The 71,746-nt window shown below is 43.3% G+C and overlaps 4 protein-coding genes across 5 annotated transcripts; all 4 read left to right on the plus strand.

The window, feature by feature from the left end:
* The first annotated feature begins 9,456 nt into the window (after positions 1 to 9,456).
* Positions 9,457 to 11,369, plus strand: LOC127342032 (uncharacterized). 2 transcript variants are annotated; one of them, XM_051367969.2, is made up of 4 exons: positions 9,457 to 9,619; positions 9,763 to 10,732; positions 10,825 to 10,932; positions 11,026 to 11,369. In XM_051367969.2, the coding sequence occupies exons 2-4, from the start codon at positions 9,775 to 9,777 to the stop codon at positions 11,235 to 11,237; spliced, it is 1,278 nt and encodes a 425-aa protein (XP_051223929.1). In that variant the 5' UTR covers positions 9,457 to 9,619; positions 9,763 to 9,774; the 3' UTR covers positions 11,238 to 11,369. The 2 variants fall into 2 exon arrangements, with proteins under 2 accessions (XP_051223929.1, XP_051223930.1); XM_051367970.2 differs by having other exon boundaries at positions 9,457 to 9,615.
* A 7-nt stretch (positions 11,370 to 11,376) lies between these two features.
* On the plus strand, positions 11,377 to 17,446 carry LOC127342031 (uncharacterized). The gene is made up of 14 exons (XM_051367967.1): positions 11,377 to 11,546; positions 11,727 to 11,787; positions 12,098 to 12,239; positions 13,127 to 13,353; positions 13,481 to 13,518; positions 13,603 to 13,682; positions 13,794 to 13,861; positions 14,606 to 14,861; positions 15,661 to 15,773; positions 15,850 to 15,915; positions 16,139 to 16,229; positions 16,398 to 16,465; positions 16,928 to 16,965; positions 17,050 to 17,446. Exons 1-14 carry the CDS (start codon positions 11,521 to 11,523, stop codon positions 17,240 to 17,242), a joined length of 1,467 nt encoding a protein of 488 aa, XP_051223927.1. The 5' UTR covers positions 11,377 to 11,520; the 3' UTR covers positions 17,243 to 17,446.
* A 1,089-nt stretch (positions 17,447 to 18,535) lies between these two features.
* On the plus strand, positions 18,536 to 19,614 carry LOC127342033 (aquaporin TIP4-4). Its single transcript, XM_051367972.2, has 2 exons — positions 18,536 to 18,761; positions 18,867 to 19,614. The coding sequence occupies exons 1-2, from the start codon at positions 18,635 to 18,637 to the stop codon at positions 19,493 to 19,495; spliced, it is 756 nt and encodes a 251-aa protein (XP_051223932.1). The 5' UTR covers positions 18,536 to 18,634; the 3' UTR covers positions 19,496 to 19,614.
* A 24,750-nt stretch (positions 19,615 to 44,364) lies between these two features.
* LOC127342034 (aquaporin TIP4-3) lies at positions 44,365 to 46,430 on the plus strand. Its single transcript, XM_051367973.1, has 3 exons — positions 44,365 to 44,615; positions 45,448 to 45,698; positions 45,771 to 46,430. Exons 1-3 carry the CDS (start codon positions 44,489 to 44,491, stop codon positions 46,137 to 46,139), a joined length of 747 nt encoding a protein of 248 aa, XP_051223933.1. The 5' UTR covers positions 44,365 to 44,488; the 3' UTR covers positions 46,140 to 46,430.
* Positions 46,431 to 71,746: the final 25,316 nt, after the last annotated feature.

Consider the following 71,746-nt stretch of genomic DNA (forward strand, 5'->3'; position numbering starts at 1 on the left):
GTCTCTTCATCGCCATGATCGCCTCCGGATTGATGTGTGAGTAGTTCACCCCTGGACCATGGGTCCATAGCAGTAGCTAGATGGTCGTCTTCTCCTAATTGTGCTATCATGCTCGATCTTGTGAGCTGCCTATCATGATCAAGATCGTTTCTTTGTAATCCTACATGTTGTGTTTGTTGGGATCCGATGAATATTGAATACTATGTCAAGTTGATTATCAATCTATCATATATGTTGTTTATGTTCTTGCATGCTCTCCGTTGCTAGTAGAGGCTCTGGCCAAGTTGATACTTGTGACTCCAAGAGGGAGTATTTATGCTCGATAGTGGGTTCATGCCTCCATTAAATCTGGGACAGTGACAGAAAGTTCTAAGGTTGTGGATGTGTTGTTGCCACTAGGGATAAAACATTGATGCTATGTCCGAGGATGTAGTTATTGATTACATTACGCACCATACTTAATGCAATTGTCTGTTGCTTGCAACTTAATACCGGAAGGGGTTCGGATGATAACCTGAAAGTGGACTTTTTAGGCATAGATGCATGCTGGATGGCGGTCTATGTACTTTGTCGTAATGCCCTGATTAAATCTCATAGTACTCATCATGATATTTGTATGTGCATTGTTATGCCTTCTTTATTTGTCAATTGCCCAACTGTAATTTGTTCACCCAACATGTTATTTATCTTATGGGAGAGACACCTCTAGTGAACTGTGGACCCCGGTCTATTCTTTACATCTGAAATACAATCTACTGCAATACTTGTTCTTTACTGTTCTTCGCAAACAATCATCTTCCACACAATACGGTTAATCCTTTGTTCACAGCAAGCCGGTGAGATTGACAACCTCAGTGTTACGTTGGGGCAAAGTACTTTGGTTGTGTTGTGCAGGTTCGACGTTGGCGCCGGAATCCCTGGTGTTGCGCCGCATTACATTCCGCCACCATCAACCTTCAACGTGCTTCTTGGCTCCTCCTGGTTCGATAAACCTTGGTTTCTTTCTGAGGGAAAACTTGCTACTGTCTGCATCACACCTTCCTCTTGGGGTTCCCAACGGACGTGTGTCAACTGCACGCATCACGGGGCGGAAAACACCAGAGAGAAAAGAGCTCTCCGGCAGGCTGAAATTCGCCGGGGAAATTCCCTAACGGAGGGGGAAATCGACGCCATCGTCATCGTCATCGAGCTGGACATCATCTCCATCATCATCACCATCATCTCCATCATCATCACCACCGTCTCCACCGCTGCACCTCGTCACCGCTGTAACAATTAGGGTTGGATCTTGATTGTTTGGTAGGGAAAACTCTCCCGGTATTGATTTCTACTTGTTATTGATGCTATTGAGTGAAACCATTGAACCAAGGTTTATGTTCAGATTGTTATTCATCATCATATCACCTCTGATCATGTTCCATATGATGTCTCGTGAGTAGTTCGTTTAGTTCTTGAGGACATGGGTGAAGTCTAAATGTTAGTAGTGAATTATGTTGGTTAGTATTCAATGTTATGATATTTAAGTTGTGGTGTTATTCTTCTAGTGGTGTCATGTGAACGTCGACTACATGATACTTCACCATTTATGGGCCTAGGGGGATACATCTTGTATTCGTTTGCTAATTGCGGGGTTGCCGGAGTGACAGAAACCTAAACCCCCGTTGGTATATCGATGCAGGAGGGATAGCAGGATCTCAGAGTTTAAGGCTGTGGTTAGATTTATCTTAATTACTTTCTTGTATTTGCGGATGCTTGCAAGGGGTATAATCACAAGTATGTATTAGTCCTAGGAAGGGCGGTGCATTAGCATAGGTTCACCCACACAACACTTATCAAAACAATGAAGATTAATCAGCCATATGAAGCGAAAGCACTAGACTAAATTCCCGTGTGTCCTCAAGAACGTTTGATCATTATAAGTAAACAAACCGGCTTGTCCTTTGTGCTAAAAAGGATTGGGCCACTCGCTGCAATTATTTCTCTCGCATTTTACTTACTCGTACTTTATTTATCTGCTATATAAAAACCCCCTGAATACTTGTCTGTGAGCATTTACAGAGAATCCTTCATCGAAACTGCTTGTCAACACCTTCTGCTCCTCGTTGGGTTCGACACTCTTATTTATCGAAAGTACTACGATACACCCCCTATACTTGTGGGTCATCAATGATCCCAATGAAGTCCAGCTCGATGACGGTGACGATGGCGTCGATTTCCCCCTCCGGGAGGGAATTTCCCTGGCGGATTTCAGCCTGCCGGAGAGCTCTTTTCTCTCTGGTGTTTTCCGCCCCGCAGAGGTGGCTGTGTCCCTTCGCGATTATTCCCCGGAGCTTAGGTTTTCGGGGAGAAGAAGTACGCGAAGGAGAGGCGGCCGAAGGGGGCTGTGGGCCCCCTCCCCACGAGGCGGCGCGGCCAGGGCAGGGCCCGCGCCGGCCTATGGGGGGCCCATGGCGGCCCTCCTCGGCTCCTCCTTTTGGCTGGCTCATTCTTCTGGAAAAATAAGATCTTCGGTGTAATTTCCGTCAATTGTTGATCTCCAGAAATATTGCATTCTGACGGTGCTTTTTCCAGCAGAATCCTGACTCCGGTGAATGATTCTCCAATAATCATGAAACATGCAAAATAGGTGAAATAACATAAGTATCATCTCTAAATATGAAATATATCAATGAATAACAGTAAATTATGATATAAAATAGTGATGCAAAATGGACGTATCACAGCCCGGGTGATGCTTGTTGGAGCTTGTAAACGAACTACACAACGAATATCATCTCGGAGCCCAAACACGAACTGTGACACAAACCAGCGAGCACTCAGACTGTCGTCAACAGAAATCAGGTGGTACATACATTCCTCAAAAATAAGCCTGTACTCTGCAACTGTACCAGTCTGTCGAAGTTGCATCAGCTTGGACATCTGACCATCAAATTCATCATGGCCAAATTCCTCCACCACCGCTTGCACAAAAACATCCCATGCAATCAACCTGTTTCTGCGCTTGTAGGACTGAAACCAGAGTGCAGCGTGGCCGTCGAGATGCAGTGTCGCTGTGCTGACCCAGTGGTGCTCTGGTACGTGGTACATCTCGAAATATGTTTGGCAGAGATCGACCCAGAGCAGCGGGGTCTCACCTGAGAATCGAGGGAAATCATGGCGGCGAGGCCGCACGACGAAATCACCCGCGGAGGTGGTGTCGACGGCGTCCTTGGGTGACGAAGGAGCGGTGGTGAATACTGCGGTGCCGGTGTCGTGCAGCGACGCGTCGAGGAGCGGTGGCCCATCGTTCATCATCCGCGCCGTGGCCACTCCCTTGCTTGCTTGAGGAATTTCCACACGAACCTGCGCGGCGGACTTCTCCGTCTCGTTGACGCGGCGCTTGATGCGGTCCATGTCCTCGCCGAAGTCATCTAGTTGTTGCCGGAACGCCTGCATCTCGTTTGTCATGGACTTCACCTCCACCCGCATCTCGCCGAAATTTTTCAGCATCTGCTGCATGGATGCTTGCAGCTCCTCCATCCTGTCCAACACGAAGTTGGTTTGCACCGACGGCTGGACAGATTTAGACGGCGCCGTCGCGGCTCACCTCTGAATCGGACCGAACCCCGCTAAGGATTTTGTGCAGCGTCGCCAGAGCAACACCGCGCCTGTCGCGGTGGAATTTCTTTACCGGCCGATCTCGAGATTGCGGAGCGCGAGCGGAGCGAATCTGTGCTCTGATACCAGATTGTGATGTCCCTATGATTGGGGATCACCACAGTGGCTGAATTGGAGAGGGAATTAGGATTTAGGGATGAGGAGAGCAGCTAGAGGGGATGAGAGGAGCAACAGAGATGAGAGATTCAGTTTTGTTTATTTTTCAACATAGGTTCAGAGATACACGGGGACTCCCCTTTAACCCCTCACACACACGCTTACAAGTGGGGGCCGCAGGCCCACCACCGCCAGCTCACTACCAACCAGCTTGGACCTCATTCTAGGTCCTGATTCCAATCACGTCCAGCTCAGACTGGACCTTGTTGTCCACCGACGATCCTGTGGTAGTCGTAGGTGTGACAATGCCCTCCATATATAGCGTGCAATTTCCCTTTTTCTACTCCCTCTGATTCATATTACTTGTCACTAAAATAGATGTATCTACAATTAAAATATGTCTAGATACATCAATACTAGTGTCAACTAACATGAATCGGAGGGAGTATATGAAAAAGCGGTGCTCCTGCTATTTGCTAAAAAAAATCATCCTTTGCTTGCAAATAATGTTTTATCTTGTATGGCAACTTGTATATTTAAATAACTTTCTTTAGCATATCATCTTTTTTAGTTCACATGGCCTTGATCTATCTGCATAAGTTTCAGATAAATATATGATTTTGAAAAGGTTTCTGTACTCGTGAGTATTTTGTCGCTGTTTCCAAACATGTCGTTATAACTTGGTACTTGTATTTTCTTTAACTCAGGGGCTTGAATGAACTTGTGCGTTTCCTTCTGTTTTTTTGTTAATCCCCTTTTCGTAGTTGGATGCGCCTATTGTGTTTATCCTCTCCTGAATTCAGAAAGAGGAGAGAGAGAGAGAGAGGCAAAAGCCCTTCCTTCCACTTGGAGTTGGAGCGCCCCCCAAAATTGAGCGTTTTGTCCAGCGAAATGCTTCTTCCACTACCTGACGCGGTGACGCCTCTATCTTTTCTTACACGAACGGCAATGATGCCCATACTTGCTTTACAAAACTTTAAGAAATAAGAGGAAGAGAAGCACCCATCTTTTGTCAGGTGTTGCGTGTATCACCGCTACATAGTTAAGCGCATGTTATATTACTTCTCCCGGCCGCGCTAACAGAAGTACGCTGACATTGTGCACACAGCTAGGGAAATATCAGAGGTTTGGACGTCTTTTTTTTTTCGAAATAGACTTTCGCCCTGCTTTAAAAATAAAGCAACCACAACTGATTCTCGATCGACCTACAAATAACTTAGTTTTTTATCAGATGATATCATTAAATTTTATGTGTGTATTTAGCAAATGTTGGCTGCAACTGCAACACCAATTGCAACCAGATGTCCAATTCTAAGGTGGAAGAATCACAGTATACATCCAACTATCCTGAAGTTGACCTAGCTCTAACTTAATTCTCAATCAATCTAGAAGACTAGAACTAGCAAAACCGTCTCACTTTAAAGTGTGCTATGTGTCTTCACTGCATATGTATACTAAATAAATAAACATGATCTAATGAGTTTGGATGAAACTGAACGGTGTATATCTTGCTAGGATTACTAGACTAGATGCTCATCCATACGCTGTATTTCATTACATTTCATATATGTTGCGATATCACAGGACCGATTCGATGACAAACAAATGCACACCAGGTTTTGTCTTACGACACTGGATGTCAGGGAGCACTGAATGGGCTTGGCGTCATAATTTGTTCATCACGAAGAGATAAAAGAAGAGCACTATTTTCCCCCTTTTGCGAATAAAAATGTAGATTATTCGACTCCATGTTGTTGTTTGAGCTTTGATGAAGAGGCTTTATCTTCGGCGAGAACCATTAGTCTGTCCCCGCACGGCCAGATTAAGCAATGATGGAAAGCGAAGTACAGCATTCCGTAGTGGATCACATCATGGCCGAGCAACCCTATCGTTTGTCACAAAACAGCGGGCAATTTATTTTTTGCAGATTTCTTTTTGGAAGAACCTGGAAGCATTTTCCATCTGCGACCTGTACCACACCAACTAAGCAAGCACGGTGGTAGTTAAGACCACAGTTATTTTCTTAGCCCTCGGAAGAAAACTATACACACGTTCGACAACGCGAACATAGAGTCTAATAAGTCATGTTTGTACTCCCTCCGTATAGTTTCTAGCATGGAAATTGAAAAACACACTTGAATGAAAAATTACGCTGGGTTTAGGCAGGATTACCCCTATACAATTGATCGTGAGAAAATAGATTTTGTAAGCTAATAAAAAGTGAATTAATCTCTAAAAAAAATCCAAACAAGTAGCGCAACGCAATACATCCTATATTCTAATTTTTTTCTCAAAACTATATGACTTATATCTAGAGATTACCATCTCTATGCCTCGAAAATTAAATTTATTTCCTGCGATTTTTTTGCAGAAAAATAACTTTATTTCCTGTGCACTTTTGCATTATATTCATGGAGCATATTTTCTATAGAGATTACTCAATAATTTTCTTTTATGCCTAGATGTCGTGGAGGTATAAAATACTACATCCGTTTCGATGAATAAGGCGCACACGTATTCTAAGACAACAAAACTTGAGCAACACAATCTTGATTATATTGTACGTAATTACTATCGTTGGATTCGTATTAAAAACACTTTAAAATTTTATATATTTGAATTATTTTTTGGTCAAACAAAAACACGTTAAACAAGGGCACCTTATTCATTGTAATGGGGGTGGGGGCGGGGGGGGGGGGGGGGGGGGAGTAAGTTTTATTCCCACAAGAGGACCCTTCAACTCTCTACTACCTGGCAATGGCAGCATTATTGACGACATTGTTTTGTGGACTTGGTGGAAAAACCCCAAGATCTTTGATCGGATGATGACGACGTTTGTGCATTGTTTCCTTCTGAAAGACGTTACTTTTGGAGAATCTCTTTTATACTCCGGGTGTTGTCTCCGGTGGTGGTTAGAGTGCTGCTATTGTAGTGTTTCGTCACCGCGACGGCGTCTTCATTTTTTTCTATTTTTGTGTGCAACCTTGATATCTGTTGGCATTTTTTTTTATCGAAAAAGGAGGACCCTTCAACTCTCCCTAGTATAATTCTGTTAATTCATGCGTGACAGTTAGTTTCTGGCACAGCCATCTTATCGAGGGATTACGTTGTTGAGTGAAGTATCGCGGTTACCAGCCAGTAATCGGAATTGTCAGCCACTTTTTGTAAATTAGTTTATAATGCATAAAATCAAAGTCCATTTGAATTTAATTTAAATTCGGACTGGTTGTTAGTTCAATGTAAACCATACGGGTTGCCCCTCTCCTATAACTGTACCCAATGTCCTAATTCATCTGTCTGAGATTTCCGATTCCTGCTCCACTAGATTTTTATATTCAAAGTGTTTAGACATTATTGTGTTTGAAATTTAAATTTTGTAAAAATCTTGTCTGTTATTTGACCGGTTATCTCCGATAACCACGTTTACCAGAAATCCTGCCCCCCCCCCCCCCCCCCCCCCCGGTTTTTTTTCTTACCTGTACCCAAATCCTTGGTCTTAGCCATCAAGAAAATTCGAGCATCACTTCTTTTAATTTATGTTTTTGAAAAATACAATAAGTACCCTGGTTTGAATCGGTCATCTCGATTTCTTTAGAAAGGAAATGTACAGTTCGTTCTCTGAATTCGAGGATCAGAATGCTTTCGCACGGACGGGCGGAAAACCCGGACTGCAGGTGGAATCATTCTCTCTGACTAGAAAAGGTCTTTTCTTAAGCACTCAATCATGAACCTTCTTTTCCTATTATTTCCTGGGAGCATTAAGAAGTAATCTCCAAACGAGGCAGGAAAGAGGTAAAGCTCCAACTATCGCATGTTTGCTGAAAGCATGAATTGGTGAATTAGTACAACAAGCTTGTAGTAGTTGTAGCAATTACCGATGCTAGCAGAGGTTCTCGCTGAAATGTAAAATGCTGCCAAACCCACACATTTCTGTTCCTGAAGTTGCAGACACTCCTATGATCCTATATACAGATCTACCTGCCTCGGTATCATGGAACCTTGCCGAACTTTATTCTGTTTGTTGCCGCTAATGATTTTCCAATCACGCACGTAAGGATGATCCACTAAGTGGGTGATTAACTTTCCTATCTTGTAATCACACGTTTCTTCTTCTCGACAATTATCTGCATGGGTTCAGTAACTGAAGTTTCACCTCTGTGTGAAAGATAGCATGATGGGTGTAATTTTTCATAGAAAACCTCACCTTTCTATTGTATAGGTGGTGTTTCTGTTTGGCTACTACAGGGACGGGCAAGAGAGTCTACATGCATGTGTTTGCGGAGAGATTGAGCATGGTGCATGGAGTCTGCTGTTAGTTCCATTCCCTAGCTTTGTATAGTGTAGGAGAGATGGGAGATCATGAGAAATTAGGATCTATTTGATTAGCAGGATTCTTAAAAACGGGAAAAGGAAAACATATGATCGGAGTATCTTGACCTCTTTAATTCTGTAGACGAGAAAACTACATGAATCTATATCGAGGACTGTCCGACACTTTAGGAAACACAAAAGAACTACATCAAGAAGTTTGAGCACATGGAAAATTTCCTCAAACATAGAATGCAAAGTAATTCGTAGAAACACATTTCTATAAACTTCAATCCCAAGAATTAAAATACCTACGTAGTAAAACTCGTAAGGATCCAAATTCTACGAAATTCCTTTTTGAATCAAAAGAGTCCTAAGCTTCGATCGAACTTGCTAACATAAGTTATCATCAAAAATGTATTTCAACCCCGTTTGTTATTATAATGGTACAAATTAGGCCGTCTCAAATGGTACCATCCTAAACTTTCATGTATACAAACAACAAACAAAAAAGGCTTCAAAACCTACAACCCCTGGCTTAATTTCCCTTCGCTCATTTCCATCGACCAAATAAATGTGGTTTTTAGAATTGAATATATTATCTCAAATAAACTATCTTGTGGTTTGTATCAATTTGACACAGTGCCAAAACCAATGAGTGCTTCCACTAAAAAGTTTATTTAAATTATTGCTCCTCGTCCAAGCCCGAAAGCATATCCCTCTAACTTCTTTCCAAGTTAACCCCGCCCCCTTCTTTTCCCCGGCTATAACATTGCCACATCGCCTCCAAATTATAGTGGCTCCTTATCGATGACCCACCCATCGGCACTCAAGGCGCTTTCGATGTCATGCCACCTCTTCCCCCTGCAATCAAACCCTAGGATCGACATAATAACGAAAACCTTCGATAGTGAATCATAAACCCTAACAACCCATGGTGGTAGAGGATGCAACAGGAGAGCCGGAAACCATGAACAAAGAGGACCGACGGCCTTACTAACCATGGAGCATTTTGCAATGTGGATCGTGAGTCGGATAAATTGCTTGAGTATTCCTTGGTAATCTCCTTGTAAAGTGAGGTGCAGCATATCAGTGAAGATGTTCTGCTAACACTCACACCTAGCTAAGCTACCTGTCTTGCTTGAACATTAGTGTGAGGACAAAACAACACTTGAGCTCTCAAACCAGATAGTATCGGAGACACCAGGGGCTCCACAAGAGAGCAGACTACAAAGGATACTCTTCTCTACCAAAGTGCTGCCAAAAGCAACATTTTGAGCACTTTTATGGAGACTTTAGTTAGCACCCACTAACAGCACGAGCCGTAAGCACAATTAACTAAGAGCACTGCCTGCCTCGTCTTTTCATAGCTTCCGTATATAGGACAAGCCTGACACTGTCATCGTGTGTACTTGTCTGAAGCCTGAACTCTGAGTTGCCTATGGACTATGGCAGATGCTAGTGTCATAGTATAAGACGTGTCTATAAGTTGGTGTTAAGTTGCTAATTGAGCTCCGTCCTAGCATCAAGCTCACTCTAAGCTCCATCTCTCTCGTGCGTACGTCCCTGAAATTCATCTGATTCTCGGCTTTAATCCTCTGATACTAATAACCACTGACCTTGTTAAGCTGTAACAGGATTGGAAAACGTTTCTGAGTTTGTGTAATTTTGATCGGTGCTAACCTTTGTTTCCTGTCACAGCCCTGTCAGGCAATGGAGGAATGCCTTGATCAGCAGCAACAGAAGAGCAACAATGGACAGCTCCAGAGGCTGGAGGGCATCGAGGAGGAAGGCGGCCCGGCGGAGAAGTGGCCTCCTCCTCCGACGACGGTGCGGGCGCCGGAGACCCCGACGGAGACGATGGAGTTCCTCGCACGGTCATGGAGCCTGTCGGCCGCGGAGATATCCAAGGCGCTCAAGGTGCTGAGCAGCAAGGGCGTCTGCGACATCCCCGTCGCGGCTGCTGCAGGTAATGAAGAGCAGCATAGGTCCTCGCTTGACGCGGCAATGGCGGCGCCGGCGGCGGCTATGCAGGCCGGCACTGGAGGAGCTGCGAGCCCACCGTTCTCTCCCAGGGCAGACGCGCAGCTTCTCCGAGCCGCCGCCGCGGCGGGGAGAGCGGGCGGCAAGACGACGACGATGGGCGCGTGGATCAAGGAGCAGAAGGAGAAGAAGCGCGCCGAGGCGCGGTCCCGCAACGCGCAGGCCTACGCGGCGACGTCCGTGGCCGGGGTCGCGGCGGCGGTGGCCGCGCTGGTCGCCGGCGCGGTGTTCACCTCCTCGCCCTCGCCTCCTCCTCCCGCGCCGGAGCGGGGCGCCGCCAAGAACGCGAGCGGCGCGAAGACGGCGGCGGCCATCGCGTCGGCGGCGGCGCTGGTGGCGTCGCACTGCGTGGAGATGGCGCAGGCGATGGGCGCGAGCCACGAGCAGATCCTGGGGTCCATCCACTCGGCCGTGAACGCGCAGGCGAGCGGCGACATCATGGCGCTCACCGCCGGCGCGGCCACGGCGCTGCGCGGGGCCGCCATGCTGCGCGCGAGGCTCCACAAGGAGATCCAGGCCACCGCCCTGCCGCCCGGGGACGGCGACGCCGGCAGGGCGTCGGAGAGGGACATCTCGCCGCTCATCTTCGTGTCCCGTGGCGGCGAGCTCCTCAAGCGCACGAGACAGGGTACGACGCTCGTACTTTGATCGTCGGATGAACACTATTTTGGACTATAATCCAGAAACTGACATGAGTGCCATGCATGGGATTTGTTGCAGGAATACTCCACTGGAAGCTCGTCACAGCGTACATAGATCCCAACTTCCAGGTGATCATCAAGATGAAGAGCGCGCATATGGCCGGCACGTTCATCAAGACCAAGAAGTGTAAGCTGCTTCTGACATGCAAGCTTGTCAGTTACGAGCACTCCACTTCTCTGCATGAACGACAGTCTCTCAGCCACGTGTATACGTTTTCAGGTGTTGTCCTCGACATCAGGTCCAACGTGCCGGCATGGGCAGGCAGGGAGGTGGACGACGGCAGCCGGCGGCGAGGCTACTTCGGCGTGAGGACGGAGGAGAGGGTGGTGGAGTTCGAGTGCAGGAGCAAGCACGACCAGCTCAAGTGGGTGCAGGGCATCACCGAGATGCTCAACCGCCGCGACAGCATGAACATGAACATCGCCTTGTAAAATCAGTGCCCTGAATGAAAGTAGCTGAAATCTTGTTCTGATTCGTGTGATCAGATTTGCATGTAAATATATGTGTGTGATTTACAGTACTGTAGTAAGTGTCTTGGTTAACTGCACGAGTGTTCTGAACTCTGGATGACGATTGACGAGTAGTAAAATCCTGTGAGCAGAGCACTCTGCTTTTCTTTTCCAAGCCCCAGGAACGAGTAGCGCTCGCTTCTTCCGCCGCCGCCGCCGCGCACGCCCGGCGGCGACACGCAACGCCCCTCTCATCAGCCGTGTCATGTTCGTGCACAGCTCTCTCGCGAGGTACTACTACTGCTACTCAGAAATACAGTTCGGACTTCACAACTTTTCTTTCTTTCCTTTCCGAATCGAAACACGGGGGAGCCCAATCCTCGCCGGCGGCGACCCCGCTCCGCGAGACCCCCAGATTTACCTCCCTCGTGTCCCTAACGTTCCGCCGTCCCCCTTTTCCAATCTTCCTAGGTTTAGCCGGTTCTGCCGAAGGCCCCTGTGCGCCGCCGCCTCCCCGCTCCGCTACCTGCAGGTTCGTGGTGTCGGTTTGCTTCTTTCCCCTTTTGCTCGCCAATTCATGTTTATCCCTCGCACTGTAGCCCATCTCTGACGGATTAGCGCTTCTGCAAGGGTTTTGTTGTGTTTTCATCTATACCATGTTGTTTTATTGAGATACAAAATGGTGAGGATTCAACTACAGTACCAAGGATTCTTTTGGGGGGGAATTCTTTGATTGCTGAACCATCAAATTAAGTGGTAGAGGGCGTTTGCCCCTGATGAATTTGGTCTCTCGTACATTCCTACAGTACAATAATGCTTCCCACGGTATCTTTGATCGACAGGGATCAGCTGTTCAAAACAGTTTGCCCTCGTTTGCGATGGAACAGCCACAAGGAGCTTCAGGCAATGCTTCTAAACACAGGAAGACAAATTCACCTGTGCAGAGATGGAGGCCAGTCTCAACACAAGCATCTCCCCGAAAAGGTTTCCTCCACTTTGCTACCTGACGTTCTGACGTTTTAGTTCGCACCATGACGTCATGTATCAGAGACTCGTAGTAGCGCATTTTAATCTGTCTATCAAGTCTTTTATCTCTTAAACTAGCTCTTAATTTTTTTACGAACAAGTCACACCTTTGAAAACTAGTTTGGTTTCCGAAAACCAGGAATGGAGCGTAACTGGTTAAAGAAAATATAGCATTCACCTTATGATATTTTTTTCCTAAGAGGTAGTGAAAGTGTTGCACCAGCCTTATTGGACATTGGTAATGGCAGTAGACTGAAATTTCGATTCACAAGCATAGAATAGTGAATCTTGCCAAAGCTCCAATTATTTTGAATTGAAGTCATAGTCCTAGATTGAAATTCATGGTGGATTATTGTCCAATGCTATTCAATCAAGTCAGTCATAAGCTACGGGCCATTGCGCATTTCCTCATCAATTATAATTTTTTAAAGGGCTGCTGAGCATAGAGTTTTAGGTTCAAGCAAAAAAATATGAACACAGCATCTTGGACGTGTCATGTGTCGTATTAGCAAATAAATGGCATTCTGCTTTGCATACGTGCTAGCCAGATGAGTGGGCATACTATAGACATTTTAGGAGATCGACCCTTAAGTGGTGCTTGATTGAAGTTAATCCTAGATTTTTTTGTGATTGACCTGTCATCATGTAATTACCTCTTCGGTAACTGCGAGCCATCAAGAATCGTAAGGTTGATACACAAAGCTTAACTATCAGAATTGGACTCTCCTAATTACTTTTTCCCTCAAGACGTACCCTTATGTGTCTTCCTCCAATTCTTCTCTCATCTATTTTTTGTATGTGTGTGGAGTTATGATCTAATTACCTTATATCTCAACACGATGCAGCTGACCTTGATGAATTATCCAATTCTGGAAGGAAGCAAGTGGTAGAGACTTTGATCACTGATAGTGAAATTTTGGCCTCGGATAAAGCAACTAATGTTGTTATTGGAGTGACCACCAATAATGCTTCATCGTCAGAAAATAATTCTGCTCTTGATTCCAGTGCAACCAAAGTAGTTACGGAAGACACTATGGAGGTAACTGGAGAGAAATATTCCTGTTCTATCGAGGTATGCTGGGAAGATGATTTAATAGTTTTGTGTTTTCAGCGAAGCTCTTTGTTTTTTCCCTCTAAGCATGTGGTCTTTACAAGACAGTCTCTAAATGCTGTTCATAGATTTAGCTGTTCTTTTACAGGTAGATGTTCCTCTGAAGCGTTTTCTGAAAGGAAAGGGGTATTGCTCTTATATTCGCCATTCTTATTTGGTACAATCCCTGGCCTTTATTTGTTAGCATAACTTTTATTCTTTGGTTTGTAGTGGATGTATGCAGAAGCAGATTGAACAAGAGAATGGAGTCAAAATTATCTTTCCATCTTCAAAGGAGGAAACTCTTGTTGGTATACTTATGCCTGCCTTTCTTTCTGAAACTATGTTCGATGATGTAAGATGTTAGTTATTTTCGGAGTTAATGGATAGTATTATTTTATTCTACTGCATGGGAGATACAGTCCTTGAAGGCAAAGACGCTGAAAGTATTAGAAATGCATCAGAGAGAATTGCCAAAGTTCTTGGAGAGGTAGATATTGAACACACTGTTGCAACAGATGATTACTGTATGGTTATATTGTTCACTGAATCATTGCTCCTCTTTATCTTTGCTGCTGTTTGGTTAATATTTACCGCTTTCTTGAGGTTCATGACACCAAAGTAGTTATCAGTCCCTCTATTATCATTTCACATATATCACAAGCTAGCTTAGTTAACAAATATAGCTACGATGAGTTAAATTTTAACAATTTAACTATGTAATATATCAGCGTTCAGGGCAGAACCACAAAAGTAATATATCTGTTGCAGAAGTGTTAGTGTGAATTATCAAACACATCTTGTAGAAGTGACGGTGGTACTGTCCACTGGCTATTGTTTTGTGATTTTCTACTCATTTCTTTGCGTAAATTGTCCAAAAGTAGTACCTCCACTGGAAGAATCGAAGTGTCCATTACCTTGGTTCGACCTAACACACATGAGTGAATTCAAGATACAGAATGCAACCACCTTTCTGGTACATTTCTCACTCTCCCCTATCTAGTTCACTAAGAACATTGGAGTGGCCGAGTGGCACTGAAATCCTCTCTTTAACCCTAGAGCCAGACTTGCTAATCCCTCTAATTGAGAGCAACCCTATAATGATAAGATCATACCCATCTAACAGTGAAGCAAATGTGCCTAGGTACCCTCATGGGTAGCAGGATATTTTGTTATTTCATTTAATAGTAATAATCACTCTGTACTGCTGAACTTTGTTTGTCCTATTTTTCAGGCTGTAAAAAGTCCAATGCTTGATTACTCTCATTTCATATCGCTTCCGTTGGCAATCCACCCGGATCTTGTCGAGAAACTGAACAACTTCCAGAGCTCGATCCTCGGGCTGTCGGCAGCTAATGTAGATAGTGATAAGGATGAAAGCCTAGGTGAAGATTCTACTGACGAAAATGATGAAGCAGAAAGCCAGGGTGTCTTGACCAAGCGCCGAGTCGAAGAAGAGAAGTCTGTGGATAATAAAGGCTCACAAGCAGGTCTAAATCTTAGCTATTTATTTTGTGCAAATTTATCGTGTTCCTTAGAATTATTTCTACAGTCAATGCTATTTACTTTGCTCGTGGAACTTCGTTTTGTCTGTTAAAAAATGCAGCATTATTCTGTTCATGAAGGTGCATGTTTAAAACTTGTGTTCTTGGTCAGTAGGGATGCTCAATGGTATGCACGTAACATCATTACAGAGTTAAGAAGAATGAATCAAATAAGGCATGTACGTATTATGAAATTTGATGAATACGCTCCACATTTGGATCTTGAAACTGTAAACAAAGCAACAAAATAACACATGAGATAAACCATGTTTTCCTAGTTGACTACAACTTACTAAGCGGCTAATATAGAAGGCCATATATTTACGGAGAAAGCAAGATTGCGAAGACATGCATATGTGATTTTTTTATCTTAAAATTTTGGTATCAAGTAAATTTGGTTATCTATGTTTTTTTTATACTGGCTGGCCCATGGAGTTTATTTTGACCCTGATAGCTCCAAAGCGACATGCTAATATCGAGAAACGAATTAGCTTGCTGTTTAATAGGGAGATATACATCAGAAGCTTTATGAAAATTGAAAGAATACAAGCTAGTAGAAATATTTAATCAAATAAAAATTCTGAATGAGAGATGGGATCACTATAATCCTTATTAGTCTATTTTATGCTAGTGCTACACTGGCAATGCTATAAAGATACACTTTATCCTTGTTGTCATATGCATTTCCAAAGTACAATGTTTTTGTTTCATTCAGCATTAGAATACTTTTCTTCATCACCTGCAGAGTTCAGCATTGACAAGTCAGTATTCATTAAGCCCAAAACGTTTCACCTAACGGTTCTTATGTTGAAGTTGTGGAACAAGGATCGTATAGCTAAGGCTTCTGATGTGCTCCAGGTATTGCTATTTAGGAAGATACAGTGTTATTGGCTGACAATATCCAGAAACTTAATTCACTGCATTGCCAATGCAGTCACTATCTTCCCAGGTAAATGAAGCTTTGGAAAACCGACCTATCTCTATACAACTTAGGGGTCTGGTAAGTTTCCTCTTTAGTTGAAAAGATATCGTTATTGAATATTTATGTGTTAGTATCTTCATCAGAAGCTAATTTATACGTGACTAGTTTGTGTTGGCCGATAAAATCGGAGCGAAGAGCAGAGCATTTGTTGACACTTCACAATACTACTTTTTATTGCTCTATTGAATGTTTGGATGTTTATAAACAAGTTTTGGTGATTCACATGAATATTACATTTCAGACATGCATGAAAGGCTCGCCAGCCAGGGCCCGGGTGGTATATGCTCCAGTACTTGAAGTTGGTGGAGAAGGACGCCTTGTCCGTGCCTGCAGTATCCTTTGGAATGTTTTATGGCGAATAAGCAATATGTATATTTTTTTCAGTGTGGGATCTTCTGAGAAGCAGTTTGTGTGTTCCTTTATCATTTCAGTATTCATTTTATTACTATTGATAGAATTAAACCTTCGAGTGCAATGTTGTTTCTTTACTGGTCCTTTAGAAGTAATAACTGATGCCTTTGTCAAGTCAGGCTTAGTTCTTGAAAGGGACGCAAGACAAGAATTGAGGGTAAGTATAACTGTATAAGCCGAAGTAGTTCTCTATTGCTATCTTTAGCATTTACACTGTTGCCTATTTACTCGGTAATATATAATTTTTCTCTCCAAGCTGCTAATCAGTTATATAATTTTTTAGACCTACGAAAATATACTGAAGTAGCAGAGAGCATCTTTTTGCAAACTTTTAGGACTACGTTTCTGTCATTGTGTGACATCATTTTGGTTATTCTTTTGTCTTTTACCCCTAAGATTCTCCATCTTGATCAATTCAACCTGTCACTATATAGTTGAGAGTTAGTTCGACTATGATGGGATAAACATTTTTCATGTGCAACTAAATTTTGTTAAGTCTCTATATGCATAAAGAATTACTGAGTTTTGTTTCCAATATATGAATACAATATTCCATAAATGTGATTCTGCACATTTTCTATATTTGGTGCTAAAACAGCCTCTTCTTTTGCAACTGCAGTTACACGCAACCATAATGAATGTGCGCCACATGAAGAGGTACAAGCAACAAACCATTTTTCTGCAACTGTGTAATGTGTTTGCCATGTACAGTTCTAACCTTGTCTGCATGTTTCGCTGCAGCAAGAAGCGGAACCGAAGAAATGATTCGTTCGATGCGCGGAGTATATTCAGGCAGTACGGGCAACAGGATTGGGGCGAGTATCCAGTTCCGGCATTCCACCTTTCGCAGAGGTTCAAGTTCGACGAGAGTGGATACTACCATTGCTGTTGCTCGATTCCCTTGCCCGAGGCCAAGACGTCTCAAACGGAGTGACTCCTCTGCTCCTCTGTTTCGAACATTCTGCACGTTAGTGAGTGGCATCCCTGGTTAGGGCTTGTCTTCACTAGTGTCTTGTTAATTTCTGAATCTGAACTGGTGTACGTCTACTTCTGTTGTAGACCTCGAACCCTATGTTACCTGATAAAAAGATCTTAGGTCACCATCCTACTACTGCTAATAGAGCTTCTTTTCTGTCAATCCGGTTTCCTTCTGTCAGTGTCGTGCTTCCTGCCTTCCTAATGGCCAGATGAAATGACGAAAGGGTGCGTGAAAAGCGGCTTTATTTCTTACCTAAATTCGCTGTCCAAAACCTAAGGATAGGCTGCGTCAGCGCAGTGAGTGGACACCAACAGTAAATAAGATGTGTGAGATTGTTAAGGATGGCTCCTACACCTTGTGCTGTTGCGCACTTCGATGGTGCCCTCCGTCCGATTGATCGCGACGACACTGAATGCCGTAGCTGCCTCACTCTCTTGTCCTTCCACCTAACAAGCTCAGCTCATGTCTCGTGAGCTACGATGCAGTGTGCCACAGCGAAGTCAGGATGATTGGTCAATCGATCTTTCAGTTTAGAAATTAGAATGTATCAATCACAAAAGGGATGTAATATGAGATGTTCAATCTAAGATGAATATGGCTCAACCGATCTTCTTTTTTATCGGATGTCCTTGAATGGACAACTCATTTTCTTCTGGCAGCAGAAAACACGTAAACATAAACATAATCATCCATCATTCAGATAAGTGTTCTGATTTTATTTCTGTGTACATAAGTACTCCCTCTGTTTCAAATTATTATTTTTCAAACAGGGGAAAAGCTTTGCCTATTTTATTGATTAAGAATAGTTTAAATCAAAATTAAAGCCAAGAAGGCAAAAGAAATACAAGAGGCTACTCTCGCGACATGATAGCATTCAGATGCTTTGTCCCCGCGGCAACCCGGCCAAAGCGCATCATTCCGCTTAATAATCAAAATTACAAAGGATGGCATGGTGGAGACATTTCCGAAAACTCTAGCATTGCGCATTTTCCATCCGAGAAAGTAGTTTGTTAGGTTAGCAACCAATGCAAACTGAGATCCAGCCTAACATAGTACGTGAAGATTCTCTTTTACGCTGAGATCTCTGAAGCTACTTACTGAATGTGTGCACTCGGCCAGTGTACCTCTGGTGTGAGCCCCGGCTGGCAACCGCCCTCTGTTATTACGCTTGCATCAGCAATTCCATCATTTCCCGCCTCCTTATCCCATACTGCACATACGACCTTTATATATAGCCGTCAGCTTCCACCCAACTGGATCATAACTCGGGTTTTCCCTCGATCGTACGTGTGATCATCCACCGACGACAGATCAGATAAGCCACATACAACACCGAGGCGTACACTCATGGCGAAGTTCACTCTCGGGCACCACCGCGAGGTCACCGAGGCCGGCTGCGTCCGCGCCGTGCTCGCCGAGGCCGTCCTCACCTTCCTCTTCGTCTTCTCCGGCGTCGGCTCCGCCATGGCCGCCGGTACGTACGCATGTACAGTGATACATGGAAACGATGTCCATGCTTGCATGTGTTCGATCTGAGAACGTGAAACTATGTACGTGCGGTGCGTACATGTGTTTGCAGGTAGGTTGTCCGGCGGTACCGACACGATCATGGGCCTGACGGCGGTGGCACTGGCGCACACGATGGCGGTGGCAGTGATGGTGTCGGCGGGGCTCCACGTCTCCGGCGGCCACATCAACCCGGCAGTCACGCTCGGGCTCGCCGCGGGCGGCCACATCACCCTCTTCCGCTCCGCGCTCTACGTGCCCGCGCAGCTGCTCGGTTCCTCCCTCGCCTGCCTGCTCCTCTCCTTCCTCACCGGCGGCGGGGCGGCGCTGCCCGTGCACGCGCTGGCCGCCGGGGTGGGCGCGGCGCAGGGGGTGCTCTGGGAGGCCGTGCTCACCTTCTCGCTGCTCTTCACGGTGTACGCCACCGTCGTGGACCCGCGCCGGAGTGTGGGCAACCTCGGCCCGCTGCTGGTGGGCCTGGTCGTCGGCGCCAACGTGCTCGCCGGCGGGCCGTTCTCCGGCGCGTCCATGAACCCGGCACGCTCCTTTGGGCCCGCGCTCGCCTCCGGGGTGTGGGCTGGGCACTGGGTGTACTGGGTTGGCCCCATGATCGGTGGGCTGCTCGCTGGGCTGGTCTACGAGGGGTTGTTCATGGTCCGGGCCGGCCATCTACCGCTTCCAAGGGATGACGCTGGGTTTTAAACCTGAAACAGGCTCATGCTAGATCCTCAAAAAAAAAAAAAGATCATAAAAAAGCGCTCATGCTAAATAAATTAGTGCACTATCTTATTATGTGAAACAAGAAATGTTCTATATAGCAAGGGCGATGTGCTTCCCAAGTCCATTAATTAAAATCATAAACGACTAAGTAGAAATATAAAAAATCTCAGGAAGGATATTAGTAAGAACGACATTTTGCAATGTATTGAAAGATCAAGAGACATCTTGGTTGATTCCACGCTTAATCATCTCCTTATGCACACATTTTTTTTGAAAGATATCAATATAATCATTTCCTCGTGGCATACGCACAGTAATCGGTCTCTAATCTCCATTGGATATTTTCACTTGACATTCACCCTTACAATTTAGGTTCTAGACTTGGGCAAAATACTCATAGCAGGCGTCTCATGTACGTCGTGTGAAACACATGAAAGGAGTGCAAAGTTCATATTTTCACCTTTCTTACCTTCTACGACATAAAAACTAGCAAGCCCTCTCTCACCGGACGGGCGCATTGTGTAAGGCAGCACTCGCCCGTTATCATGTACACACCCATACTCACATGCACTCACGCACTAGTCCACCATGGACAAATAGACCCGACATTTCCTATATTTTCCACCCCACTTGCCATCAAAATGATAGTCTTGGTCATTTATGGGTCCTAGTATATAAATAGTCTCCACCAATATGTAACTCATACACTTTGAGTTGAACAAAATTGGGGATGGTTGTGAATGGGGGATGCTAGAGCTCCAAGACTCGTTGGCAATCTACGGTTGAGCCCGATAAGTCTCAAACATCTTGGATCGATCGACGTCAGTATAGGAGGGAGCATTGAGGTGACCTTGGCGGGAAGTCTCTCGAGACACAGTTCACTGGCGAAGCTTTTAGCACAGATCTCTCATAAGATACGATTAATTACCCTTTCAACTAGGTGTTAGAATCTGTTCATAAAATGCCGATGTGCAAACCAGTTTTCAGGAATATCTTGATTTTCTTGGATCCTTTTCATATATTATAGTAGTAAGTATTGTTATAAGTCTATATTTTGTGAACTCAGGGAGAAGGTACAATTTTGTGCATAGATAGTCAAAGTCTGTGTGGTGACCCTACATACCACTGCATGTTGTAGTATGCTAGTCGTTGATATAACATTCACGAAGTACCATTCCGCAAATGTTACATCCCTCAGAGTAGTACAACAGAACATAGCGGGTCCATAACTCATTCACATATTATTACAAGTAACATACACATATCGTCTCGGAGCTCCTCTTGGGTCCTAAGAGGATCACTCCTGGGTTCGAGGCGAACCCAACTTAACTTACAATACAAGAGTCTCATTAAACTAAACATTTATTCCATCGAGCAGCTAAATACTAAGAGTTCGGGCTGCTCGGTTACTACTACTCATCAGATATCTCTAGGCTTGTTCTCCTCCGGAAGCCTCCCCGGATCCGTAGACAATGAGATAGTCTACGCCTTCCACTCCTCCTGAGAGGTCTGGTTCCTCGTAGCCGATGATCTCGGCTCCTTCATTGCTGTCGTAGTCCTCCTCCAGACGATTCAGACAATCTAAGCATGGGATTTAAGAGTGGTATGAGTACGAGCGTACTCAACAAGTTCATTATAGATAAGAGGTGTTTAATGCACTAGCTACGATATTAGACCAGAAAGTCTAATACCAATGCAAGTTTTGATAAACATTTTTTCAAGAGATTGCTTTTATTTCAAAGAGCTATGTCCGTCAGCCTTCACCGGTTTACTAGAACTTCATGGAGCTCCTTTCCGGCCGCGTTCGCAGTTCCTCATCCCGGAACAGGGAGTGACAGGTCACAGTTCTTTACACTCTGCAGAGGTGTGTTGCTTTACCCATAAGAGATCTTAACCTTGGTGCCAACCGGGCAGCTTTCCCATCCACACTTCCTTTGGTGTGAGGCCCGGTATAAGGTCTAGCCAATCATGTTCCTCCACTACCTCGAACACCCACCCTTTGTTGCATGCCCCGACCCTGGGTCCACGCCGGTCCCATTATTCCCGTAATTTCAGGGTGGACCCCGACCACGACGACAGTGCTGGGCTCTACCATACACTCCTACGCCGGTAGCTTCAACCCATCATAGACCGCATTACCGTGGAGAATTAGAATGGGATCCCCACCCTCCGGTTGTTCCGCAAGACACAACTGCTACGGCAAGCAATGCTTTACCGTGGGGAATTAGAATGGGATCCCCACCCTCCGGTTGTTCCGCCAGACACAACTGCTACGGTAAGCGCATCCGTTGATGAACGAGAGGTGGAAACACTTTTGACTACTCCATCCCACTCCGGATCTTATGGTTAACACGGGTATTACGGCACAAGAATCACTGGCGACATTTGTTGTTTAATCCTAGCTGGATATAAACCCGTGCAATGGAACCTCCACCATATCAACACAATCCATGGTTCCATTGCCCACCACATAGTCATATTCATAGTTATGAAAGTAGTGGTTTTGATTTTTGTGCAATAGTGATAACCATAATACTTTGCAAGTAATTTGATAAAAATACTCAAATGACATGAGCAAGTGATGAACTTGCCTGAACACTGCAAAGTTTTGCAGTTGGAAGGTGTGGACTGACCCTTGTCCTCTGGTTCTGAAAAATAGCATCATTGTCCGATAAGGGCAATGGTTAAAGAAGCAGTTATGCATGATTCCAGTTTTAGGGTTTGTTTCCCCCTTCCGATGTTGTTATTATATCATGTAAGAGGTTAATACTAAGAATAATTTGAGGATACTTGATTTCAAGTAAAATACAACCTTGAAATGTTGTCAAGGTGTTTTTAAAGTCCAAATACATTAATGGACTTATTTTCATTATAGAAAATTAGGTGTGTGATTTAAATGATTATTTAAATCATCAAAATAGGACTTATTCTTAATTGTCTTCAAAAATTCTCTTTGATATTTTATTTAAATAGAGAATTTTATGCTGATCCTTTTTCATATTTTTAAGTTATTTTTAAGAGCTTTTAATAATTTTCTATTGAATTTCAAAATTTCATGTTTTTATTGAATTATTAAAAGTCCTTTTTGCCCCTGGGCCCACCTGTCAGGGTGGCCCAGTGGGTTGGGCTAAACCAGCTCGGGTCCGACCGACCCGAGCGGTCGCTCACTCGCCCACCACCTCGCGCCGTCTCGACCTAACCCTAATCCCCAATCTCGCTCTGGCGACTTCGTCGCCCGCATCGTCGCCGGCCGATTCCGGCGATCTCCGGCCGCCATGGCCCTCGCCATGGGGCGCATCTGCACCGCCACGCGACGGCGCACCAGATCCACGGCGTCGATCTGGTTCTTAGCCGCCCCATCGCCGATTCCCCTTTCGTTTGACCGCACGGTGGTGCGGTGCTCACCGGCGCCTCAGGCGTGATGGCGCCGCCGGGCCTTCGCCGCCGAGGTGCGGAGCGCTGCGGCGCTCGTCGGGCCTGGCATGGCCTGGCCAGGTGCCGCCGTGCCTTCGGCGCGCGCCGCCGTGGCCGCCACGGCCACGCTTGCCGTCTGCTCGCTCCAGGTACATGCGCCGCCTTCCTCTTACCCTCTGTGCTTGTTCTTCCTTCTCTTCTATGTGCTCTGGCCATGGCTCTCCTCCCTGTGGAGGTCTGCCATGCTGTTGTTGCTGCTCTGCTGAGCTTAGCTCACTGCTGCTACGTATGCTGCTTGCTGTGTTGCAATTGCAATGCTTGATCATGCTGTTCATGATACTGCTGTGAATTTGCCATGGATTCTGGCTACTGTGCTATGCTATTGTGCTCTATAACTTGCTGTTGTAACTCATGAGCTCTTGCTCATGAGCATACTGTGATGCTTTGCTTGATTCAGTTATTACTGCTGTTGCTATCTTGCTTCTGCCTCTCCTGTGTGTGCAATTACTTCTCCCTGGCTTGATCATAATGCATGATCCTTGCCTTTGGCAAGTACCAGTGTTCCTGGTGTGCTATCTCTGTGCTTTAAATCATGATCATGCTCATTTGAGCATTGTTATTGACTTGGCAGCTCCATCCCTTGATGGAGTGCTTCTGGATACAATTATAAAAGTGATTATGTGCTAGTCTGTAATACAAATGTTGCTTATCTGTGGCTGTGCAATTCATAGAATTCATGTGGGATTCCAGTGTTTGATTCTAGCCTGCCCTGGCATTCTTTAGCAGGCCCTGATGATCAAATGATCATCACTTGCTTGTTGCCTGTGCCTTACTGATGCTTCACCTGGTGTCTGAGTGACACTTGTACTTGTGCTGGTGTGTGTTGATGCTTACTCAAGCATCATCTGATGCTTGCGGTGAGCCATTGGTTCACTGACAAGATGTTGGTGCTTTAGTTACTTTACTGTTTCATTTATCTGTAATTCCTTGCTTTATTAGATAGATAAATGATGTGAACTGTTTAGCAGTAATGATCATATGGATGAATTTGATGTAGCTAGAGGGATGCCAACCACTGGTTGGGTACCCTAGCTCATACTGAATCCCCTGGATAATGATGTGATGCTTTGGTGAATTTCTTAAGTGGATAGGTAGCTGTTGTGACCCTAGCAGTGCTCTGTCGCTTAGAAATGGTTGCTCCTACCTGTGTTGGCTTGCTGTGATTTGGGAAATATCTCACTGGAAGAATCCTTGTGGTTTTTCCAGTTCCCTTTGATGTTGATAAACATGAATAGACACTTGATAGTCTATCTGTCTGATGGTGTAGTGGCTATAGGTGCTAAGTGAAACTGACTAGCTAAATAGGATCATCCCTTGTTGGATTTCTTTGATTATGTCACTGGTTTGGCATAGCCAATGTTCCCAGGGTGCCTTCCTATTTGTTTCTCTCTGGTTTTCTTGCACCAATTTGGCCAGTAGCCATATGATGACTCACATATAGGGTTTCTACCCTTGTGGTGTGTTTGAGATCATGTTCTGTAATTTATGAACAAAACCATCTGGTTTGTTCATGTTAATGTGTATACCTCACTCCAGCTCCTAGAAATAGTGTGTTGGTGTAGAGGTTTTGCTTCTGGTGGTTGATTTGACTTGCCCTGCTCCTCCTTGTAAGCTTGCTGCTTGATCTACTCCATGGTTTACTTCTCAACAGAAAACAGTTCCTTTCTTGAGCTGTTCCTGGATGAGGGTTATGGCTATGTGTTCTTCCTGTTCTAAGTGTTCTTGTTCTCTGATGACTTACCAAGTTGCCTGCCGATGAATGAGCTAGGGTTTGCTTCTGAAAAGCTTATATGTGGTGCTCCCTTGCTCTCCCTGGTCGATAGCTCTTGCTTGTCACTTTGGTGACTCACTGTGTGTGTGCTGCATGCACACAGCCCTGTGAGCAGGCTGTGTGTGTGTGTAGGCATGTGCTGTGCACCTGGACCTGGAACTTGGCTGTGGCATGGATCAGCTCAGCAGCTTGATCATATCCCCTTCATTTCCTTTATTTGTTAACCTGCCAAGTGGCTTTGCCACTTGGCTTAATGCTGGTTTTGCTTTGATTTGTGCAGGGAATCAACAATTGATCAAAAATGGACATGGAGTTCATCACATCCAAGATCAAGTGAAGATGATCTTGTAGTATTTAGACTAGGGTCATTACTTGTACTTTTCTTTTTATTCTCTTTTATTTTTTTTCAATTTCACCAATTCTTGTAATGTGTTGTAATTCATTTATTTTCTCTTATGAATATTGTAATGACGATGTAAATTGTGTGATGATCAATAAAGCTCAAAGTTTTCCCTAATGAGCTTTACTTTATTATAATTGTTCATTTTGTTTATTATTGATTATTTACTTAATGAATTTCCTCACAATTGAATTATTTAGGGTAATTATTTAATGTTTGAATTTGAAATTCAAATTCATCATTGGTTTGAATTTAACCATGACACTTCATTTAGAATTTAATAATGCAAATTCTCCCCTCTCTTCTCAAAACCCTAAAGTAGTGAAGTGAGATGCAAGTTTGTCGCACTCTCGAAACCCTAACCCTGTAAGGTGTCGAGAGAGAAACTTGTCCCCCTTCGATGCAGTTTTTGTTTAAAAACGCGAAATTTCCCCAGAATTTACTATGCAATGCACATCCCTTTCTAAAATCTACCCCTCGATCATCTCTAAACCTGGGACATTACAGCCTTTCCCCCTTAAAGAAAACTTCGTCCCGAAGTTGTGGTTGTAATACCTGAACAGCTCGGGGTATGTTTTCCTCAGGTCTTCCTCTTTTTCCCAGGTGGCTTCCCTCTCGGGGTGATGCTTCCATTATATCTTGCAATACTTGATAGCTTTATTTCTGAGTTGTTTCCAGCTCTCCTCGAGAATCTTGGCTGGCTTCTCGATGTATGTTAAGTCTGGTTGTAACTCGAGCTCATCATGTGATATTGGTTCATCTGGGGTTTTCAAGCATTTCCGGAGTTGTGACACATGGAATACATTGTGAACTTGAGCTAACCTTCCCGGTAGATCCAATTCAAAGGCTAAACCTCGATTCTGACTCAGTATCTTGAAAGGTCCTATATATCTAGGACTGAGCTTTCCTTTTACTCCAAACCTCTGGAGTCCTTTCATCGGGCTTACCTTAAGATAAACCATGTCTCCAACTTGTGGTTCCCATGTCCTTCTCTTCTGATCGGCATAACTCTTTTGCCGACTTTGGGCTATCTTGAGCCTGTCTCTGATAATGTCAATGATTTGTTGTTTTTCCTTGACATAATCAGGGTTGAACTCCTTGCTTGCTCCGGCTTCATACCAACATATTGGTGATCTACACTTCCTTCCATACAGAGCTTCAAATGGTGCCATCTTGATGCTGCTTTGGTATCTATTGTTATATGAAAACTCTGCTAGTGGTAAGTGTTCTTCCCATGATCCTCCAAAGTCTAGGGCACAAGCCCTAAGCATATCTTCTAAAATCTGGTTGGTTCTCTCGGTTTGTCCACCGGTCTGGGGATGATAAGCGGTACTATAGTCCAACTTGGATCCTAAAGCTTCGTGTAGTTGCTTCCAGAATGCTGATGTGAACACGGATCCTCGATCCGATACGATCTTCTTAGGCACTCCATGCTTACTCACGATCTCTTTGATGTAAAGATCGATGAGTTTCTCTCCTTTATCCTGCTGGTTTACCGCTAAAAAGTGGGCGCTCTTCGTCAACCGGTCCACGATTACCCATATCATGTCCTTCTTTTTATTGGTCATGGGTAGTCCGGTGATGAAATCCATCCCTATTTCCTCCTATTTCCACTCTGGAATAGGTAAAGGTTGTAACTTCCCTGCCGGACTCTGGTGTTCAGCCTTCACTCGCTGGCAGGTATGGCATTCTGCCACATATTGTGCTATTTCTCTCTTCATATTATTCCACCAGAATAGTTCCTTTAGATCCATGTACATCTTTGTACTTCCCGGATGTATGGAATATGGTGTTTGATGAGCTTCCCGGAGTATTACCTCCTTAATTTCAGCAATATCCGGAACGCAAATTCTTTTCTGGAACCATAAAGATCCAGATTCTCCTCGGTGAAATTCTGATGGTCTTCCCTCATCTATTCTTCTCATCTCTTCTACAATGAATGGATCGTCCAACTGACCCATCATTATCTCATTCTTCAGGTTGACATTAAGCTCATCGGCTACTTGCAACGCCGATAATCCTTCATGGGCTTCTTTCTCCCAAAGTTGTATTTGGGCTTGGCTTATTTCCTTCCTCAACTCCGGTGATATTTCTTGTTCCACTCCTCCGGTACTCTTCCTACTCAGGGCATCTGCTACAACATTAGCCTTCCCTGGTGTGTAATTGATTGTCAGATCATAATCCTTGATCAATTCTAGCCATCTTTTCTGCCTCATGTTGAGTTCCTTCTGAGTGAAGAAATATTTGAGGCTTTTATGGTCTGTATAGAGCTCACACTTCGCTCCATAGAGAAAATGTCTCCAAGTTTTGAGTGCAAATACGACAGCTGCTAATTCCAAGTCATGTGTTGGATAATTCACTTCATGAGGTCTGAGTTGCCTCGATCCATAGGATATCACTTTCCGATCTTGCATGAGTACGCAACCCAATCCATGCTTGGATGCGTCACAGTACACGGTGTAGTCCTTGCCAACTTCAGGAACCGCTAACACCGGTGCTGTTGTGAGTTTCTCCTTCAGAGTTGGAAAACTCTTCTCACACTCCTCTGACCACACGAATGGTGTGTTCTTCCTTAACAGCTTTGTCATAGGTCCTGCTATCTTAGAGAATCCTTCAATGAATCTCCGATAATAGCCTGCCATTCCTAGGAATCCTCGGATTTCCTTGACAGTCTTGGGTGCTTCCCATTCTAGAACTGCTGCTACCTTACTCGGGTTAACAACTATTCCATCTTTACTAATGACATGACCAAGAAATTCCACTTGATCTAGCCAAAATTCACACTTACTAAGTTTGGCATAGAGTTGATGTTCCCTTAGTGTTTGCAACACCAACCTCAAATGTTCAGCATGTTCGGACTTGTTCTTGGAATATATCAAGATATCATCGATAAATACGATGACAAACTTGTCTAGATATGGCATGAATATCTTATTCATGAGATTCATGAATATTGCTGGGGCATTGGTCAATCCAAAAGGTACTACAAGGTATTCATGATGTCCATACCTTGAGACAAAGGCAGTTTTCGGAACGTCTTCCTTCTTGATCTTTATCTGGTGATAACCGGATCTTAGATCAATCTTGGAAAAGACTCCCGCGCCTCTCACTTGATCAAATAGATCTTGTATTCTTGGAAGTGGATACTTGTTCTTGATTGTGACGTTGTTCGATTCACCGTAGTCTCCGCACATCCTTCTTCCTCCATCTCTTTTATCCACGAAGATCACAGGTGATCCCCATGGTGAAACACTCTCCTGAATGAAACCCTTTTGTTCCAAGTCATCCAGTTGCTCCTTAAGTTCTTTCAACTCCTTGGGCCCCATCTTATATGGTGCCTTGGCAATCGGAGTTGTTCCTGGAATTAGGTCGATAGTGAATTGTATCTCCCTTTCTGGTGGCATACCAGGTAATTCCGCAGGAAACACATCCTGGAATTCATTTACTACAGGTATATCCTCTAACTTCACCTCCTTCATGCTATTCAGCTGTAACTCAACTTCAATCTGCGTATGTTTGTCGCCTTGGTAGATCATTCTACTTCCATCGGGGCTTTTCAAAGACACCGTCTTGTTTACACAGTCGATCAATGCTCCATTAGCTTCCAACCAGTTCATACCAAGAATGACATCAATGTCCTTCATTGGTAAAATGAACAGGTTTGCGTCAAACGCGCACTTATTGATCATAATGACTTGTTTTTGTTTGGCATGGGTTACTACTATCGTTCCCCCCGCAGAAAGTATGGTTATGGGTGTATCTAACTTAGTGCAACTAATCCCATGTTTGATGATGAATTGTTGAGATATGAATGATGTAGTTGCACCAGTATCAAAAAGTACTTTGCCAGGATGAGTGAGTATCTGGAGCGTACCTATCACCGCCTGGTCAGAGTTGACCACCTCCTCCAGACTGGTACAGTTCAGCTTGCCGAAGGGCTTCTTATTCTTCCAGTTGCCTCCGGTGTTTCCTCCTCGGTTTCCTCCTCCTCCTGACTGACCTCCTCCACTATTCTTCTTGGGGCAGTCCTTCAGCATGTGCCCCTCCTGGCGACAACCAAAGCATATAATCTTTGGCTTCTTGCAGTCCTTGGCGAAATGCCCCGTGAATCCACAGCTTCTGCAAACTATTTGATTTGCAGTCTGGAATGCCTGATTCTTCCTACTACCGTAGTAGTTGATGTTGTTGTTGTTGTTGTTGCTGTATCTGGGCTTGAAACTCAAGCTGGTATTAGGCTTGTTACTAACAAACCTCTTAGGCTCAAACTTGGCCTTTTTCCTCTTCTCCTCCTGTAATTGCTTGAAATCATCTTCTAGAGTGATGGCTGCATCCACCAACTCTTGAAACTCTGTTGCTCTCATCATACGGAGCTGTACCTTGAACTGGGGACTTAACCCCCTCAGAAATCTCTTTTTCTTCTTGTCCTCGGTGTTGACTTCCTCAACAGCGTACCGGGACAGTTTAGAGAACTCCCTGACATAGGTCAGGATTGCCTTGTCCTTCTGCTCGAGACTCTCAAATTCTCGACGCTTCAGCTCCACAATACTTTCAGGGACATTGGATTCCCTGAACTTCCTCGTGAATTCATCCCAGGTAAATACCTTTCCAGCCGGGTAAACGGCTACAATATTGTCCCACCATGATGCGGCAGGTCCACATAGCAGATGTGTAGCATAACGAACCTTCTCTTGGTCGTTACATCCAACGGTGTTGAGCTTACGCTCAGTATCCATCAGCCAATCTTCCGCGTCCATTGGCTCGGGCGCGTATGCAAAAGATATAGGCTTAGTGTTTTGGAAGTCTGCTAATGTGACTCCCGGGTTCTCAGGTCTCTCCACCCTGTTTTGCTGCATCAAATCTTGGAAGAATTTGTTCTGTTGCTCCAGTGTTACACGCTGTCGCTCCTCTACCAGCTGCATGTACTGGATAAAGTTTTGCTGCGTCATGGGTGGTGGTGGTGGTGGAAACTGATCTCTGGCTGCACCCTCAGCCTCTTCCTTTTCTTTTGCTTCGCGCTCCATGCGCTGCGCTTCAGTCTCGTTTCCTAACGTTCCCGACATAATCCCCCTAGTTCTGCAACACAAGATGATACTCATAATTACTCCATGCGCAAGTTTTCTGAGCTCAACTTTGTGCACAGAACTAGTCACGCAATGGAAATCAAGAAGCAAATCCAAATCATACAAAACATATACCCTGTATATACATACTTAAGTGGTCTTATTACAATACTCAAGTCGATGTGAGTATGCAAACTCACTTATTAAAGTATATGTACAAATTTATACAAATATTACAAACTATAATACATGTGGTACTTTTGTATTATAGCCACGCCTCCCTTGGTGGACTCTAGTCGATCTTCACTCCCGGTACATCCCAGGCTTCCATCCGGTCGAACGTGTCGTCCTCCTGATAGACCCTGGAACATAAGGTCTCCCCGTTGGCTTGTAATCCGAATCAGATGATGATCCTAAGGAGAAATCAGTGTTCACAAACTGATCGTTGAGTGCATCATAGTCCACCCATCGGGTGTACTCCCCTGTAACCCCACCATAAGGGTTACCAAAACTCATACCCGACTCAACTTGTGTCGGATATCCTCCATCCACTCCTTCATTACTAGGATAGCTCTGGTTCTGGGTTGTTGCGTCATCATTCATCTCCCCATCATAATACACAGAGGTACTATGAGTTCCAGTATCATCTCCCCAACGCCAACCCCTGGAATTCTCGATAGGAGTCTCGGAACGCTGGTTGTTTCCGGATTCCTCTCCGCCTTCGTATCCCCCATAGGAACTACCCAGGTAGTTCCCAGGTGTAGCAGGTGGGGTTTCACGTGCAAGTGGATCAATACTGATGTAGTCACCAGCTGAATAAACTGGTGTATGCACCACATTCTCCATAGGTTCTTTTCCCCTACTCTCCTCCTTGGGTTCAGTAAATTCCTCAAGCATCGTATCAATTGCTCCTATCAGATGATGGTTCAACTGAAAGAGTAATGATATGAAGTTACGGCTATTATCCATATATTTTGCCGCTGCTATGGGTTTGCGTTTAGCATATTTGTAGTGGTTGAGCATGGGATCTTCTTCCTCCTGATTATGAGGAATATGGGAGAACTCGGAATCCATAAGCTCTTTTGTCTTATGTTCCCGTATGTCGGTTATGGCTCTCATAACAGCTATATGGTAAGCTGTATTGGTTGTCCTAGCTTCCCCAGCTGGCATGACTACGCTCATTCCCAAAGATTCGGGAAGTCGCAGTCCTACCCTGCACTTGGCCAGTACAGGACCATCATAGAACATGTACTTCTTTACTGGAATCTGGGGATCGCACCCAAATTCCAGTAACATGGCTCGTAAGATATCAGCAAGTCCTCCTTGGTATTCATTCAGTGTGGAATCCATAACTTTCACGTTTCTTCCCGGTCGTGAACTTGCCATGTTGGCTGTAGAAATAGAAAGATTATAAGATTAGTAATAATGCATCATAATAGAGATAATAAAGAATTATCGCACTAAAAGATATGATTGTTGTATTCTCAATTGAATATACACCATATTTTTAGAGAATTCTTTACTAGTCCTATTTGACTCCTAACGTTTGGTCCCATTTACTAGGTTCCAACCTAAGGTCAAAGCTTTTGCTCTGATACCAACTGTGGTGACCCTGCATACCACTGCATGTTGTAGTATGCTAGTCATTGATATAACATTCACGAAGTACCATTCCGCAAATGTTACATCCCTCAGAGTAGTACAACAGAACATAGCGGGTCCATAACTCATTCACATATTATTACAAGTAACATACACATATCGTCTCTGAGCTCCTCTTGGGTCCTAAGAGGATCACTCCTGGGTTCGAGGCGAACCCAAATTAACTTACAATACAAGAGTCTCATTAAACTAAACATTTATTCCATCGAGCAGCTAAATACTAAGAGTTCGGGCTGCTCGGTTACTACTACTCATCAGATATCTCTAGGCTTGTTCACCTCCGGAAGCCTCCCCGGATCCGTAGACAATGAGATAGTCTACGCCTTCCACTCCTCCTGAGAGGTCTGGTTCCTCGTAGCCGATGATCTCGGCTCCTTCATTGCTGTCGTAGTCCTCCTCCAGACGATTCAGACAATCTAAGCATGGGATTTAAGAGTGGTATGAGTACGAGCGTACTCAACAAGTTCATTATAGATAAGAGGTGTTTAATGCACTAGCTACGATATTAGACCAGAAAGTCTAATACCAATGCAAGTTTTGATAAACATTTCTTCAAGAGATTGCTTTTATTTCAAAGAGCTATGTCCGTCAGCGTTCACCGGTTTACTAGAACTTCATGGAGCTCCTTTCCGGCCGCGTTCGTAGTTCCTCATCCCGGAACAGGGAGTGACAGGTCACAGTTCTTTACACTCTGCAGAGGTGTGTTGCTTTACCCATAAGAGATCTTAACCTTGGTGCCAACCGGGCAGCTTTCCCGTCCACACTTCCTTTGGTGTGAGGCCCGGTATAAGGTCTAGCCAATCATGTTCCTCCGCTACCTCGAACACCCACCCTTTGTTGCATGCCCCGACCCTGGGTCCACGCCGGTCCCATTATTCCCGTAATTTCAGGGTGGACCCCGACCACGACGACAGTGCTGGGCTCTACCATACACTCCTACGCCGGTAGCTGCAACCCATCATAGACCGCATTACCGTGGGGAATTAGAATGGGATCCCCACCCTCCGGTTGTTCCGCAAGACACAACTGCTACGGCAAGCAATGCTTTACCGTGGGGAATTAGAATGGGATCCCCACCCTCCGGTTGTTCCGCCAGACACAACTGCTACGGTAAGCGCATCCGTTGATGAACGAGAGGTGGAAACACTTTTGACTACTCCGTCCCACTCCGGATCTTATGGTTAACACGGGTATTACGGCACAAGAATCACTGGCGACATTTGTTGTTTAATCCTAGCTGGATATAAACCCGTGCAATGGAACCTCCACCATATCAACACAATCCATGGTTCCATTGCCCACCACATAGTCATATTCATAGTTATGAAAGTAGTGGTTTTGATTTTTGTGCAATAGTGATAACCATAATACTTTGCAAGTAATTTGATAAAAATACTCAAATGACATGAGCAAGTGATGAACTTGCCTGAACACTGCAAAGTTTTGCAGTTGGAAGGTGTGGACTGACCCTTGTCCTCTGGTTCTGAAAAATAGCATCATTGTCCGATAAGGGCAATGGTTAAAGAAGCAGTTATGCATGATTCCAGTTTTAGGGTTTGTTTCCCCCTTCCGATGTTGTTATTATATCATGTAAGAGGTTAATACTAAGAATAATTTGAGGATACTTGATTTCAAGTAAAATACAACCTTGAAATGTTGTCAAGGTGTTTTTAAAGTCCAAATACATTAATGGACTTATTTTCATTATAGAAAATTAGGTGTGTGATTTAAATGATTATTTAAATCATCAAAATAGGACTTATTCTTAATTGTCTTCAAAAATTCTCTTTGATATTTTATTTAAATAGAGAATTTTATGCTGATCCTTTTTCATATTTTTAAGAGCTTTTAATAATTTTCTATTGAATTTCAAAATTTCATGTTTTTATTGAATTATTAAAAGTCCTTTTTGCCCCTGGGCCCACGTGTCAGGGTGGCCCAGTGGGTTGGGCTAAACCAGCTCGGGTCCGACCGACCCGAGCGGTCGCTCACTCGCCCACCACCTCGCGCCGTCTCGACCTAACCCTAATCCCCAATCTCGCTCTGGCGACTTCGTCGCCCGCATCGTCGCCGGCCGATTCCGGCGATCTCCGGCCGCCATGGCCCTCGCCATGGGGCGCATCTGCACCGCCATGCGACGGCGCACCAGATCCACGGCGTCGATCTGGTTCTTAGCCGCCCCATCGCCGATTCCCCTTTCGTTTGACCGCACGGTGGTGCGGTGCTCACCGGCGCCTCAGGCGTGATGGCGCCGCCGGACCTTCGCCGCCGAGGTGCGGAGCGCTACGGCGCTCGTCGGGCCTGGCATGGCCTGGCCAGGTGCCGCCGTGCCTTCGGCGCGCGCCGCCGTGGCCGCCACGGCCACGCTTGCCGTCTGCTCGCTCCAGGTACATGCGCCGCCTTCCTCTTACCCTCTGTGCTTGTTCTTCCTTCTCTTCTATGTGCTCTGGCCATGGCTCTCCTCCCTGTGGAGGTCTGCCATGCTGTTGTTGCTGCTCTGCTGAGCTTAGCTCACTGCTGCTACGTATGCTGCTTGCTGTGTTGCAATTGCAATGCTTGATCATGCTGTTCATGATACTGCTGTGAATTTGCCATGGATTCTGGCTACTGTGCTATGCTATTGTGCTCTATAACTTGCTGTTGTAACTCATGAGCTCTTGCTCATGAGCATACTGTGATGCTTTGCTTGATTCAGTTATTACTGCTGTTGCTATCTTGCTTCTGCCTCTCCTGTGTGTGCAATTACTTCTCCCTGGCTTGATCATAATGCATGATCCTTGCCTTTGGCAAGTACCAGTGTTCCTGGTGTGCTATCTCTGTGCTTTAAATCATGATCATGCTCATTTGAGCATTGTTATTGACTTGGCAGCTCCATCCCTTGATGGAGTGCTTCTGGATACAATTATAAAAGTGATTATGTGCTAGTCTGTAATACAAATGTTGCTTATCTGTGGCTGTGCAATTCATAGAATTCATGTGGGATTCCAGTGTTTGATTCTAGCCTGCCCTGGCATTCTTTAGCAGGCCCTGATGATCAAATGATCATCACTTGCTTGTTGCCTGTGCCTTACTGATGCTTCACCTGGTGTCTGAGTGACACTTGTACTTGTGCTGGTGTGTGTTGATGCTTACTCAAGCATCATCTGATGCTTGCGGTGAGCCATTGGTTCACTGACAAGATGTTGGTGCTTTAGTTACTTTACTGTTTCATTTATCTGTAATTCCTTGCTTTATTAGATAGATAAATGATGTGAACTGTTTAGCAGTAATGATCATATGGATGAATTTGATGTAGCTAGAGGGATGCCAACCACTGGTTGGGTACCCTAGCTCATACTGAATCCCCTGGATAATGATGTGATGCTTTGGTGAATTTCTTAAGTGGATAGGTAGCTGTTGTGACCCTAGCAGGCTCTGTCTGCTTAGAAATGGTTGCTCCTACCTGTGTTGGCTTGCTGTGATTTGGGAAATATCTCACTGGAAGAATCCTTGTGGTTTTTCCAGTTCCCTTTGATGTTGATAAACATGAATAGACACTTGATAGTCTATCTGTCTGATGGTGTAGTGGCTATAGGTGCTAAGTGAAACTGACTAGCTAAATAGGATCATCCCTTGTTGGATTTCTTTGATTATGTCACTGGTTTGGCATAGCCAATGTTCCCAGGGTGCCTTCCTATTTGTTTCTCTCTGGTTTTCTTGCACCAATTTGGCCAGTAGCCATATGATGACTCACATATAGGGTTTCTACCCTTGTGGTGTGTTTGAGATCATGTCTGTGCAATTTATGAACAAAACCATCTGGTTTGTTCATGTTAATGTGTATACCTCACTCCAGCTCCTAGAAATAGTGTGTTGGTGTAGAGGTTTTGCTTCTGGTGGTTGATTTGACTTGCCCTGCTCCTCCTTGTAAGCTTGCTGCTTGATCTACTCCATGGTTTACTTCTCAACAGAAAACAGTTCCTTGCTTGAGCTGTTCCTGGATGAGGGTTATGGCTATGTGTTCTTCCTGTTCTAAGTGTTCTTGTTCTCTGATGACTTACCAAGTTGCCTGCCGATGAATGAGCTAGGGTTTGCTTCTGAAAAGCTTATATGTGGTGCTCCCTTGCTCTCCCTGGTCGACAGCTCTTGCTTGTCACTTTGGTGACTCACTGTGTGTGTGTGCTGCATGCACACAGCCCTGTGAGCAGGCTGTGTGTGTGTGTAGGCATGTGCTGTGCACCTGGACCTGGAACTTGGCTGTGGCATGGATCAGCTCGGCAGCTTGATCATATCCCCTTCATTTCCTTTATTTGTTAACCTGCCAAGTGGCTTTGCCACTTGGCTTAATGCTGGTTTTGCTTTGATTTGTGCAGGGAATCAACAATTGATCAAAAATGGACATGGAGTTCATCACATCCAAGATCAAGTGAAGATGATCTTGTAGTATTTAGACTAGGGTCATTACTTGTACTTTTCTTTTTATTCTCTTTTTTTTTTCAATTTCACCAATTCTTGTAATGTGTTGTAATTCATTTATTTTCTCTTATGAATATTGTAATGACGATGTAAATTGTGTGATGATCAATAAAGCTCAAAGTTTTCCCTAATGAGCTTTACTTTATTATAATTGTTCATTTTGTTTATTATTGATTATTTACTGAATGAATTTCCTCACAATTGAATTATTTAGGGTAATTATTTAATGTTTGAATTTGAAATTCAAATTCATCATTGGTTTGAATTTAACCATGACACTTCATTTAGAATTTAATAATGCAAATTCTCCCCTCTCTTCTCAAAACCCTAAAGTAGTGAAGTGAGATGCAAGTTTGTCGCACTCTCGAAACCCTAACCCTGTAAGGTGTCGAGAGAGAAACTTGTCCCCCTTCGATGCAGTTTTTGTTAAAAACGCGAAATTTTCCCAGAATTTACTATGCAATGCACATCCCTTTCTAAAATCTACCCCTCGATCGTCTCTAAACCTGGGACATTACAGTCTGTTCTCCTTTTTTTCTGTAGACATTGCGCGGCGCAACTGTAGCGTACGCATAAAATTCAGTCTATTTCGCGGTCGATCGAGAATTACCTTAGAGCTCAATCGACTAAAAAACAGTTAAATTTATATCATGATTCGTGCGTCTATAAGTTGAAAGTGGGTTGCAACACAGTTTTTCCCGTTGCAAGTAGGTTGCAACTTGCAACTGAGTAAAAAGTGCCCCTAACTATTTAATCCAACTCGTGATTCGTGCTAGAAACAGATGAAGAACTTACTTAAGAACTAGTAGTTGGGTACGGAAACAGCAAGGCGTTTTGAGGCAGCTCTAAAACTCATCTAAGGTTTCGTCCCTCTCGCCCGCGACGCTGCCGGTCCGCTCCGCCTCCGGTGCCCTTGGGGTTTTGGAGGTGTGGCGGACCGCGGCCTCTCGCCGGCGGGAAGGTTTCAGTTTTCAGTTCTTCATTTAGTTTATTTTCGGTGTCTTCTTCGGGATGGTGAGGCGGCGGCTACTTCCTGAAGTCAGAATAAGATCCTCCCCGTCCTATCCTCGCTCCGGTGGTGCATCTAGCGTCGGTGGAGGACGCGTGGAGTTGTGTGTCTGACAGATCCCCCGTGATCTGATCGTCTTTCTTGTTCGATTGTGTGGTTTCAGGTCAGTCTCTTTCGATCTACGGTTATCATCATTGGCGATGGTTGCTGCTCTAGTGCGCTGGTCCTTTGGGGCCTTAGCACGACGACTTCCCATCTATCTACTACAACAAGCTCTACTACGACAAGTTTTGCCTGGCTCCGGTGATGGAGGGGCGAGGACGGCGGTGCGCCTTCGGCTCGTGCTAGTATATGTAGTCGTCGCTGGGTGGTCCAACGACCTATTTGTAGTTTTTATTACTTTTAGGCATCTTTGCACTGCTGTTTGATGATTATTAATGGATCGGTGGAATTTTCGCAAAAAAAAAAAAAAAACTAGTAGCTCCCTGCAAAATTATGTTTCCATTGCTTCAAACCCTGTTTTCTATTGTTCTTTGTTTGTCTGTTTCAATCCCGTCAGTCCGTGTGAAAAGGGTTGACCTACAGGTAGAGACAAGGACAAGGCTCAGGCTCGTATACAGCAGTTAACGGTTGAGCAATCACAAACTCATACTGCAACAAAGTCCAAAACCCACGCGAGGACGACGTCGTACGGGTCTCGATGACACAAAGTTGGAGGCACGACCGACTCGAGCAGTCCAGCGCCGGCCTAAGGTCGTCGCCACTTAACTTAACCAAAACCAAGCCTCCGGCGGCGACACAAAATTTGAGAGCGACCCGCGTGCGTGCGCCGATCATCAACTACTCCGGGAGACATTTTCCTTCTTCTGATTAACTTGTGCATCTCCCCGTTGTTCTTCTTAATCCAAAAATGTCTCAAGATATGCTAATTGCTGGTGATGATGGGGAGCAGCAGTTGGCGCCAGGCGATTCCATTGGCGACTCGGCGCGCTCTGATGTGGAGGCCGTGCGAGGGACTGACAACGCAGACGAGCCGTGCGACAGCAAGCAAGTAGGCAGTTTGAGTGTGTGTGCTTATTCTTGCATTGGCCTTTTCAGCGAAAACGATCGACTGATGTCTGCAAGCCTGGAGAAGTATTTTGGAGCATAATTGGTGTAGATTAATTAAGGAAAGGTTTGTTTTATTCTTTCAACTATGGTATGAATTTAATACAAGTACAGATACACGAGTTAGAAAAATTCATTGTAAAGAATCTTACCATTTGGTATTTGAAGTTCAAAAACTGTCTTAACTTCTATCTAAGAAAGACTGCCTAAGGACTCCTTTGATTCATATGATAGGGGAAAAAATAAGAATATGAGAAGTATATGATTGAAATGTCAGCTTACTTGATTCTTGTGGGAACATGAAGTGTGTTTAATTGTAGCGAAGAAATTTTTCATGAGGTATGACCTAATGTTTTTTTCTTATAGGATTTGCAGTACAAGATTCTTATAAGATTACTTCCTATAGAATATGTTTCTATGAATCAAACGATTTATATCCGAAATTTTTCCATATGATCCAAATCCTACATAATTTCTATACGAATCCTATGAATCAAAGAAGCTCGAACTTTTATTTAAAAAAACGGTCTGAACTTCTTTCCCTACTGAAATCAGTTTTGAGAGAAGTAGGCGCATCTCAACATCCTAGTTAGAAAAAAAGGACTAATAAGGGCAGTGAAAATATAAAACTTAGATACATCAAAGAAAAATCTGAAAAGAGATAATTTTAAACAAAATCACAATTTTATAAGTTAAACCGATCGATATGTAAAGTCACATTTTATAAATAAAAAATGGTCTACATAGCTTTCCTGAAAACTAAAAATAGTTAATTTTAAATCTTTCAAACTCTATCGAATTAGAAGATATTTCTAGTGTACTATTGAAATTCACGCGGTTTTAATATTCCAAATATCTTTTGGTGCTGACTAGGATGTAACTGTGCAAAAACTTCTCCACCTCATTGGAGAACTACTTTTAATAGAACACTCCAAAAAAGATTAGTCTAGGTAATATTGGCACTACAATGACAAAGTGTGTTAATGAAGTTGAGAGACCAAGCTTACCCTTTCACAATTTTTTAATTAATTAATTGCAGCACCAGGTTTACCTCCTTTTATATCAATTTCATTTTTTTCATTTTTTTCCACTTTTAAATTTTGTTTTCCTTGTATATTTATTTTTATTTTGGTTGTAGTTATAATATTTTTTTTTAATTCAAGTTACATTTTTCAAGGATCTATGTAATTTGTTGTGTTGGAAATTTTCTTGGAGAAGACAAATAAAAATGCAATATGATGGATTTATCTTAATCCCTTTTGTTTCAGAAGTATACGCCATTTTAGACGTGCACATAAAAATTACCTTTGGTTTGTTGATGATTATTAATCATCGGTCGTATGAGCTATAGATCAATAGAGAAAGGTGGATAGGCGAAATCTAACTAGTGGTTCATCATCTTGACAAAAATTTATACAAATTCGCGGCTCCACGGATAATAACCTACTCCTATATCTGACTAGTGTTGGTCCCCAGAGATTATAAGGGAAGTATGAACTCATGCAAAAGAGATTCACTACTTAAAAACTATGCGGAATGTGGCTTGTTGATCAAGGGAGTCACCTCCCTTCTGCAGAGGCCTCAACTTTTTGTATAATCGTGGGAGTGCACTAAGGGTCAAGTATCCCCTCTTCAAGTCGAAATCTTGTTCATCAATTGACAAAAGGGAATCCTTTTTCATTAGATAAGATTGTGGATACTTGACGGGTAATCCCAGTGTCTCCTCGTGTCATTTCCAAATACGGCCAAATAGACCCACTAGGATTCCATATAAAATACAAAAAATGTCAATTTCTTTCACACAAAACTAAATTATAAACACAAGTATGTTCATTGTATTCATTTGATTTAGGCAAAAATATGTGAACATGTTTATGGATGTGTGTGTTGTTACATATGGAGTACGTTTTGTGATCCATTCGAATAATTTTCAGCGTTCGTATAACACATCATATATGCCATATAGCAACATTTTGTATGCATGGTAGAACAAATTTCGTAAAGTACCTGAGCAGGTTTAGGAATTGAAAGAACATTGTTTTCTCTTTGGTATAGAACGTAGGGAGTATTTTCTTTTTTATATTTCTTTAAATGTCATTTACAAGTTGAATATTTTTACTCGAATTGGTTGGAGCAGCAGTTAGCATCTGGAGACGCCATTGGCTGCCTAGCGTGCTCTGATGTCGAGGTCATGCCTGGGATCGACAACGCACCCAAGTAGGCAATTTCAGTGGGTTCCTTTTCTATTTTTTGCATTGGTTATTTCAGCGAAAGCGATCGACTGCTTCCGCAGGCCTTGGGGGAAACAAGTTGGAGTCTAATTGATTAGCATTGATTAATTAATTAGTTGCTCAAGAGCTGCGGACCAATTGACATCAATTTTAATTACCTCGCGAAAGAAAAATAGAGAGGCATTCGACTGGACTGCCTGCAATCCTGGTTCAACAGATAACCCCGCCTGGCCTGATTGTTTTTGTCAGGGGTCGACCAGAGCGAGGGCCACTCGGCATCACGTCTGCTGTCTCACCAAAATCTTGGCTTGGTGAACTTAAAATGCTGCTGGAACTCGCGCTACATTCGAGGGTAACTATCTACGCGGGACCTCGTGCGATTTCACATTACATGACATGATGGCATAGTTAGATTCGAACTGAGCTCAATAAGAGTAGACGACTGGTACCTATATACCTCCAAGGCTCCAAACGATGTTCCAATCGGCACGAACACAAGCACATGAGAACAGTTGTAAGCATGCTTTTCAGAAAGTAAGACCCAAGTTAAGTAATATACCCTCGTACGGAGATACATTTTGTTTTAGAAATAGACATTAGGAACGTTTGGATAGCTAGCTTAGCTGGGCAAAATTTTATTGAGCTAGAGACGCTAAAGGCAAGGCTTGCTATTTAGATTGAGGCAAATCAAAGTGTTAACCGTAGTAGAGTGCCCACAATTCCTTTTTTGCGTATCGGCAAGCATTTCTAGGTAGTTACAACTGGGTCGTCATATGAACAGGTTAGCCAAAACTTATAAAACACATATTATGAACATACTTCTCATTAGAAAGCATGACTTCGGGTAGTTTGATGTATGTTTTTGTCAGACATTTTGTTGAATGAAATAATAAAGAGTCCATATACGTCTTTTCGATGCAGAAGCCGAGGGTCTCAACCTCCTTTTCAGGAAAAAGGTATTATTTTCACCTACCTATTTTTTATACATATTGTCAGTTTGCACATGCTCTATGCAGGGGCAGGCCCACCTTAATTCATCGGATACCCAATTGATTTTAACAAAATAATATTGTGCAGACGGTCTGCGTTACGGACATATATTAAAGTTTTTTTTCGAAATGGGGGGGGGGGGGGGGGGGCAGGGGGCTAGCCTCTGCATCAATCGATGCATACCACCTTTATTTAGATTTTATTCAACATAGATTCGACAAGAGCATACATCGTTAAATCCCAAGCCGTCACTCAATACCTAAAATGTCGACAATGGGTGAAGTAACATGCCGTCGGGGCCTTATGCCCTAGAAACACAAAACAAGGCCCCACCCGATAATTACCGGGGCATCACTGAGTCACCCTATGGCGAAACAGGAGCTCACATCCGGTTTAGCAGACTCTCAACGAGCTCCTCATGCCCTCCCTTCAGAACCGTCAGCGCCACCAACCACTGATCCATCTTCAGGGCAGAGATCCATACAGCCTTAAAGTAGCTCAATTGGTTGGAACGAACTACTGATAACTAGATTCAGTATTCAAACTCAAAGGCTGCAAGTTTTCTTTAATTTTTTTAATAGAAAGCTCATATAGTGTTATTCTAATTTTATATTTTCATGTTAATTCCATTATTAGAAAGTAATACGAAGCTACATATTTTGATATTGTTATGTTGCAAAATTCATATTTTCTCGAGCACTTTACCAGGATGATTTAAAAAGCACATCAGGATTATGATGAGTGGACCATAGTGCAATTCGTTAAGAAACATTTGGTTCTAGGACGACAAGCATTTGCGAACGAATGTTGCACCTTCAAAGGGACAAAGCCTAATTTCCCACCTCATGCATATTATTCCTCATACATATACCTTTTAAGCATAGTAGTATATATGTGAGCCCTATATTTTAGAAACAAATAAATTTACTTATGAATGTCAAGGGTGTATGTATTTCTCTTTCTAAACAAATCAGAACACCCAAAAGTAATGCAATGAATTAGTAGGAGAAAGAAAAATAGTGAAATATATGGAGCTTCCTTTCTGTAATTTAAAGTTAAACTATAAATGATAATATTTTACAATACAATTAAGATACTTTCCAAACTGAGAATAATCTATAAACTTTGTTAACCGAATTAAATAGAACATACAAGGCGGAAAATTAATTGAATGTTACACTTGAAAAATATGAATGCTCATGAAAAAGTAGAAATATGTGGTTAATGATGGAAATAACTATATTTAGCCATGATGTGATGTATGAATGCCCCACACCCCATATATGGTCCAATCTTTGAATTTGGGTGCATGAAAGAATATGGAAATACAGAGAAAAAGAAAAAAAAGTATTACAAGAAAGGAGCATCAAGGTTAATATGTTGTTATGACTATTAACTTCATTTACCATTTTAAAAAATCCAAAGTTTTTTCATATTTTTGTTATGAATAGTCACAAATTGTTTGTCAATTTTCTCAAATTCCATGTTTTCGGATAATATTTCTAATGATTTACATTACCTTTTAAAAACATATTTTTTAGTAAACTTTGTGGATCTTATTAACTCAAAAATATTTGTCTTCATTCGTTACTACAAATGTGTGTTCGTTTAGATAACAATATCAGTTCTTCTTCTTTCCTTAAGTTTTTGGGTTTCTAACCATTCTTGGTTTTTATTTTAGAATTAATTAGGATCGTTTCTTCAAAACATTAGTTATTTTCAAAAACGAAGTATCTTAGTGCATGGGCAAAGAATACTATATTTTTGGGAAATACATCAATTTAGAAAAAAGAGGTCCGAAGTTTGGAATATGGCAAAAAAAACAGCAGTTTTCAAGAATAAGTCAGGTTTAAAACCACAATATTCATTGGATCCAAACACCAAGGGCATGTTCGATTCAAAGGATTCCCAAAAGAAATTTCTAGGATTCTTGCCCGTAGGAGTTTTTCCTATAGAGGCTAATTGATTCAAAGGATTGAATCCTCCAAAAAATTTATGGATTGCTTTCCTATACAACAATCCCATATGATTTCTAGAGATATAGTTTAAACCTCTTTAAAAAAATTCTATGTGTTTATGAAAACTATTGCATTTTCTCAATCTCTATAGAATTTTCTGCATTTTTCTATGGTGCAACCAGACAACTTCTGCAATTAACTATTGCGGCTTTTTATTTTTGTATGATTTCACATGTCAGGACATACTATTGTAGCATTTTTTTTCCTATTCATGTTCTTTTGAAATCCTTTGAATCAAACATGCACTAAAGTTTTTAATACTTTGGTATTTTATTTCGCAGAAATATTTTGATGCCAAACAGGACCCTAGTTGTCCTGTGTGCGACGAAACTGCCACCACTTCCTCCTAAACCAGGTTGCAATTGTTTGGGGGACAAGATCGTTGGCGACGAGTTAAGCTTGTCTGATTTTGAAGTTCAAAGACGAAAGCTAGAGCCGGCCAATATTCAGAAAAAGGGACGTGCTCCTGCATTTTGCCATTGTGATGTGCAACACACAAAGACAGCGCCCTGCGTGACCTGTATCAATGTGTTCAGTGTGCACACGCATGCTCCAGCTGACGTCGTACCTCCAGTCCATAGCTCGATCCCAATCGGCGATTATTTGTTGAGGCGTGTCATTATAAGGTTTTGACTTGCTCCGCAGGAAAATATCGTGGCTATATATAGGCATCGTCTTCGACTGAATGAAACACACCCATCCAGCCGGTCTTGTCTTAGCAGTCGAGTGATCCATCGATCAGATAATCGATCGGTGCCTTCCCCTTAGCTCCTCCATCCTCCCCCAGATCGATTCGAGATGCCTAAGCTCGCGATCGGCCACTGCCGCGAGGCATCCGACCCCCGCTGCCTCCGGGCCGTGCTCGGCGAGCTCGTCCTGACCTTCCTCTTCGTCTTCGTCGGCGTCGGCTCCGCCATCACCGGCGGTACGTGCTCTCCTTCCAGCTAATATTGGTTCCGTCTGCTTGCTCCGTGCATGTCGCCGTGCACACTGCACAGGCCCATGAAGCAGCTACTCGTTTCGTTTTTTCGTACACTTATATTACTAGGTGGTACTCATGTATCATTTTATTTACAAAAGGGTACACTCTTATCTGGTACGAAACGACACATGTGTTCTTGCTTTTTTCGAAAACATTTCACTCCGTGGAAAAATTAAAAGCTATGTTTGAAGTTTGGATATGTTAAAAAATTAAGAAGACGGTGTAGGAGGAACTGGTTGAGATAGATTAGAGGAAAGTGACGGCGAGAGGAGAGTAGAATCAGTAGGAAACTAGGAGCTGATCACCTGGCATTTCCAGCTGTGTGTGCTCCAAGAGGAGGCTCCAGCTTCTTGGAGTGGCAGGCTTCTTGCCACGTTGTAGTCTCAAATTTATAGTAGCCTCGATGCTTTCACATTTTATATTGTTTGTGGATACATCACCGGGAAAGAGTTCTTAAGGTCAATGTATAGGTGGCATATACATGTCATCTCGCTTTGAAGTGATGTAGAGAACACCTGTAGACAAGTGCGCCCTCATGATCACTAATCTCTCTCACAAACAGAGCTTCAGATTAGTCATGTACAGCACTCTGCCATTATGTTTCCTCCACATGGATCTCCCGATCGAGTTGCTATGCAATGGATTTGGTTTTCCTTTTTTCCTTCTCTGTAGTCGTAGTCTGTACTGCGACTACGAGAACGCCTTGACGGAAACGCATAATGTACGCACACGTCTGAACGCTGAACCACCGTTTCTTGCATATATTGTTTCTCAGGAAAGGCAGTCGCGGCAGGAGGTGACACATCGGCGGCGCTGATCGCGGTGGCGCTGGGCCATGCGCTGGTGGTGGCGGTGTTCGCGACGGCCGGGTTCCACATCTCCGGCGCCCACATGAACCCGGCCGTCACGCTGAGCCTCTGCGTCGGCGGCCACATCACCCTGCTCAAGTCCGCCTTCTTCGTTGTCGCCCAGATGCTCGGCTCCTCCCTCGCCTGCCTCCTCCTCAGGGCACTCACCGGCGGCGAGGTACGTCCTACGTTCCTACGTGTCACAAACACATTCCCAATCTGCCACATCAACTGACGTGTGGCGTTGCAGGTCACTCCGGTGCACGCGCTGGCGGCGGGCGTGGGCCCGATCCAGGGCGTGGTGTCGGAGGTCGTCTTCACCTTCACGCTGCTCTTCACCATCTACGCCGCCATCCTCGACCCGAAGAGCTCGGCGCCGGGGTTCGGCCCGCTGCTCACCGGCCTCCTCGTGGGCGCGAACACCATCGCCGGCGGCGCGCTGACGGGCGCGTCCATGAACCCGGCCAGGTCCTTCGGGCCGGCGCTGGCCACCAACAACTGGGAGAACCACTGGGTCTACTGGGTCGGGCCGCTCGCCGGCGGGCCCCTCGCCGTGGCGGTCTACGAGTTCCTGTTCACTGTCCCGGCGACGCACCAGCAGCTGCCCGTGGTGGAGTGAAGCGATGGAGCCGCGTCGTGGACGGGGACGCTCTCGGTATGTTGTGGGCCGTTGGATCATCAGTTGCTCCAGCAAGCTGTTTCTGTCGTCCGATGCATATACGCATCAAATGTTTGGTCAGGTGTGTGTTATGGCCCACGTGTTTGAGTGTTGGTTTGGTTTGTACGTTTGTGCCGTGCACGTATTGCGTCAGTGTTGGGTTTGGCTCGGCCCCGTGTAAGGAGCAAATCAAGTCTGTAAAATGTAAATGAAATCCGTGCACGGAAATATATACGCGTAGCTGTTTGTATCTTTGCTATCTCAGCTACTTTTACATTCATGCATGTATGAGAGGGCATTACCTATCTGCGGTTAGCAGGGTCGGATTTTTTTTTTCTTCTGAAACAAAGAATAGATTAGACCCTCACAAATACGTATATGCAGTCACATCTATAACGCACACATCTACACCCTATTTCTATGACCACCTCTGAAAGACAGAATCCAAGAAATTAATCCGACGGATTTTAAAATTGACAAAGTCACCACATACACCTCGCTATCAAAGGGAACATCACCTCCTAGTGAGAAAATGTTTCGTATTTATGAGACAATACAGTGTTAAACCTCGGGTTTGAGCTCTGGTGCACTAGGTACCAATGTCTGATCCTCCTAACTATCCAACCACATGTTAGTTCTTGAGCTCCTTTTTTCAATTTTTGTGAGGTGGGCTGCGCCCCACGACCCATCCTGCATGCACTATATAATTAGAACCATAAACCCTAGCTGTGACTGCGTTACATGAGATTTCCCCCACCGGAGCCTTCACTACGAAAAAGTTGCCTTGGGCGACGACTGCGTGGTCGATGATGACCCATCCCTGATTATTTTTGTTCGTTCCGTGATAGACCGTTGGTTCAATGTCAAGTTTGGTGTCGTTCATGAACTTTTTCTACCTGAAAGTAACCTCCAAGAGGCCATCAGTATGATTGACGACGTATCGTCCCTCGACTGTGAGACATTCACTTCCTATCATGAGGGATATTTTTCCCTTGGACAGGCATGGAAATCCTTAGAGATACCTTTAGGCGATTTCTAATTTAATGCAAGATATACCACAACAATTATTTAAAAGCAATAGTGCAATGTACTTAAGCAGAAAAGATGTGAAAAGAAGAGCAGTCTAGCTACCATATACTCACGAATATATCCTTTAAATGCGTCATGGTCACCACACGTGTGTCTATTTCTATGACCTCACACCTCGGTGTTGGGGATGGTGCTTGTGCCTGGACTGGTAAGGAACATGTGCTGATGCAGGAGCCTGCTGGGCTAGTGCAGAAAATGGGTTTGTAAATGAACCAGTGTTGATGCAGGAGCCTAGGTAACCGGTGCTGGAACTGGGATTGGTGCAGGAGCCTGCGGTGGTACAAGAACCGGGGTTGATGCAGGAGCCTAGGCAGTCGGTGCCCCTAGTGCCATCATTTTATGTTCCTCCAGGATTTTGCAGCATTGGTTGTGTTAAACCTAGCTAGAACAGAGAGAATGATTTAGAACAATTAGTTGCAAAGAAATAATCAGAGAGGAAACGATGAGTACAAGAAAAGCTACGTATTATATGCTACCGCACCTAAATCGCTTCACCGACGTCGCTGTGCCTGAACCAGATCTGTTTCACTGAGGCCCTCGTCCACCGGTGTATGAATAATATAGGGAAGCACACATATACTCTTCTACTGTCGCTTTTTTATTGTTGTCTGCAAGTTCTTTTTTAATCTTTATGGGAACGTATTTGTGTTAAAGAATCACCGTCACATTTTGCAAATGAGATGAGCTACCATGAAGTGGAAGGGCCATCTCTCCAACTCTAATTACCAGATGCAGTAGACTTGTTCAACGTATATATGCACCCAAAGATGAGTTGTAGTGAGACTTCACAAAGTGCTATTATAAGTCTCTTGTTTTAACGCCATATTCTTTGTTCAATTGTTTGTTTATCCCGAGGCTCTACAAGTTCAGGAGTGGTGCCATTGAATTCCAGTTTGAACCAAAGTTGGATATTGCTTTATGTGTGTCTTGCACATTGGCAATTGAAAGTTCAATGTCGGTAACCTAGAGGGGGTGAATAGGTTTGATAACCCACAAGTATAGGGGATCGCGGCAGTCTTCGAGGGAAGTAAAACCCAAATTTATTGATTCGACACAAGGGGAGGTAAAGAATACTTATAAGCCTTAACAACTGAGTTGTCAATTCAGCTGCACCTGGAAAAGCACTAGCAACAGGGGTGATGTGAAAGTAGCAGTAATATGAGAGCAGTAGTAATAGTAACACAGCAGCAGTAGCAGTAATATGAGAGCAATGGCACCAGAAAATAGTTGATACTACTTCCAATGTCATGTAGAACGAGTATATGATGATGAAAGATGGACCGGGGTTCCCAGCTATCTACACTAGTGGCAACTCTCCAATAACAAGTGTTGGGTGAACAAATTACAGTTGGGCAATTGATAGGATTGAAAAAGCATTAAGACAGAACATCAAGTCTATTAATCATGTAGGCATGTTTCCCATATATAGTCATACGTGCTCGCAATGAGAAACTTGTACAACATCTTTTGTCCTACCAGCCGGTGGCAGCCGGGCCTCTAGGGAATCTACTGGAAATTAAGGCACTCCTTTTAATAGAGCAACGGAGCAAAGCATTAACACTCCGTGAAAACATGTGATCCTCATATCTAAGCCTTCCCCTCCAGTTGTCCCAATTTCTGTCACTTTGGGGCCTTTGGTTCCGGACATAGACATGTGCATACAACTTGTAGATACAATCTAAGCAATAAGTATAGAGCTTAAATCTAAGATCATGCTGATGCGTGTGGTTGACACGTCCGTTGGGAACCCCAAGAGGAAGGTGTGATGCGCACAGCGGCAAGTTTCCCTCAGTAAGAAACCAAGGTTTAATCGAACCAGTAGGAGTCAAGAAGCACGTTGAAGGTTGATGGCGGCGGGATGTAGTGCGGCGCAACACCAGAGATTCCGGCGCCAACGTGGAACCTGCACAACACAACCAAAGTACTTTGCCCCAACGAAACAGTGAGGTTGTCAATCTCACCGGCTTGCTGTAACAAAGGATTAACCGTATTGTGTGGAAGATGATTGTTTGCAGAAAACAGTAGAACAAGTATTGCAGTAGATTGTATTTCAGTATAGAGAATTGGACCGGGGTCCACAGTTCACTAGAGGTGTCTCTCCCATAAGATAAACAGCATGTTGGGTGAACAAATTACAGTTGGGCAATTGACAAATAAAGAGGGCATGATCATGCACATACATATTATGATGAGTATAGTGAGATTTAATTGGGCATTACGACAAAGTACATAGACCGCCATCCAACTGCATCTATGCCTAAAAAGTCCACCTTCAGGTTATCATCCGAACCCCCTCCAGTATTAAGTTGCTAACAACAGACAATTGCATTAAGTATTGCGCGTAATGTAACTAGTAACTACATCCTTGAACATAGCACTAATGTTTTATCCCTAGTGGCAACAGCACATCCACAACCTTAGAACTTTCATCACTTGTCCCGAGATATCAATGGAGGCATGAACCCACTATCGAGCATAAATACTCCCTCTTGGAGTTACAAGCATCTACTTGGCCAGAGCATCTACTAGTAACGGAGAGCATGCAAGATCATAAACAACACATAGACATAACTTTGATAATCAACATAACAAGTATTCTCTATTCATCGGATCCCAACAAACGCAACATATAGAATTACAGATAGATGATCTTGATCATGTTAGGCAGCTCACAAGATCCGACAATGATAGCACAATGGGGAGAAGACAACCATCTAGCTACTGCTATGGACCCATAGTCCAGGGGTAGACTACTCACACATCACTCCGGAGGCGACCATGGCGGCGTAGAGTCCTCCGGGAGATGAATCCCCTCTCCGGCAGGGTGCCGGAGGCGATCTCCTGGATCCCCCGAGATGGGATCGGCGGCGGCGGCGTCTCAGTAAGGTTTTCCGTATCGTGGCTCTCGGTACTGTGGGTTTCGCGACGGAGGCTTTAAGTAGGCGGAAGGGCAAGTCAGGAGGGGGCACGAGGGGCCCACACCCTAGGTCGGCGCGGCCAGGGCTTGGGCCACGCCGCCCTATGGTGTCGCCACCTCGTGGCCCCACTTCGTCTCCTCTTCGGTCTTCTGGAAGCTTCGTGGCAAAATAGGACCCTGGGCGTTGATTTCGTCCAATTCCGAGAATATTTCGTTACTAGGATTTCTGAAACCAAAAACAGCAGAAACAAAGAATCGGCACTTCGGCATCTTGTTAATAGGTTAGTTCCAGAAAATGCACGAATATGACATAAAGTGTGCATAAAACATGTAGATAACATCAATAATGTGGCATGGAACATAAGAAATTATCGATACGTCGGCGACGTATCAGCATCCCCAAGCTTAGTTCTGCTCGTCCCGAGCAGGTAAAACGATAACACAGATAATTTCTGGAGTGACATGCCATCATAACCTTGATCATACTATTTGTAAAGCATATGTAGTGAATGCAGCAATCAAAACAATGTATATGACATGAGTAAACAAGTGAATCATAAAGCAAAGACTTTTCATGAATAGCACTTCAAGACAAGCATCAATAAGTCTTGCATAAGAGTTAACTCATAAAGCAATAATTCAAAGTAAAGGTGTTGAAGCAACACAAAGGAAGATTAAGTTTCAGCGGTTGCTTTCAACTTGTAACATGTATATCTCATGGATATTGTCAACATAGAGTAATATAATAAGTGCAATAAGCAAATATGTAGGAATCAATGCACAGTTCACACAAGTGTTTGCTTCTTGAGGTGGAGAGAAATAGGTGAACTGACTCAACATTGAAAGTAAAAGAATGGTCGTCCATAGAGGAAAAGCATCGATTGCTATATTTGTGCTAGAGCTTTGATTTTGAAAACATGAAACAATTTTGTCAACGGTAGTAATAAAGCATATGTATCATGTAAATTATATCTTACAAGTTGCAAGCCTCATGCATAGTATACTAATAGTGCCCGCACCTTGTCCTAATTAGCTTGGACTACCGGATCATCACAATGCACATGTTTTAACCAAGTGTCACAAAGGGGTACCTCTATGCCGCCTGTACAAAGGTCTAAGGAGAAAGCTCGCATTTTGGATTTCTCGCTATTGATTATTCTCAACTTAGACATCCATACCGGGACAACATAGACAACAGATAATGGACTCCTCTTTTATGCATAAGCATGTGGCAACAATTAGTAATTTTCTCATATGAGATTGAGGATATTTGTCCAAAACTGAAACTTCCACCATGGATCATGGCTTTAGTTAGCGGCCCAATGTTCTTCTCTAACAATATGCATGCTTAACCATAAGGTGGTAGATCGCTCTTACTTCAAACAAGACTGACATGCATAGCAACTCACATGATATTCAACAAAGAATAGTTGATGGCGTCCCCAGAAACATGGTTATCGCACAACAAGCAACTTAATAAGAGATAAAGTGCATAAGTACATATTCAATACCACAATAGTTTTTAAGCTATTTGTCCCATGAGCTATATATTGCAAAGGCGAATGAATGGAATTTTAAAGGTAGCACTCAAGCAATTTACTTTGGAATGGCGGAGAAATACCATGTAGTAGGTAGGTATGGTGGACACAAATGGCATAGTGGTTGGCTCAAGTATTTTGGATGCATGAGAAGTATTCCCTCTCGATACAAGGTTTAGGCTAGCAAGGTTATTTGAAACAAACACAAGGATGAACCGGTGCAGCAAAACTCACATAAAAGACATATTGTAAACATTATAAGACTCTACACCGTCTTCCTTGTTGTTCAAACTCAATACTAGAAATTATCTAGACCTTAGAGAAACCAAATATGCAAACCAAATTTTAGCATGCTCTATGTATTTCTTCATTAATGGGTGCAAAGCATATGATGCAAGAGCTTAAACATGAGCACAACAATTGCCAAGTATCACATTACCCAAGACATTAATAGCAATTACTACATGTATCATTTTCCAATTCCAACCATATAACAATTTAACGAAGAAGAAACTTCGCCATGAATACTATGAGTAGAAACTAAGGACATACTTGTCCATATGCTACAGCGGAGCGTGTCTCTCTCCCACAAAGTGAATGCTAGGATCCATTTTATTCAAACAAAACAAAAAACAAAAACAAAAACAAACCGAGGCTCCAAGCAAAGCACATGAGATGTGATGGAATAAAAATATAGTTTCAGGGGAGGAACCTGATAATGTTGTCGATGAAGAAGGGGATGCCTTGGGCATCCCCAAGCTTAGACGCTTGAGTCTTCTTAGAATATGCAGGGGTGAACCACCGGGGCATCCCCAAGCTTAGAGCTTTCACTCTCCTTGATCATGTTGCATCATACTCCTCTCTTGATCCTTGAAAACTTCCTCCACACCAAACTTAGAACAACTCATTAGAGGGTTAGCGACAATAAAAATTAACATGTTCAGAGGTGAAACAATCATTCTTAACACTTCTGGACATTGCATAAAGCTACTGGACATTAATGGATCAAAGAAATTCATCCAACATAGCAAAAGAGGCAATGCGAAATAAAAGGCAGAATCTGTCAAAACAGAACAGTTCGTATTGAAGAATTTTATCGGGGCACCAGACTTGCTCAAATGAAAATGCTCAAATTGAATGAAAGTTGCGTACATATCTGAGGATCACGCACGTAAATTGGCATATTTTTCTGAGCTACCTACAGGGAGGCAGGTCGAAATTCGTGACAGCAAAGAAATCTGAAACTGCGCAGTAATCCAAATCTAGTATGAACTTTTCTATCAACGACTTTACTTGGCACAACAAAACACTAAACTAAGATAAGGAGAGGTTGCTACAGTAGTAAACAACTTCCAAGGCACAAAATAAAAACAAAGTACTGTAGGTAAAAATATGGGTTGTCTCCCATAAGCGCTTTTCTTTAACGCCTTTCAGCTAGGCGCAGAAAGTGTGCATCAAGTATTATCAAGAGATGGTGTGTCAACCTTACATTGGGCTTTACCCTTACCTTTCTTATTGTTTTTCTTTCCCTTTGATTTAGGAAATATATGATTTCCTCCCGGTGTCGAGGTGAATTCCAGGGTGCCTTCTCCCACATCAATGACTGCTCCCAATAATTTCAGCAGGGATCTTCCGAGTGTGATTTTTCCTGTCCCTACGCATTCAATAACAAGATAATCAATGGATATTGTTCTTCCAAGAATGGTTGTATGCACACCTGCAGCTATTCCCTTAGGAATTATAACAGAGTTATTAATGAGAGTTATTTCTTCTCCTCCTTCATCGTTTCCCCAAAGTTTCAAAGATTTATAAATGCTCTCAGGTATAAGGCAAAATTCAGACATAATATCACAATTGGCACGAAGAGTTCGATCACCGATAACAATTTTAACAGTAGGATCCCACAATGAAAATTTAGAGTTCACTAGAACTTGTTCAAGACGATTACGAACATGGCAATAGTTATCATCCAAGCGAGATGTACTTATCTCGAGATTGTTTAATCTATTATAAATGCTAGTGAGGGCTGAATCAAAGTTATTAGCTGAATCATGTGATGCAACCAACTTCTTTATGGCATTAAAAGCTTGATCCCCATTGCAATGAAGGAAATCTCCTCCCACTAAAGTATCCAAAGCATATCTATAGCGAATCATAAGACCAAAAAAAAAATTACTAAGGAGCAAACTTAGAGTCATTTGAGGTTCAGTTTCACGATAAGAAGTAAAAATTCTAGACCAAGCATCCTTAAAACTCTCCTCATCCCCTTGTTTAAAAGTGAAGACTAATTCTTCAGGCGAAGAAGTAACAGGTTCAGAGCTAGACATGGTAACAAAAGTAACTAAATTTTTTTTGTATTTTTAATATAGAGTGCAAGACAGTAAATAAAGCAAACTAGATAAAGTAAATGCAAGTAACTAATTTTTTTTGTGTTTTTGATATAGCAAACAAGATAGCAAATAAAGTAAAACTAGCAACTAATTTTTTTATATTTTGATTTAGTGCAGCAAACAAAGTAGTAAATAAAACTAAGCAAGACAAAAACAAAGTAAAGAGATTGAGAAGTGGAGACTCCCCTTGCAGCGTGTCTTGATCTCCCCGGCAACGGCGCCAGAAATTTGCTTGATGCGTGTGGTTGACACGTCCGTTCGGAACCCCAAGAGGAAGGTGTGATGCGCACAGCGGCAAGTTTCCCTCAGTAAGAAACCAAGGTTTAATCGAACCAGTAGGAGTCAAGAAGCACGTTGAAGGTTGATGGCGGCGGGATGTAGTGCGGCGCAACACCAGAGATTCCGGCGCCAACGTGGAACCTGCACAACACAACCAAAGTACTTTGCCCCAACGAAATAGTGAGGTTGTCAATCTCACCGGCTTGCTGTAACAAAGGATTAACCGTATTGTGTGGAAGATGATTGTTTGCAGAAAACAGTAGAACAAGTATTGCAGTAGATTGTATTTCAGTATAGAGAATTGGACCGGGGTCCACAGTTCACTAGAGGTGTCTCTCCCATAAGATAAACAGCATGTTGGGTGAACAAATTACAGTTGGGCAATTGACAAATAAAGAGGGCATGACCATGCACATACATATTATGATGAGTATAGTGAGATTTAATTGGGCATTACGACAAAGTACATAGACCGCCATCCAACTGCATCTATGCCTAAAAAGTCCACCTTCAGGTTATCATCCGAACCCCCTCCAGTATTAAGTTGCTAACAACAGACAATTGCATTAAGTATTGCGCGTAATGTAACTAGTAACTACATCCTTGAACATAGCACTAATGTTTTATCCCTAGTGGCAACAGCACATCCACAACCTTAGAACTTTCTCGTCCTTGTCCCAGATATCAATGGAGGCATGAACCCACTATCGAGCATAAATACTCCCTCTTGGAGTTACAAGCATCTACTTGGCCAGAGCATCTACTAGTAACGGAGAGCATGCAAGATCATAAACAACACATAGACATAACTTTGATAATCAACATAACAAGTATTCTCTATTCATCGGATCCCAACAAACGCAACATATAGAATTACAGATAGATGATCTTGATCATGTTAGGCAGCTCACAAGATCCGACAATGATAGCACAATGGGGAGAAGACAACCATCTAGCTACTGCTATGGACCCATAGTCCAGGGGTAGACTACTCACACATCACTCCGGAGGCGACCATGGCGGCGTAGAGTCCTCCGGGAGATGAATCCCCTCTCCGGCAGGGTGCCGGAGGCGATCTCCTGGATCCCCCGAGATGGGATCGGCGTCGGCGGCGTCTCAGTAAGGTTTTCCGTATCGTGGCTCTCGGTACTGGGGGTTTCGCGACGGAGGCTTTAAGTAGGCGGAAGGGCAAGTCAGGAGGGGGCACGAGGGGCCCACACCCTAGGTCGGCGCGGCCAGGGCTTGGGCCGCGCCGCCCTATGGTGTCGCCACCTCGTGGCCCCACTTCGTCTCCTCTTCGGTCTTCTGGAAGCTTCGTGGCAAAATAGGACCCTGGGCGTTGATTTCGTCCAATTCCGAGAATATTTCGTTACTAGGATTTCTGAAATCAAAAACAGCAGAAAACAGCAACTGGCACTTCGGCATCTTGTTAATAGGTTAGTTCCAGAAAATGCACGAATATGACATAAAGTGTGCATAAAACATGTAGATAACATCAATAATGTGGCATGGAACATAAGAAATTATCGATACGTCGGAGACGTATCACATGCCACTGGGCCCTAGTGACAAGCATTAAACACAACAAGATTGCAGCAACAATAACTTCATAAACTTTGTAGATAGACAATCATAACCTAACAATCCATCGGATCCCGACAAACACAACACCGATTACATCAGATGAATCTCAATCATGTAAGGCAGCTCATGAGATCATTGTATTGAAGTACATGGGAGAGATGATACCAACTAGCTACAGCTAGAACCCGTAGTCCATGGGGGAACTACTCACGGAGCATGATGGAGGCGATGGCGTCGATGGAGATGGCTTCCGGGGGCACTTCCCCGTCCCGGCAGGGTGCCGGAACAGAGACTTCTGTCCCCCCGAATTGGAGTTTCGCGATGGCGGCGGCGCCCCTGGAGTCTTTCTGGAGTTTCGTCAAATGGTATCGCATTTTTAGGTCTCCAGGGCTTAAATAGGCGAAGAGTCGGAGTCGGAGGGGCCACGGGGTGCCCTCCCCATAGGCCGGCGCGGCCAGGGGCTGGCCCGCGCGGCCGTATGGTGTGGGGGCCTCATGCTTCCCCTCTAACTCCCCTTCGGTGTCCTGGTCCGTCTCGGTGAATTATGATCTTTGGTCTTCGTTTCGTCGAATTCCGAGAATATTGCCCGAACAGCCTTTCTGGAACCAAAAACAGCAGAAAACAGGAACTGGCACTTCGGCATCTTGTTAATAGGTTTGTTCCATAAAATGCATAAAAACATTATAAAGTGCAAGCAAAACATGTAAGTATTGTCATAAACAAGCATGGAACATCAGAAATTATAGGTACGTTGGAGACGTATCAGCATCCCCAAGCTTAGTTCCTGCTCGCCCTCGAGTAGGTAAACGATAAAAAGAGTAATTTCTGTAGTGACATGCTACTTACATAACCTTGATCATACTATTATAAAGCATATGAGATGAATGAAGTGACTCAAGGCAATGATCTATAGTTGCTAACAAATAGATAACATATAGCAAAACTTTTCATGAATAGTACTTTCAAGACAAGCATCAAAAAGTCTTGCATAAGAGTTAACTCATAAAGCAATAAATTAAAAGTAAAGGCATTGAAGCAACACAGAGGAAGATTTAAGTTTCAGCAGTTGCTTTCAACTTTCAACATGCATATCTTATGGATAATTGTCAACATAAAGTAATATGATGAATGCAAATATGCAAGTATGTAAGAATCAATGCACAGTTGACACAAGTGTTTGCTTCTAAGATGGAAGGAAGTAGGTAAACTGACTCAATCATAAAGTAAAAGAATGGCCCTTCGCAGAGGGAAGCAGGGATTAAATCATGTGCTAGAGCTTTTCAAGTTTTGAAATCATATAGAGAGCATAAAAGTAAAGTTTTGGGAGGTGTTTGTTGTTGTCAACGAATGGTAGTGGGCACTCTAACTACCTCATCAACCAGACTTTCAAGAGCGGCTCCCATGAAGGACGTTATCTCTACCAGCAAGGTAGATCATCCCTCTTCTCTTTTGTTTACACATGTATTTTAGTTTCATTATTTATGGTTGACACTCCTCCCAACCTTTTGCTTTCACAAGCCATGGCTAACCGAATCCTCGGGTGCCTTCCAACATTCACATACCATGAAGGAGTGCCTATTTGCAAAATTAAGTTGCTTACTGATGAATCAGAGCAAAACATGTGAAGAGAATTATTAATGAAAGTTGATTAATTGGGGGCTGGGAACCCCGCGCCAGCTCTTTTTGCAAAATTATTGGATAAGCGGATGAAGCCACTAGTCCATTGGTGAAGGTCTGTCCGGAGTAAATGACAAGATCGAAAGATAAAACACCACATACTTCCTCATGAGCTATAAAACATTAACACAAATAAGAGATAATAGCTTTTGAATTGTTTAAAGGTAGCACATGAAGTATTTACTTGGAATGGCAGGAAATACCACATAGTAGGTAGATATGGTGGACACAAATGGCATAGGTTTTGGCTCAAGGTTTTGGATGCACGAGAAGCATTTCCTCTCAGTACAAGGCTTTGGCTAGAAAGGTTGTTTGAAGCAAACACAAGTATGAACCGGTACAGCAAAACTTACATAAGAACATATTGCAAGCATTATAAAACTCTACACTGTCTTCCTTGTTGCTCAAACACTTTTACCAGAAAATATCTAGACCTTAAGAGAGACCAATCATGCAAACCAATTTCAACAAGCTCTACAGTAGTTCTCCACTAATAGGTTTAAACTACATGATGCAAGAGCTTAATCATGATCTACTTGAGAGCTCAAAACAATTGCCAAGTATCAAATTATTCAAGACAATATGAAGCATTTTCTATTTCCAACCAAATACCAATAAGTGCAGCGGTTTTCAACTCCGCCATGAACATTAAAATAAAGCTAAGAACACAGTGTTCATATGAAAAAGCGGAGCATGTCTCTCTCCCACACAAGGATTGCTAGGATCCGAATTTATTCAAACACAAACAAAAATAAAAACAAACAGACGCTCCAAGCAAAAGCACATATGATGTGACCGAATAAAAATATAGTTTCAATAGAAGAAACCTGATAAGTTGATGAAGAAGGGGATGCCTTGGGCATCCCCAAGCTTAGACGCTTGAGTCTTCTTGAAATATGCAGGGATGAACCACGGGGGCATCCCCAAGCTTAGACTTTTCACTCTTCTTGATCATATATCGTCCTCCTCTCTTGACCCTTGAAAACTTCCTTCACACCAAACTTCTCATAAACTTCATTAGAGGGGTTAGTACTCAAAAAACTTGAATCCACATTGGTCCTGTAGTGACACATTGCAAGAACTCAATAAAACATTAGCTACAGCTCTCCACGTCTAGAAAGCCTTGCTTAAAGTCCACAAGAGACAATGCAAAAAACAGAGACAGAATCTGCCAAAACAGAACAGCCAGTAAAGACGAATTTTAAACAGGTACTTCCGTTGCTCAAATCAGAAAACTCAAAACTAACGAAAGTTGCGTACATATCTGAGGAACGCGCACGTAAATTGGCAGATTTTTATGAGTTACCTACAGAGAGCCCTGCCCAGATTCGTGACAGATAGAAATCTGTTTCTGCGCAGAAATCCAAATCTAGCATCAACCTTCGATTAGAGGCGTCACTTGGCACAACATTGCAATAAAATAAAGATAAGGCGAGGTTGCTACAGTAGTAACAACTTCCAAAACACAACAAAACAGTAGCAAAATAAAGACATGGGCTATCTCCCAAGAAGTGCTTTCTTTATAGCCATTAAGATGGGCTCAGTAGTTTTAATGATGCACTCGCAAAAAATAAGAGTTGAAGCAAAAGAGAGCATAAAGAAGCAAATTCAAAACACATTTAAGTCTAACCCACTTCCTATGCACAGGAATCTTGTACACAAATAAATTCATGAAGAACAAAGTGACAAGCATAAGAAGATAAAACAAGAGTAAATTCAAAATTTTCAGCATATAGAGAGGTGTTTTAGTACCATGCAAATTTCTACAACCACATTTTCCTCTCTCATAATAATTTTCAGTAGCTTCATGGATAAACTCAACAATATAACTATCACATAAAGCATGTCTTTCATGATCCATAAATACATAATTTCTATCAAACTCATAAATAGCGGGATTAAAACTTTCAAACCCACTTTTATCAATAATATAACAAGATGATCGATCAATCTCAAGAGATATGGGACTCATAGATAAAGTCAAAAACTCTCCAATCCCATTTTCATTAGTAGTACAATTAAATTTATCAAGTAACATAGGACCATCATCTAGAGATTTATCATAAACATTTGCCAAGCAAAACTCTTTAGTACCATGCATTTCGACATCAGGCACAAACAAAGCATTATCATAAGATTTATCAAAATAGCATGGATTATCGTAGATAACAGGAGCATAATTATTCTCACAAGTTTTACTCATAGAGAATATTTCAAGAGAATCCACAGGAACATAATATTCAACCTCCTTTGGTAAGCATGGAGGACAATCAAATAATGTAAGAGATAAAGAGTTACTCTCATTAGAAGGTTGGCATGGGTAGCTAATCCATTATTCCTCCTTTTCTTCATCACTCTCCTCTTCTTTTTCATCCAATGAGCTTTCAGGTTCATCAATTTCCTCCTCTTTTTCATCCAATGAGCTTTCAGGTTCATCAATTTCTTCTTCCACAGGTTCCTGCAAATTGTGAGTGCATTCTTGTGCATTAATGAGTCTCTCTTTATAATCAATGATATAAGAATTATCAGTGTAACTTTCATTGCAAAAATTAAGGATAGAAGAGACATAATCTTTAAGGTCCTTACAAACAACACAAGTTTCATAATTTTTAACCATGAAGGATTCTATCTCAGAGGCTCCCATAAATATGACAAATTGTTCTACCTCTTCAAACCCAAAATGAATATAGCTATTCCGATTATAGTTCTTAATTAAAAATTCCTCACTAAAGCCACATTGAAATTTAAGATGTTTAGTGTCCTGTTGAGAGCAACAGTTTATATCATGGCGTTTAAGCAAGATTTTAGCTATTGTATTCAATTTTTCTATCACAGCACTCATCACTTTTCCCGCTCTTGATTCTCTATAATTATTATAATATTCTATAAGCTCCAAGTAGGTTATGGGTTCTCCGATAGCAACAGTTTTTAATTTTTAGGTTTTTCAAATTTTTATGGATTTTTGGGTATATGAGGAAAATAAAATAAGACAAAAACAAACTAGACAAAAGTAAACTAAGCAAAATAATACTAGACAGAAATAAACTAAGCACAAATAAACTAGACAAAAGTAAACTAAGCAAAACAAAATAAAATAAAACAGAGAGAGAGGTAGAGTGTACTCCCCAGGTGAACTTATGAGTAGAGCTATGCCTCCCCGGCAACGGTGCCAGAAAACAGTCTTGATAACCCACAAGTATAGGGGATCGCGGCAGTCTTCGAGGGAAGTAAAACCCAAATTTATTGATTCGACACAAGGGGAGGTAAAGAATACTTATAAGCCTTAACAACCGAGTTGTCAATTCAGCTGCACCTGGAAAAGCACTAGCAACAGGGGTGATGTGAAAGTAGCAGTAATATGACAGCAGTAGTAATAGTAACACAGCAGCAGTAGCAGTAATATGAGAGCAATGGCACCAGAAAATAGTTGATACTACTTCCAATGTCATGTAGAACGAGTATATGATGATGAAAGATGGACCGGGGTTCCCAGCTATCTACACTAGTGGCAACTCTCCAATAACAAGTGTTGGGTGAACAAATTACAGTTGGGCAATTGATAGGATTGAAAAAGCATTAAGACAGAACATCAAGTCTATTAATCATGTAGGCATGTTTCCCATATATAGTCAACGTGCTCGCAATGAGAAACTTGTACAACATCTTTTGTCCTACCAGCCGGTGGCAGCCGGGCCTCTAGGGAATCTACTGGAAATTAAGGCACTCCTTTTAATAGAGCACCGGAGCAAAGCATTAACACTCCGTGAAAACATGTGATCCTCATATCTAAGCCTTCCTCTCCAGTTGTCCCAATTTCTGTCACTTTGGGGCCTTTGGTTCCGGACATAGACATGTGCATACAACTTGTAGATACAATCTAAGCAATAAGTATAGAGCTTAAATCTAAGATCATGCCACTCGGGCCCTAGTGACAAGCATTAAACACAACAAGATTGCAGCAACAATAACTTCATAAACTTTGTAGATAGACAATCATAACGTAACAATCCATCGGATCCCGACAAACACAACACCGATTACATCAGATGAATCTCAATCATGTAAGGCAGCTCATGAGATCATTGTATTGAAGTACATGGGAGAGATGATACCAACTAGCTACAGCTAGAACCCGTAGTCCATGGGGGAACTACTCACGGAGCATGATGGAGGCGATGGCGTCGATGGAGATGGCTTCCGGGGGCACTTCCCCGTCCCGGCAGGGTGCCGGAACAGAGACTTCTGTCCCCCGAATTGGAGTTTCGCAATGGCGGCGACGCCCCTGGAGTCTTTCTGGAGTTTCGTCAAATGGTATCGCGTTTTTAGGTCTCCAGGGCTTAAATAGGCGAAGAGTCGAAGTCGGAGGGGCCACGGGGTGCCCTCCCCATAGGCCGGCGCGGCCAGGGGCTGGCCCGCGCGGCCCTATGGTGTGGGGGCCCCAGGCCTCCCCTCTGACTCCCCTTCGGTGTCCTGGTCCGTCTCGGTGAATTATGATCTTTGGTCTTCGTTTCGTCGAATTCCGAGAATATTGCCCGAACAGCCTTTCTGGAACCAAAAACAGCAGAAAACAGGAACTGGCACTTCGGCATCTTGTTAATAGGTTAGTTCCATAAAATGCATAAAAACATTATAAAGTGCAAGCAAAACATGTAAGTATTGTCATAAAACAAGCATGGAACATCAGAAATTATAGGTACGTTGGAGACGTATCAAGGTTCTACAAAATTTTCTTGACTTGTTTGCACTTTTAGGTATGCAGATAAATAAAGTGGCCTAATGCAAACTAAATGGAGCAACCTATATGACAACATACATATATCAAGAACTTCAAGCTCGATGGTTATCACAAAATAAATATGTGGAAAGAAATAACTGAAGCACGCGGAGACGATGATGTATCCCGATGTTCACTTCCTTGAGGGGAAGCTAGTCACCGTTGGAGAGGTGCGGTACCACGAAGGACACCGAACGCCACACCTTCTTCTCCATGAGCTCCTTCCACGAAGTAGAAGCTCGTTCCACTATGCGAAGACCTTAGGGAGGCCTTCAATCCCATACAAACTTTCCGGTTCGATCAAAAAGTTGATTGCTCCCGGCGACCGCTACCGCCTAGGAGTCATCAACCTTCAAGAATAAAAAGATCGGAGAGAAAAACTTGGTACGATGGCTCAAATCGAAATATGTGTGGTTGAAAGAGAGATGATGAAAAGATCTTCGAGATGCATGGATCAACTCTCAAAACTGATGGACAAAACTTGCGGAATCAAGGATTTGAGTTGGGGACTAGAGAGGAAGTTAGATCTTGATCAAATGGAATGACAAAGATAATTGATCCAAAAATCTGGGGTTTCCTTATATAGCAAAACTAGCTGTTAGAGGTAAATGCGCAGAAAAAAGATGTGGCCGGTATGACTGGCTCTGGGCCGGTCATACCGGCCCAGCTGACTGGAAGAAGAAATAGGATGCATCATACAGAAAACAGGAAGAAAGAAATTGAAGACCTCGAAGATTTGTTACTATCTTTTAGACTTTATTTTGTAATCGTTGGAGTCAGTTCATGCATCTCTACCATGTACTATTTGTTACTATGAATATATGTGGTATTGATTGTCAAAAAAAAGGAGCGTGCATGCGAGGATGGGCAGCAGGCCTGGTCGTTCCCTGCCAAGCAAAAAAGGAAAACGCGGAGGCGGCTCGTGCGATCGATCCAGGCAGCAGCGAGCTGGGGCGGACGGCCTGACCGGCCTGGGATGCTGTTTCTACTCTTTCTTTTTAATTTCTTTTGACAAAAAGCGGAGTAAACTTTGAGCCTCTTTTGAGTAAAAAACTGAGAAAATTTTGATTAACATCGGGACCAAAATATTGGAAAGAAAAAGATAGATGTAATAGGCAGAATATTTTTGTGGCAAATAAAAAGTGGTAGAAACGAAATGGCAAACGCCGAGCGAGAACTCGAGCCACCTTCGGAGATGCGAAATAGAGGGGATCAAAGGCGGCATATGGTGGCAAGGATAAAATAGATGAAAGATGCCAAACGAATGAGATGAAAGAAATGTGATTTGAGCCAAAGAACCAAATAACGACTCCAACCCCCTCTTAATAGTGCGGGGTCCTATACTCAAGAAAAACCGAAAAGAGGAGACTACCTTGTCGCGCTTCGCCTTCGAGCGCTCCTTCGAACTCCGTCTCGAGATCTTCCTCTCTATTTTCACATCTTGACCCGACACCATAAGAGGGCGAGAGAATTAACCGTGTTCCGTTTGACCTTGATGACGATGCTGATGCTTCATTCAAGCCGGAACACTTCATTTGATTGCATGCTCTAGATCTTGGTCACCAATAGCTCAACTCATGAGCCTTGGAGGACTGTGACACCGTCTTCGAGCCAAACATTCTCTCTTGACATCAACTATCTTGAATCCAACAAATAGACTTCAAGCAAAACCTATGGATTATTCCTTCAAACAAAAAACTCAATGGAAATATTAGTCCATAGAAATTGTCACCAACTACCAAAAAAAACATAGGGGCGAAGTACCCTTTCAGCAACCTCATTAAGAAAGTCGACAACTCCGCTAGCCTATAAACGATCTACTAAGAGATAAATCTAGGTTTTTGGCTATGAGTTGATTGAACGTCTATATCAGAAAAGTTATGACGGGTAACTTTTGTTTTATCAGGTTGTTGCAAACAAAGTTGGGCAATCCCCCTAAGTATACTCAGTTTGGTAATTGAACTGAAATCATTTCCTTGCATACATTCTTTACTAAAGAGTGGATGGTCTGGAATGGCAATGAAAATGAAAGGTGTGGCTGAACGGTCTAGATTTAGTTATGTGGAATTTTAATGTGTTGATCTAATACTTCGCCTCTTAGGACATGCTCTCACACTTCTGGGTCAAAATTGTTTTAACTCTCTTGAAAAGGGAGACACTAAAGAATTAATTTCACTTTTCTAGCTAAAATTTGGAGATGAGATTTAATTGATGAGAAATTAATGTGGCTAGGAAAGCGGAGTTAGGTGCAACCTTTCAAATATTACTATCATCTTTTTTAAGGTTGCGTGATTTGTGAAGACGGAAAATGACATATCACTCGACTTGGTATGATATTGTAAGTATATTGACAACTCGCTATCTTTGTTTATTATTTTGTCACTTGAGGACGAGCACCATTCAAACTTGGGAGAGTTGATAGGTTCATTTATATGATGTTTTTAAGGTGTTTTCATTGAGTTTTAATTTGGTTTCAATGGTTTTCGCTTTTCAGCTAACAAGATTTTATCGAAAACAAAGAAAAATTGTATTTTCATAAGCATTTCAGGAATTAAGCACCTTTGGAAGGAAATTAATGCATTAAGTTAATCTTTGGAGGAAATCAAGCAACTTCATAAATGGAAGAATCATCATAGGTGGTCCGGTGGTCTAGAACCCATTGAAGACTAGAGCTACGGTTGTGGACTCGAGTTCGGGATGACCGTACGGCGTGCCGCCGCCTCTGCTTCATCAAAGGGAACAACTTTCATGAAGAGGGACAAGATATCAGAGACACACAACAAGCGTCATTCACATGACGAACATATTCAAAGAAGAAGAACTCACCCTTTGATCTTAACCATGATTCTCCTCTTCAAACTCCATCACTCCCCCATCATAGACCTTACATAGAGAGGGGGTTCATCTTTGTGAACTCTATTCACAACGAAATGTTTGGTTTGGTTCTTATTCTTATTGTGGCTTCTTACGGTAATATGGATATGAACCCTAATATTATTATCAATATGTCATTGTGTTATGCTCCTCTCATGTGCGAGTAAATCCCCTTAGACGTGAGAGATGTATGAGATTGGTGAGATGTGATGTGCCCTAGTTCTATTTCATAATCTTGTGAACTTTATCCATAATATTGCTTATGAGGTTTATTATCTATGTTGTGGGTATACTTCATAGGTGTACCATCGACGGTCGCTAGATCCGGCAAGTCCGGGTGGCCCACAGACGGTGGTGGTGGCATACGGCCACCAGACGGCCCAGTTGCTGTTGATTAAAAGATGCAAGATGTCTACCCCAGGAACAAGGAGCCGGATCTAGCCCGACCTGCGCCAGGAGTCGGATCCGGCAAGGCCCATGAAGGTAGCCGGATCCACTACGACAAGTTAGGTATAGGTGGATCCTTGACGTGCGCGGCAATGTAATATTCCATAGATAGGCAACTTGTATTCCGGGTAGGACTCTCTGTAGAAACCTTAGATCCGTGCGCCTATATAAGCCAGATCCTGGAAGCCCTAGAGGGACAACCACAACTCATTGTAACAATGCGAAAACGCCCACATAATTCTAGACAAGCAGCAATAGGCTCTGCATCCGTACAACTTGATCCGAAGCTAGGTAACTCGCGTACTCCTGTCCCGATGGCCCTCCGCCCTATGAAACCCTCTTCTTCCGCCCTCCGTGAGGATCTCTCCTCCAGAGTATTGTCGAGTAGGCAATGACAATCTATGTTTTGAATAATGTTTTTTGTCTAATGAAGGGCCCAAACAACTTGATTTGAAGACTTGCAGGGATAATAACTATTTGTCTAGGGACTTTGCGACCTCCTAGCTAGTGACAGTGGAGATATCACATAGAAGAAAAAAAAATTCAAGGATAACGAGGAACCACGAACCTTAATGAGTTGGTCTAATCTTGTGGCCTTAATCATTCACACAAACCATGAGTCTTTGGTAATAGATGATAATAAAATAATATCAGTCGATTCCGGCATGGAGTAGATTGATTATCGCAGAGGTTGCTCGCCTACTTGTATCACAATAAGAAGGGTTATAATCACATACTTGTTTCATTCATCAATATTCTATCCGGCACATTCACTATCACTAATAACCAGGTATGCGCCTAATTTCCTATATGCACGAGACATCAAACAAATTTTATCGCTTTTACTTTCTAGCTCGTGCTCAATACTCTTTTCAGCAAATCTTTTCCCAGACTCACCACTTTCATTTCCAATAATTCTAGTCAAACACTTAATACTAGTGACACCTTGGGTGCGACAGAAACGCCCATAATAAGTACTTGTTCACGCTCCGTCTTTGGGATTGGATATAAAACTGAAAAAACACTTCCGTGAATATATGATCCGATGAACTTGTGATCTTGCAGGCCATCTGTTAGGCATACCAATGCCGCCAAGTTTCAGTGGATGACATACCGTCTTCCAGTTGATCAAGGAGTGACGCCACCAGCCATCTCACTATCATCGCATTTCCATATAAACAATGGGAAATGTTGTCCACCTTGTGAATATCCCATTTCGGGATTGCAAGCGCTAGAGATCAGCCGGCTGTAAAAATGCGTTTTATCAGCCGCCTTCCCAACCGTCTAATCTGTTTAAGTGAGCGATTCCCGCGTGTCCGATTATGATACGAAAACGGTTCGTTTGTAACAAAAAGAAATTCAGAGCATGTAACATTTGTCTCCAGTACTTTTTCTGTCCGCGGTGAAAAAAAATTCGTCAATGGTACATTTTCTCCTAGTATGTAAAATTGGTCTCCAACATTTTTCATTTCGTCGTGAAATAATGGTACAATTTTTTGTGCTAATGGTACGCAAAATTCCCGAATGTACCATTTTTCTCTGGGTATCTAACATTTTTTTAAATATGACATTAGTAAACAACATTTCTCTGCAATGCATCAAACATTTAGATTTAAGCACCTAACATTACACTATACCGTACGTAACATTGATGCAAATCACTTTGTGCCATACCCATGGAGACACCACCATGCCCGGTCTGTTGTCGCCGGCAATGAATCCACCTACGGCGCCGGAGGGGTAGCCACGACCACGGTGGAAGAGCAGTGCCAGGGAGAGGAGGAGTACCAACGGCCATGGGTCGAAGGTGGAGCAACATGTGCAACAATCATAGTGAGACCACCGCCATGGCCGTGTTCGAGATTTGTCCGTCCGTCCATCGAACACAGGCTCCTCCCCGGCTGGCCGTGGTCCGTCTCGTCTTCCCCGCGAGCGGCGCGTTCCGCGTCGCCTCCCGTCCGTCCACCGCGAGCAGAGTGCCTATCTCCTGTTATCTTGGCGTTCTTCTCCTGGGCCGGCCGCCGCGAGCAGAGTGTCCTCTCCTGATCCGACCACCACGAGCAGCAACCTGCTCATCTCCTCCCGTTTCGGCCACTGCGAGTGGCGCGCTCGTCTCTCCTCCCGTCCGGCCGCCAGGAGCGTCTCATCTCCTGCCAGACACGCCTCAATCTAGTCTGGAGATAAAAACTTTTGGAAACAAGTGATGTGCGAGAGGAAGAAGGCCGGCTGTAGCTAAAGCCGACTGTTAGTTAGACTTTTCCTTTCGGGATTGGCAACACTATATGATGCTAGGTTGCAGTTGTAGCGATGCCGGTTTTGGCGAGGGGCACCCTACCATGTCAAGGGATGTTTTACCCATACATCCCAGAATCTTGCCACCAATGAGGGGCATGAAATCCACCTTGTGGAGCCTCTGAAGCGAAGAGGGAGCCCAGGGTAACTTTTCTTTCTTTCTTCCGTCTCCTCTAACTCAGTAAAAATACGATGTGGCAAGCGTGAGGAAAAGATGACATCACCCCATTGTACATGCCCTTAGTCTTGCTAAGGTTTGTGATGATGTCGGACGCCCTCCCGAAGAAATCAAGGATTTCCGAAACAGCATCGAGGGAGCAAACATGAGGTTGGCATCCTGAAAATCTCTTTTTAAAGGCAACTGCACTTATAGGGGTGTCGTCAGCAGTGATGTCATCCATGTGGTGACCAATTCTTTCACAAAATTATGAAATAAATCTAAAATATAATTGAAACATAACTGAAACACGAATATTTTTGTGAAACAAACCGGAGTAACGTCAACAGTGACGTCAGCTGTTTCACATTTTGTCACAATGTTTTTCATGTATCACTTTAGTTTCATAATTTTTTTACTTGTGTTTCAATTATTAATTTTATATTAGACAATTATTAGTTTCTCTCTGTTCGGTGGCATCCAAGGGCTTCCGAGTCAATGCCTTTGGATCTGGAAGGCACGTTTCCGAGGTAATTCTAGAGGTGCAAATGCAACTCCTTTTTGTCCTCTTGAGTAATACCGATGCCACAATTGGTGACTAAGACTACCCACAATGAGAGTATCATAGGTAGTATCATGCATTCCATGCATGCAAAATGCTGATGTGGAAGTGTAATTAAGGACGAGAGAGAGTGTACTAGTATCATAGGTAGATACTGTATCATAGCACATACTACTAGAAAAATTAATGTCAAGTAAATCCTGTACATATATTTGCATTGAGATTCTACAAAATAATTAATATATAGAGACTATGATACTAGTATATGATACCATGCATTGTGGAGATAGTAACATGTAGTAGTATCATACGCATGATACTTCTATATGATACTATGCATTGTGACTAGTCTAACGAGGAGCAAGATGTAACACACATGCAGAGAAAATTTGAAATAGTTTCGGCATGTCAGCATCATGTCATCTAAATGTGCCAAAGTATCTAGACATTTTTTCATAGAAAATTTGAATTATTCATCGAATAGGATCTACTTTTAAAAATATTACAGAGGTACACCTTAATTTTGTACTAGTTTCACACACAAAAAACCACCATTATTTGACAATCAATACCACATATATTCATAGTAATAAATAGTACATGGTACAGATACACGAGCTGCCTACATTAATGACAAAATAAAATCTAAAAGAAACGAGCAAATCTTCGAGATCTTCAAACTTTTTCTTCTTCCATGACACAATTTGTATTTTTTTGAAGGCAACGAAAGATAGAAACCAAACCATAGACATGTAGATACCAATGAAGGTTCTCCCATAATTTTAATTTGGTCTGCAATGCCAAGACTACGTGAAGCGTGCAACCATTAAAGTAGTCAATCAAAATCGGCAAGAGTACCAACACCAGTATGCCAGGGAAAAATAACCGAACAGCCTGGTCAACGTGTTATCACCGGATTTTAGCCAAATTAGGAGATGGGCCGTGATCGAGATGGGCTTGGAGGATATGCACATAAAGTGTTTCTGAATCGGCCTCGTGCGAGAGTTTGGGCTAGATTGCCCGTATATTTGTACATTATGTTAGATCGCGTTTCAGTTTAGAATTAAGAGATAGAGTTTGGTTCGTACACAGTTAGGTTTATTCCAAAGATAGAAAGTCTACGGACTATACATATGTACCTAGGGTTATTGAGAAAGGAGGACGATCACGTTCACAACAAACACAATCTAGGCGCATCGCCACCCCTTGTTTCGAGGGTTTCTTCCGGGTAAGCGTCATGCTGCCTAGATCGCATCTTGCGATCTAGGCAGTATCAGTTTATTCGTTGTTTTGTGTTGCTCGTACTGAAGCCTTGTTGATGGCGAGTATACCGTTATCATAGATGTTTTGGGGCTAACATCGATACTTTTCTGATATGTTTGCTTAGTTATGCTGCCCATAAATATCTAGCTGCCTTTGCACCTATCTTAGGTGTAAGGGCAGCATCTTGCTCGGACTTTATTTAGCAGATCTGATCTGTTATGGTTGTTCCTTGTTCTCCAAGGATTTGTTTGATATCCGCATGGTTAGGCCTTGCAAACGGGTTGAACGATCCAGTAGTGCGTGAGGTATGGTTTGCCGATCCAAGAGGGGTTGTTCCGGGAATCGACTCTGTGTTGGTTTTTAGGCCTCTTCTAGGATTAGTTTTCTGTTATCTTTCGTATCTGCCAGGCTCAACTACGTGTAGGATGTTCCAATTATGCGGTGAAAGCCCTAGACTGTCGTAGATCGATTTAACTTGGTATTGATCAAGCAGGATCCCCATGTTATCGTAGATCCAATATGAACCATGGGTGAATCGGCTCTTTGAGCAGATTCACAGGATAACCTGAGAGCCGATCGAGGCTCGGATTTAATGTTTACGTGTCTGCCATGCAGGAAACTAATTGAAGCAATCCATCACCTTCCTGACCAGGTATAGGTCAGGTGGCATGCCCTCGCAACAGCCAGGACGTGTGCCGGAGTTTTGCGGGCCGTCGCCCGAGGGACCAGGACCCACCAGCAGTTCTGGGAGCCTCCCGGCTCTTCGTGTTGCTCGTCGCTGCTCGCCGGTGGGTTTTGGCAGGCAACACATTCTGGCACGCCCGGTGGGACATTCTACAGCAACTGCGTCAACATCTGCAGCTGAGATGGCGGACGGACCAATCACGTACGAAGATCTGCCTGAGGAGCACAAGAAGAAATATGATGATATTAAAGCTGCCTTCGAAGCCGATCTCATCGGCTCTTTCGAGAGGACCCGTAAACATGGCATTAGGTGGAAAGGGTTCTCACCCGAAGGCGTTCTCGATGAAGTAGATCTATCTGTCCCTTCAGAGGAACGCACCAGAGCTATGCGCCAGGAAGTTAATTACATGGTGGCTCATTCACTACACCGTCATTCTGAGAGCCTGGTGAACGCTTTCGAGCGCATTGCGGTTCGCGTGGTTCAGGAAATCATGAAGCATCAGTATTCTCCGTCAGTGCCTGCCCTAGGGACTCACCAGGGAGAAATACCGTTCCAGACCAGACCGCAGCTGCCATTCACGCTTGCAGCTCCAGAGCCACAGGGTTTACCGGCATACGTCGTCTACAAGATGGGAGGCGATCCTGGCGATTACCAATTCCTGTATGAGCCGCCTAAAGAAATCCCACATGGATACGTGTGCACATACGTGCCGGACTGCAATAACTTGGCGCGCATGAACCAGATTGCAGGAGGGATTTCTGGAGCGGACGCCGATAAACAGGCGTGGCTAGCTAAATATGCCACCGGAACGAGTCATGAAAGCTCAGCCCCTGCAGCTCATACCGTGGAACAAATCAGTACAATCTTGAGAGACCAGTTCGGCATCCTGCCGAAGAGGAGAACAGTCGGCTATTCCAAGCCGTACCCCAACGAATATGATTTGATTCCGCTGCCGCCCAAGTATCGGCTCCCTGAGTTCTCAAAGTTCAATGGATCAGAAGGGTCTAGCTCAATCGAGCATGTGAGCCGATATTTGGCAC

The sequence above is a fragment of the Lolium perenne genome, chromosome 3, assembly GCF_019359855.2.
Source record: "Lolium perenne isolate Kyuss_39 chromosome 3, Kyuss_2.0, whole genome shotgun sequence".
NCBI lineage: Eukaryota > Viridiplantae > Streptophyta > Magnoliopsida > Poales > Poaceae > Lolium > Lolium perenne.

Bases quoted from the DNA above. Each gene is read 5' to 3' on its own strand.
- LOC127342032 (XM_051367969.2), top strand. From the start codon at position 9,775: ATGGAGGAATGCCTTGATCAGCAGCAACAGAAGAGCAACAATGGACAG. The intron at 10,733-10,824 runs GTACGACGCTCG...GATTTGTTGCAG, and splicing joins CCTCAAGCGCACGAGACAGG to GAATACTCCACTGGAAGCTC. The intron at 10,933-11,025 runs GTAAGCTGCTTC...ATACGTTTTCAG, and splicing joins GTTCATCAAGACCAAGAAGT to GTGTTGTCCTCGACATCAGG.
- LOC127342031 (XM_051367967.1), top strand. From the start codon at position 11,521: ATGTTCGTGCACAGCTCTCTCGCGAG. The intron at 13,354-13,480 runs GTATGCTGGGAA...GTTCTTTTACAG, and splicing joins AATATTCCTGTTCTATCGAG to GTAGATGTTCCTCTGAAGCG. The intron at 13,862-14,605 runs GTAGATATTGAA...CCTATTTTTCAG, and splicing joins TTGCCAAAGTTCTTGGAGAG to GCTGTAAAAAGTCCAATGCT.
- LOC127342033 (XM_051367972.2), top strand. From the start codon at position 18,635: ATGGCGAAGTTCACTCTCGGGCACCACCGCGAGGTCACCGAGGCCGGC. The intron at 18,762-18,866 runs GTACGTACGCAT...ATGTGTTTGCAG, and splicing joins CGGCTCCGCCATGGCCGCCG to GTAGGTTGTCCGGCGGTACC.
- LOC127342034 (XM_051367973.1), top strand. From the start codon at position 44,489: ATGCCTAAGCTCGCGATCGGCCACTGCCGCGAGGCATCCGACCCCCGC. The intron at 44,616-45,447 runs GTACGTGCTCTC...ATTGTTTCTCAG, and splicing joins CGGCTCCGCCATCACCGGCG to GAAAGGCAGTCGCGGCAGGA. The intron at 45,699-45,770 runs GTACGTCCTACG...GTGGCGTTGCAG, and splicing joins GGGCACTCACCGGCGGCGAG to GTCACTCCGGTGCACGCGCT.